Source organism: Phragmites australis, chromosome 9 (genome assembly GCF_958298935.1).
Source record: "Phragmites australis chromosome 9, lpPhrAust1.1, whole genome shotgun sequence".
NCBI lineage: Eukaryota > Viridiplantae > Streptophyta > Magnoliopsida > Poales > Poaceae > Phragmites > Phragmites australis.
This window is the reverse complement of record NC_084929.1, coordinates 2,012,992-2,072,038: the sequence shown is the minus strand read 5'-3', so window position 1 is coordinate 2,072,038 and position 59,047 is coordinate 2,012,992. Positions and strand designations below refer to the sequence as shown.

General features: G+C 40.9%; 2 protein-coding genes and 1 pseudogene across 2 annotated transcripts; 1 reads left to right on the top strand and 2 right to left on the bottom strand.

Moving 5' to 3' along the window:
- Window positions 1-9,586: 9,586 nt before the first annotated feature.
- On the top strand, window positions 9,587-11,834 carry LOC133928354 (pentatricopeptide repeat-containing protein At3g48810-like). The gene has a single exon (XM_062374649.1). It carries the CDS (start codon window positions 9,604-9,606, stop codon window positions 11,536-11,538), a length of 1,935 nt encoding a protein of 644 aa, XP_062230633.1. The 5' UTR covers window positions 9,587-9,603; the 3' UTR covers window positions 11,539-11,834.
- Window positions 11,835-12,218: 384 nt separating this feature from the next.
- LOC133928353 (long chain acyl-CoA synthetase 1-like) lies at window positions 12,219-18,427 on the bottom strand. The gene is made up of 20 exons (XM_062374648.1): window positions 18,284-18,427; window positions 17,576-17,759; window positions 16,631-16,694; window positions 16,437-16,526; window positions 16,235-16,291; window positions 16,101-16,149; window positions 15,870-15,946; window positions 15,753-15,792; window positions 15,568-15,662; window positions 15,225-15,392; window positions 15,009-15,119; window positions 14,831-14,918; window positions 14,687-14,753; window positions 14,534-14,609; window positions 14,281-14,398; window positions 13,446-13,691; window positions 13,225-13,364; window positions 12,896-13,078; window positions 12,557-12,676; window positions 12,219-12,449 (listed from the first exon to the last, which is right to left on the bottom strand). Exons 2-20 carry the CDS (start codon window positions 17,734-17,736, stop codon window positions 12,387-12,389), a joined length of 2,013 nt encoding a protein of 670 aa, XP_062230632.1. The 5' UTR covers window positions 17,737-17,759; window positions 18,284-18,427; the 3' UTR covers window positions 12,219-12,386.
- Window positions 18,428-47,510: 29,083 nt separating this feature from the next.
- The window catches only part of LOC133929610 (protein AGENET DOMAIN (AGD)-CONTAINING P1-like), a 14,540-nt pseudogene continuing 3,003 nt past the window's right edge, over window positions 47,511-59,047 (bottom strand).

Below are 59,047 nucleotides of genomic sequence, written 5' to 3'. Positions count from 1 at the left end.
CCAGAGTATGGGCCAGAGCATATTCTTACACGTCCCGTTGTTTAGGTAGTGTTTGGTTATATGTATGTTATGATTTACATATATTTTTATCCTCATATTTGATTGGATAGGTGATCCTAACTCGTTCAGATATAATGATACAGATTTTAAGAATATTTTCGTAACATTATGTACCACCTTATTCATAAAAATTGGATGAATGAAATTGGCCGAATGACCGGTATAGAATCTAACTATTCGTGGTTATTAAAGATTTTTAGTTAAACATTAGTTACAATTAGATAATCATAATGTAACACCCTAATGTACGACTAAGGCTTAAAACAACCAATTATACCACTTTAACACCTTTCTCCTACGACTTGAGCATATTAGTTAAAAGTTCAAAATTTTGGCAACACTTGACAATATGACATGGATATGATATGAATCACAACTAAAATCCTTTACGACACCATCTTGCCAAACAACTACGGCTCACCACACCCAAACACAAGTCTTCTTTAAAACATGCTTGTAATAAGCATGAACGTGGTGCTACCAGTTTAAATTTGTGAACATATACTGGATTACTAACATCGTGGTGCGTGCATGCTTCTAATCCTTAGCCCATTATGCTCGTCAACAGACTAGACGTACCTATAAAATAAAACAACAGGGTGAGATAAACTCAGCATGTAACGGCCATGAGTATAACATATCTCACCTAGATAAAAGTAATTTAAATACAACCACTTTGCTTATGAAAAGAAAATCAAACCGTATAAGATAAAGAGGAAGGCATAACATCCGTCAACACACCAGCAACAACAACCTTTGATACAACCTTCCATAAATCATGGCATTAAATTCTCCAATACCTTGTATTCTTCGAATATTATATAAACATATGAATGCCATGATGCAACTCCATTTGAGAGTTTTATGCTGGATGATGCCAGCCTCTCATGCAACTCCATGTACTGGTACGAGTCACGCACGATAGCAGTGATCGACCTTTATCACCATATGAAATGCATAAATGCATATGTATGCATATGAATTGGCATCAATTCTTATATTCTTATTATGATGACTTAAGATAAGTAACATCACAACTGATTTATGACGTTAACAACATAATCAAAATCAACAGAAATAACATGGATTAATTCGTCAAAATGTAATATTATCCATGATTTGGATAATTAGAAAACTCCAAATACTTCAATTTATTTGCAAAGAGAGTAAGATATGAATATAAAAATATAGCATTGAAATACACCCCTACGTTACTTGCCTTTTACCAAGGGCGACGAAAGAACTTCGCTTAAGTACGCTCGGAAGTAATATCACCTGCACAAGTACATTTTAGTGCTAAAACACATCGAAAATACATATGTCATGAAAACATTCATCTTGCCTGAAAACGTCGCGAACACGACAATACTTCGGATCATATCGAAAAGAAACTCATAAAATATGAACTGAAGTGACATCTCCATTTCAAAGTCGAATTAGAGTTCTCTTACTAATTAAACTTTGTTTAATTAAAAGGAATGGATATATCAATTCGGATGTCATATCTTCGCCTCAATCAACAGTTATCGTAAGCAAATTGGATATAACATCTCTACTTCAAGATCAAATTAGATTCTCCCATATTAACTAGATCTTGTTCATTTAAAAGAAAAGATATTTCACTCTGGAGGTCACATCTTCATCTCAAATAACGGCTATTGCAAACAAATCAGATTATTGATCACATATTCAACGATAATTGATTGATTTAATTCAACAACAAACACCTAGGGATTACTTAGGAATCACCTTTAAAGGATTGATGACAAATCTAGCGAAATCAGAAAATTTCCCAATCCTTCTCTTTTTTCCTTTTTCTCTTTTTCCTTCCTTTTCTTTTCTTTTCTTTTCCTTTCTTTTCTTTCTTTCTCTTTGCTTCTTCTTCTTCCAGCCTCGGTCGGCTCGGCTCTGTCTCTCGGCTCAGTCGGGTGGCGGTAGCCAACGGCATGGCGAAGCTCGGCGTGGCGCGGTGGCAGTGGCAAGCAACGGCGAGGCAGTAGCTGGTGGGCGACGGCGGCGCTCAGCGCGCGACGGAGGTCAGCGCGCGGTCGGCGGCGCACAACGCAGCGCGACGGCCAGCACGGGCGGTGAGGCAGTGGTGAGAGTAGACGGCCGGCGGACGAGGTGCGCAGGAGACACGCGGCGCAGGGAGAGGGAGAGAGAGAGAGAGAGAGAGAGAGAGAGAGAGAGAACAGCGGCGGCGGGAGTGAGAAGCAACTGGATGGATCGGGTTGAGGACCGATCCATCCGAGGCTTTATCTTTAAAAAAAAAAAAACAAAACAACGGTTCAAATTTATTGGGCTTGACATGGGTCTCAGGGTGACCGAAACTGACGTTTGAATAGCAAAATGGGTTCGTCTCGACAAGATCTACGCGACTGCGGTCTCCGATCATTCATACGAGCAACGGATCAAAAAGTCAATTATCGGTCAAATCTCGTTTTTCCTTTTTCTTTTAATTCATTCGGTATTACATTCTTCCCTCCTTAAAAGAATTCGTCCCCGAATTCTGCCGCTTTTACAACTATTATAAGACAAAGGCAAAACACCTCAAAACTTATGACTTACCAGTCTCAAAGAGCTCGCGATACCTTTTATGCATTTGTTCATCATGCTCCCAATTCGCTTCTCACTCTAATTGATTCACCCAAAGGACTCTCACAACTTAATAGTTCACCTTCTCATGACTCACCTTGAAGTGTCCAAGATGCATATTAGGTGACACTTTACAGTCAAGACTTGCTCCACTGTGATTAGTTCAATGCCAATTTTATACTCAGGGTCTCTCCGATATTCCCTTAGCATATAAACATGGGAGACATTATGTACTCCACTCATCGAGCCCAGTCATTCAAGAGAGTAAACCAAACTGCTTACTTGGCTACAACCATAAATAGCCAATGTACCTCGGTCTAAGCTTTCAGAGGTACCAAACTATACAACACCTTTGATTGGTGACATTCTGAGAAGAACATGGTAGTCAACTGTCAACTCAAGGTTTCACCTCTGGATATCGGTATAGCTCTTTTGTTGACTCTGAGCAGTCAACCTGTTCTAACGTATTCGGTGTACCTTCTCTGATGGTTGCTGAATTAAACCTAGACTCCAGCAACAAACTCTCCCCAACATAAACCAAACACAAAGGGGAAGCACACCTTTGTCTATACAAGGCCTCAAAAGGAGCTATCTAAATACTAGCTTGATGGTTATCATTATAATCAAACTCCACTAGGACTAGATAATTTTCCCAAGCATCTCCAAAAAAAGGGACACAAGCATGAAGCATGTCCTCCAAAATCTGAATAATCTATTCTGACTAATCATCCGATTGAGGGTAGAAAATTATGCTAAGAGAGAGTTTTTTGCACCCAAGGCATTCCACAAGCTTTGCCAAAACTAGGATACAAATTTGGGATAACGATATGAAATGACTGATTTTGAAACACCATACAACCTCACTATTTCCTTGATATACAAGGGAGTCAAATCATGTGCCAAACTAGTAATCTTCATTAGGACGCAATGCACAGATTTGATAAGTCTATCTACGACAACTCAAATAACAACCCTGCCCCGAGGTGAGCGAGGCAACCTGACTATTAATCCTACATGTCATTTATGCTCGACCTTTGCTTGTAAGCAAACACCACAAGCTGCAACGTACTTAGCCATGTCCACCTTCATCCCTTTCCACCAAAAATTCTGTTTTAAGTCCCGATACATCTTGATTTCACCCGGATGAACTGTGTAAGGAGCCCGATGAGCCTCTCTCAAATTATCCATTTTCACATTGCCTTCTGCGATACACAAAAACGCAGCGTATTGCACTGCACTCATCAATGCTAAACTGTTGCTTTTTTTTTAAAACCAAAATTCTCTTTTGAACTTCCAAAAGAAGACAACCTTGATGTTGGACTTCACGCACACACTTAGTATAACAAACCGAGTGAGCAGCCGAGTTTCCTTCTATACAGTGTCAACAAAGCGGAAGGAGATCCACCTCTTATCCAACTCAGAAAGCAAAGATAATACTATCTTAAGAACACTTGTTTTGCTAAGAGTATCTGCCACTGGATTCACCCTTATGATCCATAACAAGAACATATAGCTCGCAACAAAGGTAATGTCTCCAACCCTTTAAGCCAAAAACTACCACAGCCAACCCTTAAGTCATGAATGGGATAATTCTGTCCATGAATCTTTAATTATTTGGAAGCATAGGCAATTACCTAGTTTTCTTGCATAAGCACACATCCAAGTCCAATTCAGGAGGCATCGGTATAGATTGTGCAACGCTTGCCACTTCCAGGTAAAACCAAAATAAGGGGGTTCATCAACTTATCCCTCAGGATTTAGAAACTATCCTCATAATTATCAGTCCCATATAAATGGAATGCACTTCTAAGTAAGTTTAGTCATAGGCTTTGCAATGATGGAGGAATCATGTACAACGCTTAGGTAATAGCCAACGAATCCAAGGAAACTCCAAAAACTAAAGCATTACTTGCTTAGGAACACTCCCCTTTTGTTGGATGCAAAAGCACCCCAAAAAGAACTTTGCTCAACCGACACCACAACTCCGGATCAAACACTCCGATATGAATGAACGACCTTCTTTGCTTCAAACTCAACTCCTTCACAGGGAGGATAAATTTTAAACATTTGTGGTTCAGGATCAAAGAAGCATTAAGACTTCACTTCTTCTACTAAAACCACTAACTCCTAAATACGAATGCGGGTAGATCTACACAAGAGACGGTCACAATATTAAGATATAAACCTCCAGTTGGTCATTCTCATCCCGATGTATCACCAAGTCTAGAAGGGGTGATCAGGAGATTACAACCACTTGCCTAATTCAATCCTTCCAAACATCTAATGACTTGTGCTTCATGGTACAAGTTTAGACTTGCACTTTCCAACTTGAACGCCAGAACACTTCCATCCAGAGGTAGTTGGACCAATAGATAAACTGTGTTAACTGGTACATTCAGAAATATGCCAAACTGGCATACTAAAGAACTTCACATCTTGCTCACATTCTCAGGCCAGTCATACTATTGGTAACCACACCACAACCTCTTCAAAGTAAAATTGCATGCAGAAACACAATCTTCGGGAAAAATAGGAGAGACGTTGGCTTAATCCAAGGCAGAACGACCATTATAAAAAGCCCATATAGAGGACTGAAAGAAAGTAACTTCTAGACGTTCAATTCTATCATCCCAACTCAAGGATAGTTGTTTTACAAAGCCAGTTTAAGAAGTATCCTTTGCAACACCGACTTATAACCAACAGGATAAGCACTAGCAGACAATGCTTCTCTCCAGATCCTTAGAGGGCATACCCTTTCCTGACAACAACAAAATCACAAAGATACACCCCAACACGTGCCATCCTCTTTCACAACACTTCTTTAAACCGGGGAACAACCCCTAGCTCTCAAACTTAACTCTGATCTCAACGCTTAAACTCCGGGATAAACTCCACTTTTTTACAATGCTCTTCCCTCAAACCAGGGTTTAGATAAAACCGATTTTAAGCTACTCTCAAAACACGTATTGACATCTTAGCGACCAAGTATGTAGAGTATCGCTTTATGTAACAGCAGATATTTGCTCCCAATAGGGACAAACTTCTGGTATGCAAACCTACCCAGACACTTCCTGGTTAAAACTTCAGCTTAGAGAATAAACTGGAGCAATAAACACAGACCTGCTCCATTGCGGGAAAATCTTAAGCCAGAAACTAGCCACTTCTTCAGTTCCACTCAATTCACGAAATCTAAAGAAAGAAAGTCTCAAAGCAAACCACATACCAAGAACCACTCGAAGAATTGCTACAACAGGCTCTAGTGATACCTCCGGTTACTTAGCTAGGAAAGATTCAAATAACCCTTATCTTCGAAATCTACTCGGTGAGTAGAATTTATCAGACTCAACTACCAACGCCCATAACGACACGCCAACATAGCACCTCATAATGATGTTATAGGCCACAGTTTTTTCGACAACCTCTAAACAACACCAACGCCCTTACCAGCCAAGTACAATCTTAACTTCATGCTTCAAAGTAAACGAATCCCCCTATCAAAAATGACAGGTTTTAATAAGTGACACATGAAAACACAACACGATTCAACCAATAACTCTATCTTGGCCCTGCAGGGGCCAACCTTCAGTATTCACCCCTGAAATTTCACAAGTAGGTCTAAAACGACTGACGCCACCTTAAAGAAGGCGTCACTCCATTAGTGTCACTATGATGCGAATCAGTCGCTGCAATGCAACCGATAACTCCAATTCCATAGCCAAAGAACTATTCCACTTAGGCTAATTCAACAAAATAACTACCTCAAATAACCATTCAAGACCTGCATAGACATTCCAACTACAAGAGATTACTCTCAAGCATTAAAGAAGCCAGCACATAAGACAAGTAAGCAATCCAGCTTAAACATGGGATGTTAACTAAGTCTCAAACATAAACAATTAGGATAAAAGCCTAGCAAAGGATTAGAAACACCTCCCAAAACCCCACTCGGGTTTCGCTTTCAACACATCTTCACGGTGGGCAAAAGAAATTGCCTTGACTCCGAAGGGAATTTCCTCACACCATTCTAAGGTTTAGGCTGAAAACGTCGTCACTCTGCCTTCTAATGTAAGGCACACATGGACCCACTTCTCCAACATCACAAGAATGAATAGTTAGAGTAAACAACATGGGAGCCAATCCATCTTGTACCCAAACATACGCTCTGTATGTGGATAGTTGGATCACACTTAACACTCGGTCAACCTCACTTGACAATGCAGAGGAGGTATCATGGGGGCCCTCCACTTAAACTCATCTGCAATGTCACAAAACAATTATGCTACTGATCCAATAAAACTTCTCAGGTTCTACAGATCATGCCCTTTCTTACTATTGAAACGACGAGCAGCAACATCGATTAATCAATTTATTTGATCAATAAATATAGAGAGAGCGCAATCATTAGATAATCCTAACATATAGTAGTATAAATGATAGACATTGCATAGACACATGGAAGCGAATGCAATGAAATGCAAATCCCTCTCCCATCCTATTTGTGCAAAGTGTATCAATTTTATTAACTTTTTACCTTAGGATCTAAAGCATAGGCTCTGATACCAAACTGTAACACCCTATTGTACGACTAAGGCTTAACACAACCAATTATACCACTTTAACACCTTTCTCCTGCGACTTGAGCATATTAGTTAAAAGTTCAAAATTTTGGCAACACTTCATTTGCATTTTGAGGTTAAACTGACAAATTAAAACAATCATGACAATATGATATATGGATATGATATGAATCACAACTAAAATCCTTTACGACACCATCTTGCCAAACAACTCCGGCTCACCACATCCAAACACAAGTCTTCTTTAAAACATGCTTGTAATAAGCATGAACGTGGCGCTACCAGTTTAAATTTGTGAACATATACTGGATTACTAACATCGTGGTGCGTGCATGCTTCTAATCCTTAGCCCATTATGCTCGTCAACAGACTAGACGTACCTATAAAATAAAACAACGGGGTGAGATAAACTTAGCAAGTAACGGCCATGAGTATAACATATCTCACCTAGATAAAAGTAATTTAAATACAACCACTTTGCTTATGAAAAGAAAATCAAACTGTATAAGATAAAGAGGAAATTCCTCCTCACGGCATAACATCCGTCAACACACCAGCAACAACAACTTTCCATAAATCATGGCATTAAATTCTCCAATACCCTGTATTCTTCGAATATTATATAAACATATGAATGTCATGATGCAACTCCATTTGAGAGTTTTATGCTGGATGATGCCAGCCTCTCATGCAACTCCATGTACCGGTACGAGTCACACATGATGGCAGTGGTCGGCCTTTATCACCATATGAAATGCATAAATGCATATGTATGCATATGAATTGACATCAATTCTTATATTCTTATTTTGATGACTTAAGATAAGTAACATCACAACTGATTTATGACGTTAACAACATAATCAAAATCAACAGAAATAACATAGATTAATTCGTCAAAATGTAATGTTATCCATGATTTGGATAATTAGAAAACGTCAAATACTTCAATTCATTTGCAAAGAGAGTAAGATATGAATATAAAAATATAGCATTGAAATACACCCCTACGTTACTTGTCTTTTACCAAAGGCGACGAAAGAACTTCGCTTAAGTACGCTCGGAAGTAATATCACCTGCACAAGTACATTTTAGTGCTAAAACACATCGAAAATACATATGTCATGAAACCATTCATCTTGCCTGAAAATGTCGCAAACACAACAATACTTCGGATCATGCCGAAAAGAAACTCATAAAATATGAACTGAAGTGACATCTCCACTTCAGAGTCGAATTAGAGTTCTCTTACTAATTAAACCTTGTTTAATTAAAAGGAATGGATATATCAATTCGGATGTCATATCTTCGCCTCAATCGACAGTTATCGTAAGCAAATCGGATATAACATCTCTACTTCAAGATCAAATTAGATTCTCCCATATTAACTAGATCTTGTTCATTTAAAAGAAAAGATATTTCACTCTGGAGGTCACATCTTCATCTCAAATAACGACTATTGCAAACGAATCAGATTATTGATCACATATTTGACGATAATTGATTGATTTAATTCAACAACAAACACCTAGGGATTACTTAGAAATCACCTTTGAAGGAATGACGACAAATCCAGCGAAATTAGAAAATTTCCCAATCCTTATCTTTTTCTCTCTCTTTTTTCTTCCTTTTTCTCTTTTTTCCTTCTTTTTCTTTTCTTTTCTTTTCCTTTCTTTCTCCTGGCTTCTTCTTGTTCTAGCCTTGGTCGGCTCAGCTCTGTCTCTCAGCTCGGTCAGGCGACGGCAGGCAGTGGTGAGGCAGCACGTCGCCCGGCGGCAGCTGGCGGGCGACGGCGGCGCTCAACGTGCGATGGAGGTCGGCGCGTGGTCGGCAGCGCACAGCGCAGTGTGATGGCTGGCGCGAAGCGGTGAGGAAGTGGCGAGAGTAGACGGCCGGCGGACGGGGTGCGTAGGAGACGCGCGGCGCAGGGAGAGAAAGAGAGAGAGAAAACAACGGCGACGGGAGTGAGAAGCAACTGGATGGATCGGGTTGAGGACCGATCCATCCGGAGCTTTATTTTTTTTAAAAAAAATGAAATAACGGTCTAGATTTATTGAACTTACCATGTGTCTCAGGGTGACCGAAACTGATGTTTGAATAGCAAAATGGGTTCGTCTCGACAAGATCTACTCAACTGCGGTATCCGATCATTTATACAAGCAACAGATCAAAAAGTCAATTATCGGTCAAATCTCGTTTTTCCTTTTTCTTTAATTCATTCGGTATTACACATAACTAATTATTATTATGAGCCACCGTGCGATCCAGTTTGGGCGGTAGATATCGAAGCAGGGCAAATTTGCGAGAAAAGACCACACTAATTTTTTTTCAAAAGACCCCCGTCGATTCGAACGCGCTTCACCTGCGCGCCATGTGTTCGAACAAATGCCGCTTCCACCTCCTCCTCACGCTGCTCTGCCGGCGCCGCGGCCGCCACTTCTCCACGGCGCCGTCCTCTAGCTTCCCGCGGAAGCAACCGGCAGAGACACAGCGTTGGGGGCGGCGGCACCCTCCCGCGCAGGACGTCGGGGACGCGGCGAGAGCCCATGAGGCGACCGTCAAGCGGCTCGCGGCTGCGGGCGACGTGGACGGCGTGCAGTACGCGCTGCAGGAGATGCAGCTGCGCGGGGTGGCGTGCCCCGAGGGCGCCATCGTCGCAGCCATCGGCGCCTTCGCCCGCGCTGGCGCGCCCGACCGCGCGCTCAAGACGTTCTACCGCGCCCGCGACCTCGGCTGCTCCGCGCCCACAGCGCGGCTGTACAACCACCTGATCGACGCGCTTCTCCGGGAGAACATGGTCGGGGCCGTCGTGCCGGTCTACGAGAACATGAGGAAGGACGGAGTCGAGCCCAACGTGTTCACCTATAACCTGCTGGTCAGGGCGCTGTGCCAGAACGACCGGGTCGCTGCCGCGCGCAAGATGCTCGACGAAATGACCAGGAAGGGGTGCCCTCCGGACGAGGTGACCCACGGAACCATCATTTCCGCGCTGTGCAAGCTTGGCAGGGTGGACGAGGCTAGAGAGGTTCTGGCTGCAGCGCCGCCCGTGTGCGCCTCTTACAATGCTGTCGTTCTAGCTCTCTGCAGAGAATTCAGGATGCAGAACGTGTTCTTAGTTGTCAATGAAATGGTGCAGAGGGGATTATGGCCTAATGTGATCACATACACAACTATAGTCGACACATTCTGCAAGGCCCGGGAGCTGAGGATGGCATGCGCCATTCTGGCTAGGATGGTGATCACCGGATGCACTCCAAATGTTACAACATTCACTGCGTTGGTGAAAGGGATGTTTGAGGATGGAAGGGTACATGACGCGCTTAGCATGTGGAAATGGATGGTGGCTGAAGGATGGGCACCATCAATAGTCTCTTACAATGTTCTCATCCGTGGCCTTTGCAGCATTGGTGATCTGAATGGAGCATTGTCTGTTGTCAACGGCATGGAGCAACATGGCTCCGTTCCTAATGTGAGGACCTACTCCACTCTTATTGACGGATTCTCCAAAGCTGGGGACCTAGACGGTGCCATGTCAATATGGAGTGACATGATAAGAGCTGGTTGCAGGCCAAATGTTGTTGTTTACACGAACATGGTGGATGTGTTTTGCAAGAAGCTTATGTTTGATCAAACGGAGAATCTCATTGATAACATGCTGTTGGAAAATTGTCCTCCTAACACAGTGACATTTAACACGTTGATAAGAAGTCTATGCGACTGCGGAAGAGTTGGGAGAGCCCTGGGTGTGTTCCATGAGATGAGGAGACATGGATGCACGCCAAATGGCAGGACCTACAATGTGTTGCTCCATGGTCTTTTTAGGGATGGAAACCGTGAAGACGCTCTTCAAATGGTAATCGAGATGCAAAACCATGGCATTGAGTTGAGTTTAGTAACATACAGCACTATAGTAAGTGGTCTATGTCAGATGAAAATGAGCAGAGAAGCTATGCTGTTTCTCGGGAGGATGGTGATTCAAGGAATTCAACCAGATGCATTCGCTCTCAATGCGATAATTCATGCTTATTGTAAGGAAGGGAAAGTCAGGATGGCTGCTTGGATGTTAGGTGGAATGAACGCAGTGAACTGCCCACGCAACATAGTTGCATACACTATTCTAATGACAGAGCTTTGCAATCAGCACAGGCTGGAAGATGCCATGGTGTACCTATTAAAGATGTTATATGAAGGTATATGTCCAAATACAGCAACATGGAACGTGTTAGTCCGTGGAGCTTTTAGAAACCTGGGCTACATTGGACCAATTGATTTGATCGATCATATTACCGCAAACTTACCAGCATGAGCCTGAGGTTCGCTGTTGCCATTTCTTTGGATTGTCAATGAAGGCAAAGCTGACAATCAGCAATCTTTCTCTGATTGTCACCAGTGAGTAAAATACATCTCATGATATAAATATTCTGACGAGTAACGACCATGATCAGATGAATTAATTTTTTTGAGTGCTCATTATTGTATAATTCCGGTCATGGATAGTTAATATTTTGCATTTCAAATCTTTTCTGCTCAAGTCATTAGGATTTCATCTTACTAGTTAACTTTGCATGTAAAACTTGTATAACATATTTTTCCTCCTAGTTTCTGCACCTCAATACGCAACACCCCCCCCCCCCCCCCAAACCAATGTTTCTTGATTGGTTGGTAAGGATAATTTTTCATAAATTTGACCATAATCCATATACATAAGTTCATACAAGGTTTTAGAAACTGGTTTTGGGTTGGAAACCAGAACCTGGTAAAGCGTTAGGTGCTACACGGGGCAGCACATATCACCTAACTGCACGGGCCAGGTGAGACGGGAGGGTGGCGGATAGTGCCTAGGAACTGCTGGCTAGGTGGCTGCCTTTTAGAACAGTGGGGTGAACCAGGCCAGTGTTTTGAAAACCGGAACTCAGCCCGTTCCTGTTTACCAGCTCGTTAGTGGCGGTTTTCAGAACCCTAGTTGAGACTCATGATCACAGGAGCTACACAAAGGCACAATATACATTTTATTGCTCTCATGATCACAGTAGCTACACAAAGGCACAATATACATTTTATTGCTCTCAATAAAATTGAGTATCAAAGTTCCATGCGAGATTTACAATGATTTTTTCCTGCTTTTCAGCTTATGACCGAACAGGACACATCTCTTTACTTAGCTTTGGCAGCATTCTTCTGTTCCTCCAGCTTTTTGTATAGTTTGTCAACCTCAGACTGCACATAAGGAATGTCGGATTAGAACTAAGCAAAAGCAGCAAGAAAGAAAATATTACATGAACAAAGACTGCATCACATCAAGAATCTTTAAATGCCTTCCTCACCTGGTAATATTTCAGCATGTTGTTTCTTTTCTTCTTCATTGTTGCAGTCACCAAATCCCTTTCAATGTCAAAAGGTGTAGGATCCAACACTATGCCTTTTATGTACTCGAAACCTCGTAGCTGATTTGTGGCAAGCAATGAGGGTTACCATACAGAACACTTAGAAATGCAGTGAATGAATGAAACACAAGGAGTCTACAAACCTAAGAAACTTCCTAGTTCCTTTTCTTAATACAAATGCAGGGAAAAAACATTCATTATTAGGATAATTTAAGGTGTGAGATGTTTAAGCATTTCACACGTTCAGTTTTATCTATCAGAGTGAATAGATGATCTTACCTTGTTCTTCTGTGCAACAACTGTCAACTCTTTCAGGATGTACTCTTTAAGGCCTTCAAGTTTGCAGATTTCGTCAAAAGAACCGCTGTAGCCGTTTGACTCTGCCCATTTCATGGTGTTTTCTTCATGTGGATTGACTACTGCGACTAAATTTGATCTGAAGCTGTCCCCATATACCCAGATCTACAAAAAGGATGGAAACGACAGTATTAAATGTAAACCAATACTCTCTGTTAATTTAATCCTGGGCTATATGCACAGTATTAAATGTAAACCAATACTCTCTGTTAATTTAATCCTGGGCTATATGCACTGGGTTTTTTGCTTACATCTTCAACAAGTGGAGGGAAGCCATATACTTTCTCCAGGTACTCAACTGCAACATACTCCCCTTGTGACAACTTAAATATGTTCTTTTTTCGGTCAATGACCTTCAGGATTCCATCTGGGGTCATCTCTCCAATGTCACCTGAGAACAAGAGTGGTTCGGAGCATGTCATTATGAAACCTTATATTAATATTCTATTTTGACAAAAGTTTGGTTCTTCACCTGTATGAAACCATCCATCAACGATGGCTTCATTTGTGAGCTCAGGATTTTTGTAGTACCCACTGAAGACACTCTTCCCTCGGATGCAGATTTCACCACGTGAAGGGATGCCAAGTGGATCGTAGCCCATCTCAGGTACTTCTTCCAATCGTATGTCAGTGTAGGTGGCAGCAACGCCAACAGTTCCAACCAGGGCCATGTCATCAGGGTAGCAGACTGTGCTAGGTCCCAGTGTTTCTGTTAAACCTGAGCAAAGGCCGCAAAATCTAACCTCATTGGTTTCTTTTGAATTGTCTAACTGGGACTTACGACTCAGCCATTTATTTTTGGAATTTTATGAGACATATGATTTAGATGCTTTTATCCATAAGTTCTATATGAAACAGGAAAAATATATTTCCCAAAAGCTTTTGCTTCTTGTTATATACAGTAAGGTCCAAGCAAGTGCAATAAAGCGAAATTCTTCAACACAATAACACAGTATAAGTTCTCTTAAAACTAGCGTTTCCAATGAAAAGAAGATGAAATTGTGATTCATATCATAGGACTAGGATAGTAAAAGGAAAACCTGAACTCAACCTAGACTAACTGGCCTTGTAAGTATTCGATTCTCTTTGTTACACATTACTTTTTACTCATTTCTCTATGTTAAACATTGTCAAAACAAGCTAACTTATTCCAGTTCAAGATAGAAATAGCATTCATGCTTTGACTAAAATATGTGTACATGGCAATTTAGGCGATACAATTTATATATGGCTTGTCTACCTTAGCAACGACTTCCTTTTATACTACAGGAGAAATTGAAACTGTAGAAAGCATCTGTATGCATTACCATAGCCTTGGATGAAGTATGCACAGCTCGTCACTCTCAAAAACTCTTCAATCTCGTTGCTTAATGGAGCCCCTCCTGAGATTAATAAACGAAGACGACCACCAAGCCTCGCCTTGACCTAAATTAAGCAAATGGCAAGAAAGTGCCGGCATAGAAATTGTGAGTACTGCTTTTACTGACTTTTTTTCCTGTATAAGTAATTTGGCATAGAGGTTTTTCTCAGTTAGATACTCAGGTCTAAGGAACATGAAACCTTGCGAAAAGCCAGCATGTCCGCAAAAGGTGAAGCGGTTTTGTGCGAATAGCCTGCTTTCATGCTCGCCAGTTTGCTGGATTTCAAAAACTACAGTAAGCATACATAATTTTATTTGCTGCTATAAGGAACTCATGTTGCCAATCAACTTACCGATTGTACAAAGCATTAAAAATTACCCTTCTTAGAGGTCTAAGTTCTGCTATGGCCTTTAAGATACCTAGAGCAAGTCACAATGGGCTGTCTGAGTTAACAAATATATGAGCTTAATTGATACAGGTATTCTCATTTCACCACCTTCATGAATTCTTTCATACACTCGGGGCACCCCAACTAGTAGTGTTGGCTTAAGCTCCATGAGATCATCCCTTAAAGCATTCAAATCCTGACGAAAAAGAGAACATTCGATTGTGCTATCATGAATAAATAATCACTACTTGTATGAATGGAAAGGCTGTGTGGTGGATTTGCTCACTCCATGGTAATAGCCAACTGAGGCCCCCTTGTGAAAGAAATACTCTTCGATCATGCGGTCAAGGATGTGAGCAAGTGGGAGAAAGGAGAGGAACACATCATCTGTTGTCATCTGATTACACGAAAGCACCCAGTTTTGCTTAAATTATGCATAAAACATAACCATCAATTGAATGATATTCACTTCACTATATCTAAGAGAAGGGAAGGGAACGACCTTATCGTCAAACTGGTCCATGAAGAGGTCCACCCCTTTGACATACATGGCATGGCTTTCATGGCTCAGCATCACACCTTTGGGTTGTCCGCTTGTTCCACTCGTGTACATGATAGTGCATGTATCATTTGCTTGTGGAGGGCAAGGTTGAGCTGGATTATCCTTTCCCTAAAATCCAATGACAGTACTGATGCTCAGTCAACACATATATGCCACTACAAACATCATTAGTTCAATACAAATATAGTCATCACAAAAATATCACTGCAAAACTGAAAGTCTGAATGGATTTGTCTAGATATTTCGGTTGGGTGAACTGTGAACATTCTACATATGTACCTACCAATTTTAGGAAATCGTTCCAGGAGTACATTTTCATCCCAATCTGATACACTCCCTTTAGTTGTTCACTTGTTGCCGAAGTGAATGACACCAATGCTGTAACCATGTTTTGGACAATGATTTTTGAATATATACAGTATTCCCTAAACTACAAAAGAGACCCGAATCATTTTACCTATTGCTTACCTTTCAACCTCTTAGCAGACTTGCAATTTGGAGATAGTATCTGCAAATAAAAGTTCTCACGAATTCAGATGAAAGATCCTAAAAGTATGCAATATAGTTAGTTCATCTGAATTTTACCTCTTTTATTTTCTTGTCCTGTATGAAGACAACATCAATCTCGGCATGATCAATAATGTAGTCAACAGCTCCTGCACCTGTACGCCATGAAACAGTTATTAATACTAATGCATTATATATTTATTCTGATTAAAAACATACACATATTTTGTTTCAAATGCTTGCATGAATTCATCTGAAACATTTTATGTTGAGGGTCTATTATTTGATAGTTTCCTCTTTCTTGCTTACCTAAAGTATCGTAGAGTGGGACACAGATTAGACTGTAGCCATTGCAAGCCTGCAAAGTTAATTGTTGACTAGCATAGTTTATTATAGTCAGAGGAGAGTGGGAAATAAGCATTCATATAAGTCACTGATGTTACCTGCATTGCTACTATCCACTGAGGGCAGTTTGTTCCATAGATACCAACCCTGGAACCCTGGTATTAATGAAATCAAACATAGAAGCATCAATTTGTCTGATTCGCGTAAATGTTTCAGGATCTTTGCAAGATACGCAGATGCGAATAATGTCTATTTTACATTAGCTGGAGGGGAAAAGTTAGCTTAAGTTTCTGTTCTTACTGGTTGCACTCCCAGCTGCTGCAAAGCAGAGCCAACTTGCAGCACTTCCTCATAGACCTCCTTGTATGATTTCCATAAGTATGGCCCTGGCTAGAAAATGAAAACAGATAAGTTTTCAACAATGATACAAAAAATGAAAATTCAAAATTAAGAAAGATCAAATACAGAATATTGATGATCCCATATGTGCATACCATTCCATTTTTAAATGGACGCCATCCAAGCATCCGGTTGTCGGGATACTTCCGTGCTGCTATTCTGCATAAACATAAGCAAAAGAGTCAAAACTAATATTTTCTCTAGCATGTTCTTTTTTGCATGCAATTAGTTTTAAGACATATGAGTAAAAATTTATCATTTATTGTATGATAAATGACATACTAGATGAAGTTTAAAATATCTTGATTTATTATCTTTGACGCTACTATCTACAGGTTCTTTATAAAGGAGCCAGGTAAAGTGCAATTAGGTACCATTACTTCCAAGTTTGAAGATTTTATGGTGGAACATGTGTGTTGATACTGTGGTATAAAAACTCGACCGACCTAGGAAGAACTAGATGACATTATAAATAAAAAGAAATAGACACTTAAATTCACGTCGAAGAGGCTCGAATTTGGATGGTCTAGATGTACATCAACACCCTCAACCAATTAAGTTAGGATATGGTGGTATGGTATGTATTCGAATCCAATTCATTGTAACTGTTACTTGAATCCAACTACACTACTAAACTTTCATTCAAATTTAAACCGTTTTTATGCAGGAAGACTGAAAATGGGTGGGAGCACAAAATGATTCTTACAGTACACAGGGCACTAACTTTTAGACTCTTAGTATAGAAATTTTTTTCTTAAAAAAAATACCACGAACTCTTTTGAGTCATATCTGTACGAACATAAAGCTCCGAAATATGGTTTTAGTTCCTGAAGCAGAGATGATGTTCTTTGCAACATCACAGTGAACAAACGCATGTACAGTGCGGAACAAAAATATGAACTCTTCTATCATAGAGCTGAATTTAGAGTAGTCTGTTTAGTGTTTACGATTTGTCTTTGTCATTGATAATATGATAAGAAAGTATGAAGGAAAACTAAAAGAACGCAGAAGTGAACTTAATTTTTGTTCCAGTTGTGTACCTGAACACATCCCATGATGTTTTCATGTCAGGCTCAAGCGGTGGGAACCCATCCTTGGCCAGCGCACTCCGGAACACCGGCCCTACCGCCGGCCGGCCATCCTTCCCGGGTTTCCCATCCTCCACTTGAATCGTGAAGACGTTCTTCGGATTCGCCTCCATCTGTCAGAGTGGCGCCGAAGTCCCTGACACCGGAACTCAAGGTTAGCTCCTCTCAGAAGCTTAGACTTTAGGACTCCCTTAATTACTCCATTGGATTAATCAAAGTGGTTATAGCCCCAAGCAAGAGAATTAAACGATCTATTTGAGCTACAGTCACACAAAACATGAAAAAGAGGGACCTGATAGTTTCTTATGTGCCAAGAAAAAGAGAAATATCCACTAAGCAAGGAGTAGAATAGTGATGAGAGGAAGCTTCAACAGGAGACTGTTTCAGAACTCAGATTTTCTTGAAAATTCTTTTTGACATTTTGTGGTTAGAAATGATATTCTTTTGTGTGCGTTCTCCCTTCAAAATAAACAAGTAGACCAAGAAAATATTGCTGTCGTCCAGGTTTTGTTGATCAAATCCCTTTGTTTCTTAGGTGCAATCCGGAAGTAAGATACGTTCTGATAAATATACTAAAAAAACAACATTGCATAACACTATTCAGATTAGAGACAGAGAAAACTGTTATTTGTGTGAGAGAGAGAGAGCGAGCGAGCTTACAGAAAAGGGAACTTGGAGAAGGCAGAGCTCTCTGACAGGGTTGAGAAGAGGCTAGCTCTGACGCCCTGCCGAGTGCCGATGGGAGGAAGAAGAGAGCTCTCGTCCTATATATGCTGATCAGGGCGCGATGGCGAAGTGAAGTTTTGTGGGGATGGAGAAGTGGCGTCGGTGGGGCCCCATGCTGAGAGCCTGAGTGCTGAAACCGGCTAACCCCAGGTTTAGAGAGAGAAACTTCCAAAAATTAAGCTTCGTGTGTGCCTAGCGCGTGAACAATCGATCATTCTCACACGCACATAGAGAGAGATGGAGCGCCATCACGCGCGCGCAGAGAGAGATAGAGATAGAGAGGTAGTTGTCCCATGTGTACCTTCCTTTCCCTGTCTGTTGGCCCGTATGGTCAGTCATAACAAAACAAACAATTATCCAGCATAATAATATCATTATGATGCGTTCTTGTTCCTGCACTCCTCACGGTAAGTATATTTTGTCATACTCACACACATGATTTACACTCTAGGTTTAGCCGTCATTTGTTGATTGTTGGGATCAGGCCGTGGTATTGTTTACAGCGATGATAGTTATTACCATCCAAGAACAGCCTGATAAACTTTCTGGTAGTTTAAAAAGGCATGAGGTGCCCCGGTTTGCGGAGGAACTGGAGGCGCTGAGATCATAGCACAGAAACCTCCAAGACTCACTTAAAGGAGTAGCACGAACAGCATGACATGAATTTGCAGAAAGGGATCAAAGTAATGTAGCGTTCATGCGGCACAAGTTCACAATCTTTTTCTGAGCAAATATATAGTTCCATCAGATATATAACAGAATATTATCGTCTTTTTCAGCTGTCCGCAAGGGCGATCTGTCGATATGCCTGTATGATGGTGGTGGTGACCTCTCAGGATGGAGGTGCTTTTGTGGTTGGAAGGAGGTATCATTACAGGTGCCGTTTGATGGTTATCAGTTATCCTGCCTTTCTGATTAGTTTACTGGTACCTTTCATTTTAGAGAAGTTTGGTGCCATTTGTTAATCTTTATCCTTCATCTCCCTCTGATTTATAGTTTGACATCAATATGTTTTAGACTGACACGATTAGGTTACTCTAGGATGCAACCATCTTTTAAATCTAGATTTTGGCTTCCTAAAAAAAAAATCTAAATTTTGTCCCATGCGATGTTGATGGCTCATAAAGACGGTGAAAAGGGGTCGTCAATGAAGGCTCAACTCACTTTCCCATGACTTTTTAAATATACTCTCTTCAATCTAAAATAAGTGTTATTTTAGGTTCGACATAGTCCTTAAAATATAATTTTAATTATTTTTTGTTTTAATATATTAATAAAATATATCAAAAGTATATTATTATGAAAATATTTTTTTTTGGCAAATCTACTCGTGTCATTTTCAAGTATTTAAACTCAATATATAAAAAAATAATTTATAGCTAAAGTTTGAAATAATTGACTATATGTAATCCAAAACGATACTTATTTTGTACCGGAGGGAGTAGGCGGCAATCCATGTGTCAATCAACCATTATCAAGTCACTTAATAATGCTTTTCTTTCAGTTCTGGTTTTCTTTCAGTTCAGCTCTAGTCAACAAGGACATCTACAAGAATAATTCAACAAATCACGTGCCTAGAAAAAGACAGAGAAATTGGAGAAAAATGAAAAAAAAGAATCACCCTTAATCTTGATTATGACAAATCGAATACGGTCTGGCCCAGCTTGTAATGCTTTAAAGCTTTTCTTTCCCATGCGCTTCTCGCCATATCCTGCAGTCAGAAAATAAGCAAATTGTAGTAGTGTGAGGAAAAACCATCAGTTTACTGAGTAAATTTTGTCTTCAAAGACTTTCAGAAATATGTTGAGGTTGCAGCTTTTGTATATATGTACTGCTGTAGCTGCTAGCTCCCAACAAATAGCTAGTACTACATATTGTTCATTTCAATCTCTTTTACTTGCTATTTTAGTCTTCACCATACAGAATAAGGTGACAATTAATTCTTCTATTTTTGTCATGTCTATCTCTCTCTATTCCTCTCACTTTCAACACTTTCAATTAATAACACATAATCCACCACACTCGTTCACTCCAACTTCCAATAAATAACATCTATTTAAAAATAAAACCAACATTCTAAAATGACATCTATTTCATAACAGAATGAGTATTGTACTATCCTACTAGTTACTTTGCTTTTCCAGCAGAAACGATTTGCCCGATCATGTACATAATGATGTTTCTGAAGTTGCAATGAATGATCAATATTAAATCAGCCTTACTGTAGGCTAATCAACCTATCATGTCGGTCTTTCCAGGCCGTGCAATAGCTGCCCAGCTTGTTCATGGTGAGCATCAAAGAATCTTACTGCTACTAGTACTGTGGGTGTGGGTGATGTTTCATCTCGGGGATCGATCGATTGGTGTAGCGTGCAATAGCCTTTCCAGGCAGGCGGTAGGTAGTCATTAATCACACTTATTGATTAATTCATCTAACTTTTTATTACCGATCTAGTTTTACTGTACCACGAGTGATGCTCATACCAAATCGGAGGACACCCGACATAAGGCTACACAAAGGATTCCCTTCGCGGGAGAAATTCCGTCGTGAAGAGATTTTCGTTCCTTTCAGCGTTTCAATGATTTTCCTTTACGACGGGATTTTTATGTTATTCTCTTCAGAATAGGATTATCTGTTTTCCCTTTATGATTCCCTTCGAAGTAAAGCCGTTGAAGATGAAAGAAAATAAAAGAAATAGAAACGAAGAAGGAAATCAGAAAGGAAACAAAATGAAAGGAATATAGTTAGAAATAGTTTAACCCTAACAAAAAACCATACACATCTATCAAAAATAGGAGGGGGAGGGTTCATCTTAACAAGGCTGTGCAGATCATCTCTTAGCTTATTCTCCGGGTATAACAGTGCCCGTAACCATGCATCATATGAGCAAGCATTCACAACAGTGCAATCCATGGCAAGTTGTAGTTGAAACACCATTGATAGATGCATGGTACAGGGTTAGCCCTCCTTAGCTGGGGTTTCTGTGTTGGCCAAGGAAACCAGAAGGACAAACTGATGGGACAACATTTATTTGCTTGGCATGTCGATCTATTGGTGTTAAAATCAAACTGTTGTTTACTAGTATGTCACTGCACGGCGCAAGTACTACTAGTATATATTCATACGTATTAATTACTAATTTGTATCATGGTTTGGCACTGATCGATTAAAAGGATCTGTACAGGCAATGCTCGAACGTAAAATCCAGTGCAATTTTAAGAAGGAAAAGATGCACACTATGCCTGCCACATGTATCTGCAGGCTGTTCTGCGTTATATAGTGCTACTTGAGACCTATTTAAAACTTGTTCAGAAAATAGTACTGCTTGAGTTATTGCTAGGTCACTTTGATCGCCATGCCTCGACATGACGACATTTGGTTATCTTTGAGGCAGCACAGCATCCTGTCGAATTCTCTCAACTAAAGCAGTTTGGTTGTATCTATACGATGTTCTGCGAAGTAGTGTTTGATTGCAATGACTTGACATTTCTCTCTCTCTTTCCGGCAGATGACCATGGTCTCCTGTCCAATTCTCTCGACTAAATAGTAAATGCTGGGGGTCCATATGGTGTTGTATTGCGCTATCATGTGGTAGCAATCAGCTGACTATGGTCTATGGAGCGTATTTGCCACTTGAGTAAGATTTTTTTTACCACAATTTTTAAGCTTTTATCAAGTAGAACATCCAAAAGGTGAAAAAGGGTGACACGTTGAAGGCAAAGCACAATATTTTCCCTGAAGACTACTTGTACTAGTTACTACTATATTGATCATCCATGCGAGAAACTGGGGATTTTTTTTTTGAAGGAATGTGAGGAAGGAATTAGTATTACACATGTAAGCAATTGATATCAGTAATTGTAGTGTTATTCTTTATCTCCCTGAAACTGTTTCTGCACGATATGTAATTGAAAGGATCATTTACCATTGCTCACCTACCAGCTCCTGACTCAATTGTGTAGGCCCATTGCATTGGCAAAAGCTGGTGTACACGGTACATAGACGTACAGAAAGCGAAAAAAAGTCAAGCAAACAAAGACAGAAGAAGTTGTTGCCCATGGCAATGTCACGCGGATGCAGAGTGTACGCCGTCACCGTGTGGTTGGGGCGGTTGAACTTAATTCCATTCGGTTGCATCCACCAGGACAAGCAAGAGGAACAGTTGGCCCTGCCTGAATTTTATAGTGATGCAAGCTGCTAGCAGCAAGCATGTCATTCTCACACTTCAGCTGCGTGCTTAAAAGTGACGTTCTTGTCTAATCAACTAGAAAATTCTTGAGAAAGCTTCTCATTGGTATCTTGTAGCTTTTTTTCGAGTATTTCATTAAGAGGAAATGGTATCTTGTACTTCCTCCATTCAAGAAATTCGCCAGTGTCCTTATCTTGTTTTCGTTGTTCTAGGCCCACATGTTAGTGAGAGAACTTGGTGACAAAACTGAGGTTCAGCCAAGACTAGTGGCTGAATCAAATATTTCCGTCTATTGATTAATTTATTTGTGGATGCACATTAGGGGTATCATTTGACACTAATTCATAAACAACTGGTTAGGGAGCGTGAGGAGGTAATCTATGTTCTCTTTTGCTTTTTGTGGATGTTTGGTGATCCGTACAAGCAAAATAGATGGAGAAATCCACCGACTAGATTCCATGAGCAGATGATATATTCACAACATATCCTTTTGTCTTCTAGAAATTTTTTTTAGAAAAATAAGCTTTATTATTTCTCATTGTTATATTAAGCTGATACAACTGCATAAAAATTTACCTTTGATCTCTATGTAACAAAGATGTACACAGCTGCTGTCCAACAAATAGCAACACGCTACAAGAATCACAAAAAGGCAAATATAACAAGATGGAAACACATCCCTTTCGATGAGGTTATTCTGCTTAGGTTTTGATGCGGAGTTTAGACTGTTATTCAAACTAGGTAAAAAGTTGTCTAGCTGTCCGCTCCAGTGGCGTACATGCAATAGTAACTTGCTTCTGATGCTCTTGTCAATATAGCACATATCACAAACATAGCTAATATGTACTAAATATTACACTATTGCGTAAATACCAAAGGAAGATTTTAATTTTTAATAGAATTTTTAATTTCCACATTTGGCTTTTCTGTATTGATTCATCTCCTTGCACAAGGGCTCTGTAAAGAGAACTAACCAGTTTGATTTATGTTCTATTTAAACTCATCTCAGTCCTCCACCAATGTTATGTTGGCAAGGGATGCTGTCAATTCATTCCACGAGGCTAATTTCGAGCCAGTCAGGTTCTGTCTAAACGAAAAATTTGTGGGAAATGCCTCCATCGACTTAGCCACCAAGGCATGTTTGTTTCGCACGATGTTATATAAAGGGAGAAAATTGGATTCTTTGGGTGAGTTGCCTAACCAAATGACCTCCCAAAATCTGATTTCAGAGTCGTCTTTTATGTTAAAAGTACCATTCAGAATAGAAGATTTTTTACTTTCATAAGTTCGGGAGTAGATTTTAAAAACATACAACTATTTTGACACGTGTTGTAAAAACTAGAACTTCTATTGCTTATTTTTAAAAAAAATCTACAACTATTTTGACACATATTAAAAAAAACTACAACTTTCTTATCATGGGTCCACCTGTCATCCTCTTGCAATAGGTACGCCCACAGTTAATCCTCCTATTATATGCCATAAAGGATGACAGATGGACCTATGGTTATAAAGTTGTAATTGTTTTAACGTGTTAAAATAGTTGTAGGTTTTTTAAATGAGCACTAGAAGTTATAGTTTTCTACAATATATGTCAAAATAGTTATAGGTTTTTGAAATTTACTCTAAGTCTAGCCTAGAAGTGACAGTCACCTGGTTTTTCTTCAACTTGTGAAAGAGGTTTACCCATGCAATTGTTTCTTAGGAGTTCTTGCCAAGTTCCATCCTCATTCAGTAACCTAAATAGCCACTTACCTATGAGAGTGGTATTTTGGATGTCAAGGTCCTTAATTCCTAATCCTGAGGGTCTTTAGGTTTATATAGGACTTTCCATCTCACCAAACGATACTTCTTTTTGTGGCTATTGTTTTGCCAATAAAATCTTGATCGATAATAATCAAGAATTTTTAGAATTCCGCGTGGGATTTGAAAGAATGACATCATATATGCAGGTAGGTAGGCTACTAAGTACTAAGTTTAGAAGTATCAGTTTGCCACCGTGGTTAAGTATTTAGCCTTCTAGCTACTCAATCTTTTTTCAATTCGTTTATCTACTCCTTCCCAAATCGAATTTCTGAGTTTACAATAGTGAACTAGGACTTCTAGGTACCTAAGGGTAACTCACTTATTGCACATCTAAATATTTTCGTATATTCTTTGGCCTTGTCCTGAGCCACCCTAAAGCAAAATAATTCACATTTATGAAAATTTATTTTTAGCCCTAAAAGCTGCTTGAATGCACTATACCTACCAAAGAAGATTGTCTACTAGATATATTAAATTTTAAGCCATTTTATCTGCTAGATATAACTATCAAAGAATATTGCATGCACCTAATCTAACAACATTTGCTAACTCAAATTTAATATATTACATGACATGTCTGTCACCACTGGACCACATATGCAAAGTGCTTCCTTTTTCCTGACAATGGTTGGGAGAAATTCCAATATTTTTTTACCAAGAATAGCCCTCCTCTTGATTTTGCCATTTTGGGTCCGCATCGTGTTATAATTTTTTTTTTTGCCAAATTAGACACCCCGAATTCGAGTCAGATTTCGACATCCGTGTTGGATTCCAAGTTGTATTTTGCGTGTCTAAATTTTCTTTATCGAATTGGACACCTGAATCTGAGTCGGATTCCGACACCTGTATCCATGTTCAGATAACACTGGTCCGCATGTAGTGAGAGAACTTGGTTAACAAACATATTCGGTCTGGATTTGGAGGCAAAAACAGAAACAAGTCATGTATGTGTTGTAATATTTACGTTACCGCACACTATCAAACAAAAATTTAAAAGAACAATAAAAAAAGATGCAAAATGTAGTCTAGTACCACTCTATTTTAATGACTTTGTTCCCAACTTGGCAACCCCTCCACTACCAAATGAAGACCTTCTTTGATCTTAAAGCCATAAAATCCTAAGATGGAGATTCTGACAACCTTGATGTAGACTTCTTTTCTTCTCAATCATGGTTGATTAGAGGGAGAAATTCGTCAGTGTCCTTATCTTTTTTTTCGTCATTCTGTGCGCACATGTCAGCGAGAGAGAACTTAGCTGACAAAGATAAAATTCAGCCATCTTGCTGAAACAGAAATTGCCGCATATTTGATCGATAAATTGGAGGATGCACATTAGAGGTATCATGTGGCACTAGTTCGTAAGCAATTGGTTAGGGTGCCGGAGGAAGTAATCTATGTTATTTTTTTTCTTTCTTTTTGGTGGATGTTTAGTGATCCGTACATACAAAGTGGATGGAGAAGTTCACCTACTAGATTCCATGAGCAATTCTTGTGCACGCAAGTGACTAATCGTAATATTTTACACATCATAGAATATAACCTGGCACGGTATGTTGCACAGTGATGAATGACGGGAGCATATGCTGATCAGCTGAACACTAATACATGGACAGGAGAATGTTGACGAAGCAGAGCTCGTCCGTCCAAGTTTGCCACACGTGAGAAGAAAAAATACAACTCCATATATTAACATGCATTCAAATGTTAGGTGATCTATCTGTAATTCGATCCAACTCAGGGAGAGAGAGAGAGAGGGGCAAGTGCATAGCTAAAAATGTACCAACAGGGTGGAGCATCGACCCAAGATCGAGTTCGATTCTCAAATAATATAATACGCGATTGTAACCGGAAAATCCATGAACTGAGCTCTACCAAACAGGTTTAATGCTTGAAGAATATAGTTTCTATATAGAAAAAAAGACTCAGGACGTGAGCTCCACCAAATGCGCCCTATTCTTGGAGCCCCTGTCCCTCCCCGATCGACCATTCATCAATAAAGATCCCAATCCTGAACGATGCGGTGGATTGGATTGGATCCATTAATTCCATACCTCCCTCTCTCTCTGTATTGTCACTATCGTCACATGACTGCGTGTTAAGTGTTGTGATTGCATGTAAAAGCATGATGAGGCCGCACCCTTCTTCCTAGGACGAGTACATGTCGCTCCATCAGCACAGACCATGGAGTAATACTGCTACAGCATACAACAGTGAACCCATGCATACATGCAGCGTGTCTCAACGTATACGTTTTTTCTCTCGAGAAAACAGGAGAGAGAGAAGACGAGGCGAGACCGCGAGAGATGAGATCTATGAAACGCTTAAGGATGGGCGATGGGTGGAAGGAGTAAATCCGGCCCAACTACCTCACCACACCGCGCCCATATCTCGACGACGATGAACACAACACAGTTGCAAGCAGTGCAGAAAACGCAGTAATTGCCGACTGGCACTCGGTTTCCTCCTCCTGCGGCTGCTGCTCCATCAGATCGACGCATGCACCCACAGGACACCGCTGCTATTGGGCAAAAATTAAAGAATAGACAACATATACTTTCTTATTTATTAAAATAGATAATATCGGCGTATTTGTAAATTTAGTATCTGTATTTGGTACTTTTAAATACCAAAAAATTGAATCCAGTACCTAAGGAACAAAACAATGGGCCCACCTGTATTAGGCAGGTGCAGAATATGGTGCATGATTCCGGTACCCGAGGCACCGAAAACGATGGGCTCGTCTTTATTCGGCATCTGAGATGTCGAATACGGTACTCAGGTGCTGAAAACGTATAGTGAAAATGATCATATTAGATTATGATTGTGATTTTAATGATTAATAACAACATAGTCATTGTGACTAATATGTTTGTTAAGAACATATGTTAGTAAGTCTTATGGATGCAATACATCAATAATTCACCGTAGCTGGAACAAAATTTGATTGAATTGGAGAAATCCTAGAAGATTGATCTCACCAGAAGGTCCGGTGCAGAGGAGTTTGCACTTACCGGAGCATTGTGCACAGAGGCAGATAGCCTCACCGGATAGTTCGGCGAATAGGACATGAACTCATTGGAGTACTTTTGACAAAGGAGGAGACTATTGAGGACATCACTGGATAGTCTGATGATCTGCATAGGATAACACTGGAGCATCTTGCGGAGAAAAATGCAAGTGCAGGAGACTGAAGATCAACCCACCGAAAGATCCGGTGATTGGTTTATGTACAATAGAGTATAGCGGCGGAGCATTTCTTGCAGAGGCGACTGCAAGTGCTAAAGAATGAAGATCAACTCATTGCATAGTCCGGTGATCATAGAGATAGTTGCACTGGAGCATTTATAGGGAAAGAAGAGAAAATTTAACTCACTGGATGATACGGTGTGAATAAGAATGAACACTAGATGAATGCACCAGAGCATTTTACATAGAGAGGCTGCAAAAGCTCGGATGACTAAAGATAACTTACCAGAATGTCCGGTGATTGATTTGAAGGCACATCGGAGTGTTCGGTGTTTATAGAGACTTTGAGTGGAAGTCCAACGACTAGTTTCTGATGTTGTACTCACCGGATGATGCAGTGTTAGTACTTCTATTCTCATCAGATCATCTGGTGTTAATAGCTTTTCTGAGCCGTTGGAAAAACGGCTAGTTGGCGAGTTTGAGGCTATAAATACCCCTCCACTCAGGCATTTGAAGGGGCATGTTGCTGGAGTCTAGAGAAAGCTAATACACACTTGAGAATACATCTAAGCCACCAAAGTTCTTAAAGTGATTATCTAAGGTAATTAAGCAGAAGATTAGAGAGTGTTTAGTGCTTATATGTCTAGAGTGAGTTGTAGCTAGGTGCTGTAGCTTGAAGAAGGGATCAAGAAGTGATCCTAGCTTGTACCAAGTGATACGTCGACGCCTTGGAGTCTTGGTGGCTCGCCAACATCTTGGGCCTTGGTGGCTCAAGCTTGTTAACTCTCTGACTTGGTGTGGAGCGGATGCAAAACATGTGTATGGGGATGCGAATACCTTTGCCTTGGTGGCTTAAGCTCCAAAGTGATCATAGTGGCAAGTGACGGGAAGAGAGGCTAGTTGTGATACCTTGCCTTGATGGCTTAGTGGCGCATCGTGCTTGAGATCTTATCTTGGTGACTTGGTAGCTCAAAAGTCGTGACCAGAAGAGTCGTGCCGACCGGAACCATATCCTTTGTAGAGCTCCAACGTGGACTAGGGGTGACGTTCATGCCATCGATATCACGGGATAAAAATCCCTTGTGCCCAGTTTATTTCTTTACCTTAATTGCATTTTCGTATTTACATACTTGCAATTTTCCTTGTTAGAGTTGGTTGCAGTCCTTTTGAGCGGTAGAGTAGACACACTAGATAAACCTATAACACATTTAGATAAAAATTGAGATAGGTTTATTTTATGAAGTTTTTGGAGCTATTTTGGTTTAGGTTTCTAAGTGTCATAATTCACCTCTTTTTAAGACGTCATCGTTCCTCGCAATTGGTATCAGAGTCTCATGCTCTTGATAGGCAAGTATCATCGTTCCTCACATTTATTTCATGTTATAAAATTTTAATGTCTTGTTATTTACAAACCAAGTGTCTAGATGTTTGGAGAGTCATCAAGGAAGGGATAAGACCTCGCTTCACTAATAAGGAGAGATAATTAGATACATTGGTGAAGAGTATCCTTTTATCATCTTTAAATGTTGATGCATTTAATCATGTTTATTCTCTCACCAATACACATGATATTTGGATTAGTCTTATTAAAATACATGAAGTCACAAAGAATGTGCGCAATGAGAAATATCATATGCTTGTTACTAAGCTCAATAGCATCAAATAATTTGCCCATGAAAATACTAATGATATGTACTCACGTTTGAATATTCTTGTCAATAAGATAAATGGGCTAGGTTTGACGCCAATTGACGATGATCAAATGGTGAGAAGAATACTTCAAACTCTTCTTCCGAAATACAAGTTGATAGTCTTAATCATCTACGACAACAACAACAAGAAGATGACTCTAAGTCAAGTGCTCGGCAAGATCACCACCCATGAGATGACCATGAACATAGGGGTTAAAGTTTCTTCCTCATCCGATGCCAAGAACCTTGCTCTCACAAGCAAACAAGCACCATGCCCACACATGAAGACAAAGATGAGGAGGCAAGAACAAGAGTCAAGCTCAAGTGAAGATGATAAAAATAAAGATGAAGAGAACAATAAAGATGATGAGAAAAACACAATAAGTGATGAAGAAATGAACCCCAAAGTCACCAAGCTCAGGTCTCAAGTGGAGAAGAACATCAAGAAGATCAATGCTAAGATTGATCATCGAATCTCCATGAAAGACTTGGTCAAAATTAATGATCACATGAAGAAGGAGAAAAAGACTAAGAGCAAGAGGGAGACAAGAGGAACAACCAAAGCATTTGCAAGCATGAGAAGATAGGTGAGAGAAGATGAAGATCCAAGCTCAAGTGATGAGAGTTTCATCACCCACTCATTCAAGAGAAGCTCTTCCTCGAGATCATCATCACGCAAGTCGTCACATAAGTGCCTTGTGGCTAAATGTATGGATAGCGATGTAGGCGATGATGGATCTGATGAAGATTCTCTCTCCTATGATGAATTTATTCATTTGATCAATGAGCAACAAAGAGTCCTTAAGAAACAATCTAAAGAACTTAAGAAATTCAATACCCTCGATGACATTCGTGCTTTCTTTTTTTTTTCTTCTAATTATAAGAAATTATTGAACAAATTCAATTTGCTAAACAAGAGCATGAAAAGCTTAAGGCAAAATTTGAGTGCATTGAATCTCATTATAAGGTCCATTTGGAGCAATCTACCTCTTTGTTTAATTTTAATCCTAAGGTAGATGCTTTCACTTCTTGTGATGATTTAATTAATTTATGTAGCTCACTCATTTGCATTGAGATATGCATTGAGAATGCTTTTTTTTAGAACTATCTAATGACCTCATTGCACAAGATAATGATGAGCTCAAGCAAGAAATAGAAAAGCTCAAGAAGGACTTGGTAAGATTAAAGGGCAAGAATCATGTCCAACCACCTCAAGATAACCATGCTACCATGATAAAAAAGCTTGCGGAGGGGTCCATTGTGACATACTTTAAATGTCATCAAGAAGGCCACAAATCCTTCGAATGAAAGCAAGTCTAGAAGAAGACTAAGGAGAAGAAGAAAGCAACGAATCTTTCCAACAAGACCTCCAACACTACACCAAGCCCAACTACAAAACTAAGACCAAGAGCAACCACTACAAGCTCAAGAAGAAGAACTATGGCAAGGTGATTATACATATGGTTGAGATAAATAATTAGAGGTGGAACCAACCTATTTGGGTGCCAAGAAAGTCATCACCAATATGAAGGGGTCTAATCAGTTTAAGTTCCAAAGAAGACTTGAAGTCTTATGCGTCTATGGAGATTTGAAGACTTGGCTTATAAAATAAAGTGAAGGTTCAAGCAAAGAAACCAAGTATATAAGATTGTGTGCTTTGATGAAGATCATGATCATCATATACTCAAATCTCTATCTAAAAGTAAAAAAGGTAATGGAGCTAGATGCAAAATCTTTGAATTTTTGTAGCTCGTTTGCCCTGTCTAGGATTGTATGTGCTTATTTCATTTTATTTCAATGCCTAGTGTATGTTTTCATACACTAGGTTGCTTGTGTTTATCTCTTTCTTATGAGCAACCTACATAGTTTATTAGTTGTCGATTATTTTCATGACATTAGTTTCATAATCGGTATATTTTATGTGCCATGAACCAATCTATAGGGCACCATTCATATTATTATAAAAAAAGTACATATGTATCGTAAGTATCCAAAACTTGTATGCATATATTTAGGGGGAGTATATCCTATGAGTTGTGATTTTGAGACTAATATGTGTTGCTAGATGTATCTTTTGCAGTCTTATGAAGAAATCAACACGTCCCTGGAGGTATGCAATGCTTAAAAGCTTTAATTGGTAGCATTGCTAATTCATTTCTACATTTAAGCTACCTCCATGCATGATATGATTTAAACTTTCTACCTTTACTTATTGTCTAGATCTGCATATATTGCTATATTCCTACAAGTGGTATTTACAAAAGGGTTTCATTATATGTATGCACACATAAAGAGGGAGTTTAGATTATATCATGTGAGTTTCATGAATTATGATTCTTGTTTGTCTTTTTCAATTAATATCAATACCTGTATTCTTACAATTGATATATCTTTTAAACTGATATCACGTCGTATGTCATAATTTATGAAACTCTCTCGCATGTGCTCTAACGTTTTTCCTCGAGTTCAACATATGTTTGTAGTTATTTTTGAGATTGTTGATAAAGGGGGAGAAGTTTGATGATCAAAGCAAGAAGCAAGATATAAGATATCTAGAAATGCTGAATTTGATAAAGGGGGAGAAGAAGAAGATACAAGAAGCAACATGATGTACCTAGGTTAACAAAGGAGAGAAGTTTTTGCATGGGTCGATCAAGGGAGATAGTGATAATTGAGAAATGGGGAGCCACAACATAGAGGGACTAAATGCTAAGAATATGCATCTGAGCAAAATGGTAAGACTTTGTGCGTTTTACAATTAGTATTATTTATTATTTGCTACTTGCTTTGGTTGCGTTATCATCAATCAACAATAAAGGAGAGATTATAGCAAAAGTGGTCCTATTAGGCTATGATTGTGCTTTTGGTGATTAATGATAACATAGTCATTGAGAATAACATGTTTGTTAAGAATATATGTTAATATGTCTCATTGATATAATACATCAAGAAGTTAGCGTAGCCGGGACAAAGTTTGATTAAATTGGAGAAGTCCCAAGAGAATTGACCTCACCGGAAAGTTTAGTGCAGAGGAGTTTGCACTCACCGAAATTGTGCACAGAGGCCGATAGCCCCACTGGGTAGTCTGGTGAATAGGATATGAACTCGTCGATGTACTTCTGACAAAGAGGGAGAATGCTGAGAATCTCACCGGATAGTCCGGTGATCTACACAGGGTAACACCGGAGCATTTCTTGCAGAGAAGAATGTAAGTGCAGAAGACTGAAGATCAACCCACCATAAGGTTTGATGCTTGGTTTATGCACACCAGAGTATAGCACCAGAGCATTTCTTGCAGAGGCGATTGCAAATGCTGAAGAATGAAGATCGACTCATCTCATAGTCCGGTGATCACAGAGATAGTTGCGCTGGAGTATTTCTAGGGAAAAGAAAAGAAGGTTTAACTCACCGGATGATACGGTGTGAATAAGAATGAACACTGGATGAATATACCAGAGCATTTTACACAAGAGAGGTTGCAAAGGCTCGGATGGCTAAAGGTAACTCACTGGAAGGTCCGGTGATTGATTTGAAGGTACACCAGAGTGTCTGGTGTTCACAAAGACTTTGAGTGGAAGTCCAACGGCTAGTTTATGAGGTTTTACTCACCGGATGATAATGTATTAGTACTATTGTCCTCATCAGATCATTCAGTGTTAATATCTTTTCTGAGCCGTTGAAAAAATGACTAATTGACTGGTTTGAGGCTATAAATATCCCTCCACTTAGTCATTTGAAGGGGGGCATACTATTGGAGTCTAGATGAAGCTCACACAAATACTTGAGAAGACATCTAAGCCACCAAAGTGTTTAAAGTGATTATCCAAGGCAATTAAGCACAAATTAGAGAGTGTTTAGTGCTTATAGGCCTAGAGTGAGTTGTAGCTAGGTGCTGTAACTTGAAGAAATGATCAAGGAGTGATGGTGACTCGTCGACATCTTAGCCTTTGTGGCTCAAGCTTATTGACGCTCCGACTTGGTGTGGAACAACTGCAAGACACGTGTACGGGGACACAAAGACCCTTGCCTTGGTGGCTCAAGCTCCAAAGTGATCATGACGCCAAGTGACAAGAAGAAAGACTAATGGTGAGATCTTACCTTGGTGGCTTGGTGGCTCACTATGCTTGAGACCTTATCTTGGTGACTTGGTAGCTCAAGAGCTATGACCGGAAGAGTCGTACCGACTGAGAGCATATCCTTTGTGGAGCTCTAACGTGGACTAGGGGTGTCATTCATACTATCGATACCACGAGATAAAAATTCATTGTGCCGAGTTTGTCTCTCTACCTTATTTACGTTTTCGCATTTACATACTTGCAATTTACCTCGCTAGAGTGGGTTGCAATCCTCTTGAGCAGTAGAGTAGACATACTAGATAAATCTATGGCATATTTAAATAGAAATTGATATAGATTTATCTTGTGAAGTTTTTGGAGCCATTTTGGTTTAGATTTCTAAGTGTCCTAATTCACCCCCCTCTTAGGATGTCACCGTTCCTCACAAAACGTCTTGTATTTAGCACATGAGATGTCGAATATGGTGAATAATGCCGTATTCAACACCTCAGGCACCTTAAGTACCGAATACAGGCTGGGTGTGGTGCTCACGTCCCTTAACGTCACATCTTATCGGTGCATCTCCCCACTGCTTTCGCTTTTGTTGATTTTTTCAACCCACGTGCTACTATCCCCGTGGCTTTTATCCCCCACGATGTCGTGTTTTGCTATAAGATGAGAGCGGGGTGGTAAGGAGCCACAGCGAGAAGAGAGGAGATGAGCAACAGCGCGAGCATTTGAGAAGTAGCGTGAGACAAGGAGGAGCAGCAGTGTGAGGAGAGAAGAAGTAACACAAGGTGAGTCGTAGTAGTAGTGAGAGGAGAGGAGAATCAGCCCAAGACGAGGAGGAGCAGCAGCGCGAGTTACAGTAAATACTTAAATTATGTATTTAATTAATACTTGTAGCAATAATAGTAATTAGAGTAAGTAGATTGTTTAATTCGTTCAATTACATTTGTTTAATTATTTGCTTAGTTTGATTATATTAATTTGATTATTTGCTTAGTTAGAGTAAGGAAATTGTATCATAGTAATTAGCGTGAATTTGATTAGTTAGTGTAATTAGATTAATTAATTAGTTTATTAACATGATGGTCTAGTGGTTCCACTTTGTGCTAGTGGTGGTGTAGGATGATGGCTTAGTGCATGCATGCTCTCCATAGGTGTAAGTAGGGTGTTGGTGCAATGAGAGAAAAGAGAGAAAAAGAAAGGAAAAAGAAATTTTTTTTTTAGAAAGATTAAAAAACTTGGGTTAGACAAAAAGATTCGATTAAAATTACAATGCACCGAAAAATTATCAAATTGAATTTTTTAATTAATAGTGATGTGCGTCTATTTAATTAGTATTTTAATTCAATTTATTAAAATAGTGGCGCGTACCAAATAGCTGCATGGCCAGAGAGGTGGTCAGGGATGAGATGTGATGTGAATGATGGATGGATAGTGGTGTAAGGATGTTTAATTAATATTTTAATTTGATCTTAAATATTAATTATTTCATTTGAATTCAGTATTGATGATTTAATTAGCATTGTTAATTACTTAAATATTTAGCATAGTTAAGTATTGTACTATTTAATTTACATTGTTAATTAAGTTATTATTTATCGAGGGAAGTAATTAGTTGTGTATCGTACATACATCTAAGTAGTTATTTTATTACATGTACCTTTATTTAGTAGATACGGTATAACTTTCTATATTTATTATGGAGAATGTCTCGTAGTTTTGCACTGGAGACTCGTAACAATTCAGAACAATCAGTACATAGGGAGTTCGGTTGAGGTACATAATGACCTAGATAGCCTGAAATCGTATTTTACGGGCCTTTTGCATGTGAACCAGCAAGCCCTATATTGTTGTCCTGGAGGGTGTGCGGTCACGACTTGTTCCAAATAGCTTGGTTGTTATTCATACGTTGTTCGAGATGAGAAGGAACAACACACGGGCTTTGTACTGACGCAAGGCATTGGAGGAGAACTTTGATGTGGGGGTGTACGTAAACATAATGCCACAACTAGTGCAAGGTGATGCAGTGACTACCGTGGAAGGATTAAACCAGCAGGTGATGCATGAAGAGGATGGAGGGTATGTTGGGGAGGGTAGTTCTGGTAGAGAGGGAGTTAGAGTGAACCCTTCTGAGGTAGATGCAGGATGCATAGATGATGAAGCCGGTGGTAGCGAGGACGAAAAAGTTGTTGACAATGATGACTTGGTGCCGACGATCTAATACTTTCATGGTGCTAGGTTGCTAGATTGTGTCATCGTTGAGTATAGCACCTTATCTAACTAGCGATACCAGAATAGCGACATCCAGGTCAGACAACAATTTTGTAACATGGGAGAGGTCATCTACTTTATTAGCAACTATGTTGTAATGACAAGAAGGGACCACAAGTGCACCTAGTCTAATCCTACAAACTATGAGGTCAGGTGTATCAAGCACCCACATTGTCCTTACTTCTTACGAGCACATAACCCGAAATATAAGATCTATTTTGTGATCAGTAGACACATCTCACATACATGCAGCGAAGAGGCTATTAGGAATGTGAGACGTGACATTGATGCGAGGTTCATAGCCCAACTCCTCATCACCCTTATGGCATGAACATTTGTTTGTCGCCAAAATCCATTATGAAGGAGGTGCAGACTAAGATGAGTATGCTGATCAATTACCACACTGCGTGGTGAGTGAAGTAGAAGGCATTGAAGATGTTATTTGAAAGCTTCGAGGAGTCTTACAACTATGCTCCGAGGCTATTGCAGAAGATTGCCATGATGAATCTAGGGACTCAGTAGGCTATGATGGATGAGTCAATCAAGCTAGAGGATGGGTCATAAAACACTATCGACTGATACCTCATTAGGTTATTATGGTCCTTTGGACAATATATCGAAGCTTTTAGACATTGCAGGCCGGTTATATGCATGGATGTCACATTTCTGAGTGGCAAGTACCATGATATCCTTATGACAACGATAGCGGCAGATGCAAATAATCAGATAATTTCTCTCGCCTTTGCAATGCTTGAGAGTGATAACAATGATAGCTGGTTGTGGTTCCTCACCTTGGTGAGGTCACGTGTCGTGGGCAACAGAGAACGGGTTTGCATCATCTCAGACTGTAACAAGGACCTTCTGTATGCATTGGACATGCTGCATGATAGCACAAACTACTCCATTGCATGACCTGATGTGAAGAGAAGATGGTGCATGTGAAACTTGTGAGCGAACATGTACACAAGGTACTGCAATAAGTCTCTTGTAAAGAGATTCAAAGGGTTGTGTCTGCAGAACTAGTAGATGAAGTTCAATGAGATATGCAGAGAGTTAAATGAGACCACTCGCAAGATGATAACAGAGCAACAAACATAGGAGGACCATCTACGAATGAAAATGGTTGGGAGATAAACTATCGTTAGCCATTCGTGTGCTACGTTTAGCCAGTGGATAGCGGGGAAGCCAGCGGAGTGTTGGGCCCTAATCCATGACACTCATGATGTCAGTTTAGCACATAGAATTTTAATGATTATATTGTACCCTTTCTTATGCAAATAGACATTCTAAAATTATTATATCCCATATTAGGTACACCATCATGACAACAAACATAGCAGAGACGTTCAACAATATCCTAAAGGGAGTACGGGGCCTCTCGTTGTGTGTCATCATTGAGCTCACATTCTATAGAATGGCGGACTACTTTTGAGACCGTGGTAATATTATTATGAATTGCAGTACACGATTCGCACCTAAGGTGGAGGAAATCATATCCAGAAGGAGGAACAAGACATATTTTCATTGGATAAGGATCTACGACCTAGCCAATAATGAATTTGAGGTCATGTGCCATCGTAGGTATGCTTCAGGGTATAGCATAGGAGAACCATGTAACAATGTCAACTTGGACCTCACAAGGTAAAGTGCACATGCAATAAGCGAAAACTGCACTATATCCCGTGCTCGCATGTCTTAGTCACTTGCAGGGACATGTGCAGTAATGACGGATCACCGTACTTTATGATTGATGCATTAAGGAGCACGTGACTTTCAAAGATGTGATCCTTCAATATCAGAAGCAGCTACAAAATGATCGAGGGGGCCTAAGTGGGTACCTTATCCCCGAGTACGACGCACGGATCCTGAAAGGCCTAGAGCCACAAGGCTGTAAGGTGATATGGATAAAGTAGATGCCATTGATGGCCTACACAAGTGCAAACTTTGCAAATAACTTGACCATGACAGGAGGACATGCCTGACCTGGCAGTAAACTATCAGATCACTATCGAACTGTAGTGTATTAGAGTTGTTGCATTTAAGTTTGTTGTTTGAAGTTATTCGTAGTCATAGTTTGTATTCTAAATTGTTATTCACTTATTAGTTGTACTACTTATTTTGTAATATATCGTATGATACTGGCATCACATACGATGTTTTTTTATTGAACCATGAAGCTTGTTATTCATCTATTTATTGAACCATGAAGCTTATAATATATTCTAATTTGTTATTCACATACTTATTAAACCATGAAGCTTGTAATATATTCTAATTTTTTATTCACCTACTTATTGAACCATCTAGCTTAAAATTCTTTGTCATGGCTCATGGTGGTCTTCCTAAACTTCTACAGCAGCGGTATGGCGAGAACCATAGGGGATGGATTATTTTCACAGGGCAGCAGGTACCACGATTATATATTTTTTTAAAGTGCCACAATAATTTGCTACTAACTCAGTACCTGTATTAGATACCCTTTGCAATCGCTTCCGTTGCAAGTCTGGAGTGTCCACATGATTAAGGAGTTACACCATTGATTCCACGAGTCACTTGTACAGGCTGAACTACTACCTTTCGCTCTCATGATGATCGAAGCTCTCATGGCAGGTGGTGGCAGGACACCTCTCCCACTAATTGAGGAGCTCCTGCTCACAGGTCTCATTGACCGGTGGTGTCCTAATACGCACACGTTTCATTTTCTTTTGGCGAGATGGTCATAACATTGAGGGACATCACCATGCTAACCGGGCTGGCAATCAGGGGCGCCCTGTTAGTAGTTTTGCAACCACCAAAGGAGTAGTGTAATGGTTACGTTGAGGGTAGGTAATTACTTGTAATGTAATGCACTTCAAATATTGTAGTGCTATTCAAGCTTCATTAACCCTCTGTATCTTGTAGGTTTTGTGTGCAATATGACAAGAACGATGTTGGCCTCTCCATGTCCTGGATTCATGGCTGCTACAGTTCGGTCCATGCCCACCGAATGCGGATGAGGCTACAGTTATATAACACTATAAGGTGTACTTGTACGTCCTACTAGGAGGCATCATGTTCTGCAACATAGCCAACGATTATGTCGTGCCCCATATTATATGGTTAGCGAGTCAGCTCGCGTTACATCCTTATGAGTCGACATCTTACAGTTAGAGATTTGTTGTGCTGGCTACAACCTATAGAGGATTGTGCGATACAACCCAGCGATCAAAGAAGAAGGGATCCATTACAGGCTGTCTATACCTCTTAAGCTATGGAGCTAAGAGTACCTCCTCGTTTGTCGGTCTTAGGTGGCCAAGAGCTACTATCCAGTCCCTATCTTTGATGGCATTGCAGATGACATGAGACCTACAATGGGGTATCGGTGGATGCATGCCAGACTAAGATGGAGTCAGCAGCAAGACCATGGTAGCTAATCTTGGGTGATCAGTGATCTGAACATCCTTAGCGTAGATCTCGTGGAGTGGGATCCATGGCGTATGGCATGAGTGGCTGGAATTACAATTGGAGGGCTTATCGCATCATCTTGTTGGCGTGACTCAGACTTATGGATGACCAAATGCTTCCTGTTATACATGAACAACGTGAAAGTATATTCTCCTAACCGTGTGCAGAGGTAGTTCGGGTACCGACAAGTGTTGTCAGTACCTCCCCCATGAGATGCCGGTTGGGCACACGAGTAAGTGTGTTATTGTAGGTAGCATTAGTAACTTAGGTGATCTATATTAATAAAATATAATTATTTATGTCACGTACAGGAGGAGCACACAGGGGGGCAGAGGCATGTAGGACTAGACATCCGTGAATACCAAGCACCTACAGAGATGGACGGAGTTAACCGCGGTGGATGTTGTCGTTCCTACTAGACAATACGACAACGCCACGTACTGAAAGTACCTTTCGTGGTACCGTCCATGCACATGTGTCACCTAACTCAGCGGACTTGTAGAGCCAGCCTCCAGACCCTTCCCCGAGGATTGTGCCTGCCTCTTTTATGTTGTGGTAAGTGATACGATACTTATAACGATTTTTATTGGTTAAACCTATGTATTACTGATATGACCCTCATCTTATATAGACCGAAGAGGAGTACGAGATGCATACGCAGGCAGAGTAAACTTGTGGGGAAGCAAGTGGGTCATCGACGTGGAGGGATCAAAACCCTCTCCAGGACTACATGAGGATGAGAGGATCCCGGTTCCTGTCCGCTATACATGGTCTAGGTGGTTGTGCCCTGCGTTGGAGGGGGTATGACCTACCAGCCATGGACCTGTCCTGTGTCTCCAACAGTAGACGCTCGTCTAGTGCCCATGATGAACCAATTCGGGCACAATCACGAGAGGCACCTTTGGCTTCGGAGCATCATGTGTCATGTTCCAGTGCTGAGGACGAGGAGTGCATGTAGGCTTCTGCGCCCGAGCAGTGTACATTGGGTTCATAGGACCTGTAGTGGACACAACCTCCTCAAATTACGCTGACACCTCCGCCTGTAGCATCGATTTGTCACGAGGACGTCTTTGATTACATGAAGCAGATGCCTGAGTGGAGTGGCACGCATGATTTTAACTAGACTGCTGCAATACAGGCTGCCAGCTTCACTGAGCTCCTCAGCGTATAGTACCTCTAATATCCCGATGCACCTAAGGGTTCACAATGGTACCAATAGGTGAGCCTTCGGCACACTGGATTCCATCAGAGCACATTCTAGGAGTGTCCACATTGCCGCATGAGGATCCTTTGTCATGTTACATGCAGTGCAAAGTTAGCAGGACGGGATACACGTTCGGTGGGGGTCCCACAGGGTAGGACGATGATGATGACAAGTAAGGTAATATGTGGCAAGGGCCAGCATAGGCCGGTGGGATGAGGGCCACACACCCACCAGACGCATACACCCTTGGGGATTGAGTGTGATGTTGTCGTCGTTAAGTCACCAGTGTAGTTGTTTAGTGCAGTTGTACTTGTTAATGACACATGTATTATTGATTTTATTGTCATAGTCATTCCTATTATGCATTATTCACTGTATTGTTAATTTAATTATTTTTAATTTATGTAATATTTGTCAAATAATTCTGGCACATAACTTTATTTGTTAGTTATTTATTAAGCTTTGTTACATATTGATTATGATATTTAATATTTGTTTAATGTTTCTTAAATAATCAGAGATTCGTGCTTTGGTGCAGAGCCATAACGTTGCAGTGAATCATCAATAAATCTATGACGAGATCTTGGAGTACATGCTTTCTATGGACACCTATAACGATCCATATAGCACTTAATGCATCTTTGCAGGTTGTGCGTGAAGGGAAGAATGATCCCTTCAAGTAGAACAACCTAATCCAAACCATGGCCAAATTGCATGCAAAATCATTCTGCGTTAACCGCTTCGCTCCAACATGTAACCACCGAGGACCTTAAGGCCCTCTTACACGAGAAATGTCAAACGTATCTCAGGGTGTGCGAACTGGCCGATCATCCTTCTGTTCTAGGTTTCTTTAGGAGGCAAAGAACAATAGTGATATTGCCCGGTGTGCATCCCATATTAAGGTTCGTAATTTTCTATGTGGTCATCCTACTATTTTTTTCCATTGATTCGAATGCTCCTTTTTTGCGTTAGACGTTATGGGAAGACGCATAGTTGATCAACAAAGATATCAAAAATTTCTTGGTGATGTATATGCTCTTCGGCGGGGTTGTCATGCCTGGTTTGCGTAGAAGATGATGATGGTCAGCAAACCTAAGGGGTACAGGGGCGCCCTCTACTACTCATCTAGAAAATGATGATGATGATAAGGATGATGATTTTATGCCCTTAATGCCTCGACGTTCCAGCAACAAGCAAGAGGACGTTCACGCACCACATCAAGATGGCGTACAAGGAAATAGGATATGCTACTACCGTGATAGCTCAAGATGATAACAACGACAATAATTTCATACCACAACGACCCCTCCCTCCAAGGCCTCCATCTCCGGAGGACATTGATGACCCTGAAAATGATAGTGAATTTGCTGTTACCAATCCTTACAACTTTCCATTACCACCTTGGAGATACATCCATCTTACCCAGATAGCATTGACTGGCACAACTGGTATTCTTCCGCTAATTTGTGTTGTTATTTTCCTCCGCTATCTTGAGATGATCTAGGTATCATCTATGCACTATGAACTATACAAATGCCAAGCAAGACTATTTATTTTGTTTACCTTTCCATTTCATTAGTTCAGTTCGATGGGTATATGGTTAGTGTCTTATATTAACGTACTATGTTACGAACTATTTGTAAACTTTATGTCTAATCAATATGATGGTAAGTTTAGTATATTAACATACTATCGAAGCATAATTCTTTCCAACATATAAAAAGTATTACTTACAAAGCTACTTAAGTATCGTTTCACCGGACTTGCTCACGTGCTCACGAATACACTTCAGTGCATACATATGACTACTTCATATCCACCACAATCTCGCTGTAGGTCAATTATCAAACAACAAGGACTTATCACCTCATCACATTGCAGCATTGATTCATGCACATATTTTTTCACTGCCACTGTAATTATGCCCATTAATAAGCTTACCAGAGTATTCGATGCCCTTCATCAATATAAGGCACTGCAGCATTAGCTCATGCACAGGTTTTTTCCCTACCACAACATCTATGTCCTGACTCAGGCTTTAGACATGCCAATGCTTATGCTAGTATCCTCTTATGACTAATGTTGTAGCACGAGCACTTTGGGAATTGGCATAGACTGGGGTTGTATCACCAACACCTCGGGGACTAACATTAATTACAGCTCTAGCATCAACCATGTGATTGTATGAACCGTTCAACACACAAGGATTGCTTTCTTTAGGATGAATACTTAAATAGTCTTTGACTTTGGATTAAGATCAAAGGGATAGATGTTACTTCTACACCCACTCAAAATTAACAGTTTTCACATGGAATGCTTTCATAGGATTATATGCCTCTATGCAGAGACAACAATAACCCATTGCTAAACTTTCGTAGAATGAAATAACCACACCAAGTAATAACTTTCACAGGGAATCTCTACCAAGCATCAATACCATAACTTTTTCAGCGTTCACAGGGAATCCTATGCTTTAGCTCTCAGCTAAGCCCATTCACGTAGTCCATGCACTAGCCCCCAACCATCATAAATAACCCTATCCTCATCCATAGATAGACCACTCCTCCCTCAGCTCTCTTAATTGCAATGTCTTCATCAGCTCCACCAAACCCACTCAAAAAATATTGGAGGATTTTCATTCCTTAAGGGGTCAAACCGTAGATGTGCTTCTGTGATGACCCTTGTAGACTTTGCGAGTCCTAGGACATCTCCTGCACATGTGGCGTACGCTTTTTCATATGTGCCAAATACCAGTACGACAAACCTCAACATGGACCGTACAAGTACCCACCAGTATAGCGACGTACATCACTCATGTGGCACTTTCTGTACGATTCCATGCATTGTCTTACTAATCTCCCCTATTATTTTATTTGTCCAATCTCCTCTACCTATCTGTGACTTCATGGAATGGCTAGACATGGAGCAAAATGAGCACCAGAAGCAATGGGTCGACATGAGCATACGGTGGATGAGGAAAGCGTACGAACATCGGGAGTATAAGCAACAACAGGAGGAACTACAGCTCAAGCGTTAGGAGAAGGAGCTTATGAGGTAGGCAGCGAAGGAGAGCGCCGCGACTGAGGCACGCGAAGCAGAGAGGGAAAGGAAGTGGGAGAGGGCTCGTCACACTAAAGCGGAGGGCCCCGATGCCTTGCGAAAGGGAAAATATCCTAGGTGCACTCAGTAGGGAGCATCTATTGTAACTTGATCTATTTTTATTTTATAAGGCATGTTAAGTTTAGCAGCGGCACACTATTAAGTTAGTCTTTAGGCGTATCATACATGCCAACGTTTGTTGTCATCTCTTTATGGTTAGGATCCATTTGTGAAACGATGAAATACCTCATATTCCATATAATGTTTATCAGCGTATGTAACATCTATATCAGGTTATATGATAATCGTACTTCAGAACCATTATTGTTCGACAAATTAGAATTTGTATCCTCCCAACGTTACTTCACTAAAAAGTTACCCACACAAATGCATTAAATGAATAATAAAATGTTGAAAAAATTACGTTGAAACAAATTTACACACTCTCACTCGTCTTAGTTTATTTTTTTATTTATTCGCTCGTGCCCTGATAAAATAAAGTTATGCTACTGCACTCTATTTAGCCACACTATCATCAGTAGGTACTGCACTATACAGAAAGATGACAGGAAATGACACACACTCACTCATCAAATTCCTGTCTTTATTCATTTGCTCGGGCCCGAACGAAATAAAGTTGTGCTACTGTACTTTATTCAACCCTACTATCACTAATACGTATTGCACTCTATGCAGAGAGATGACACGAAATGACACACGATAAGACACAACATGAGCGACGAAAGCAACACGCGGTAGGGTCGGCCTGTATTCGGAATCTGAGGTGCCGTCAGATGTCGAATACAGGCCGGTCCACCTATTTTCGGTGTCTCACATTCCAAAATTAGGTTTTAGATGTTTGAGGTGCTGAATGCCGGTGCTAGATTTATAAATACGCAGCTATGTTATCTATTTTAGCAAATACAGTGATATATATTGTCTATTTTTTAATTTTTGCCCTACTACTTGACATACATCACTGCAAGTACTCTACTGTACTGTATTGTACACCCTCCCTTTGTTCTCTTTCCCATGGAATCGGAATTGAGATTTGAGAGATAATTTCTTGGTGTCTTTTAGGAGACCAAAGTTGAGGTCTCCGTGAATCTAACAGGATGTTCACAACAAGCCGTTCATTCTCTGTAGGATGATGAGAGGGCATCTTGGCTCTGCAAGACTGGAACCACCCTTCTTTGGAGAGTTCAGGTACTTCACGCACAACTCTCGAAGTACAGCTACCATAGGATCAGGTGTTTAATCACCTCCGTCTACATGCGATTTACCGTTCAAACACCTCCGTCCACATGCAATCGTTGTAGAACCAGAAAGGTGCAGCAAAAGTTTTGTCCCGTGCTTTACAAAAGCTCAGGTGCACGGTTAGAAACACAGATCGATCAGGGCGATACGACGAATCTAAAGTTTGTTACCTTTCACATCTTTCAAATCAAAACAAAGAAACAAATAAACAAAGAGCCAGGGAATAAGCTGATCGTGATGCAGTTGCATCGCACTCGCAATAAGCGCATCCCAACACGCACGGACACGGATCCTCTGTATTAATGACGATTAATACAGATGATTACTGTTTATACAGTAATATGAGTCTGATAGCGTTACTGTAGCAGGTGATCCAATTCATCCACCTCTCAATCAACTGTAGCTCTCTGCAGTTGCCTGGCAACTGCAGAGGACCCGTGTCCAACACGCACACGAAAGCATTAAGCTGCCACCTGAGCAATACAAACTGGATGAGCCATCATCCAGTTGAGGCGTTAGCCCACACCAGCGTGCACAGACACAAATAAACACAAAGGGAAAAATACAAAAACCTCCAAAAATCACTTGGATTTTAACTTCTCTAAAAATTGTTTTGTTAAAAAAAACCTCCAAAGATTTGGTTTTGTTGCAAAAACACCCCTAAAAATTAAAAAAATCTAAAAAAAATAGAGACAATTCTAAGACCTTTTGTGAATTTTTTTTTCAAAAATAATATTGTTTGCATCATATTTTATGGAGAGTAAGTTTGAAAAAAAAGAAAAAATGTGCAGCTCATTTATTAATTCGAGTTAAATGCATAGTTAATTATTTACTAATCTAAAAATCATGAAACAAATTTTTTTAGTCTTCTTACATGATCCTCTATCTTGTAAAAGTACATGAAATCTTGAAATAGTTATTGTAACGTGCATGATTGATTAAATATGTTGCAGATAGATTAATTCATAATTAATCCATAACACCTCAAAATTAGTGAAACCACTTTTATTAGTTTACTTAAAAAATTATTTGTGTAGAAAAAATAATGGTAGACATGTCGAAGTTAAAATAACATGAGTTAATAAATAAGCTGCATATTTTTCTTTTTTTTCAAACTTCCTCTCCATGAAATATGATGCAAAGGATATTATTTTAAAAACAAAATTCACAGAAGGTCTTAGAATTGTCTATGGTTTTTTTTAGAATATTTTTGTGATTGTTTTTATTTTTTTGAATTTTTGGAGGATTTTTTACAACAAAGTCAAACTTTTGAGAGTTTTTTTGCAACAAAACAACTTTTAGAGGGAAAATCAAAATCTAAGTGACTTTTGGGGGTGGGGGGTTTGCATTTTTCCCAAACACAAATGCAACTCAATTCAGAAAACACTATTTGCAAGAGTTTCAAATATCACACCTGTTTCATGTGACAATTTCATCTCAGCCGGTCATGAGCTTACCATGTGCCCGTCCACCTGTTATCCTTATTGCCGCCAATGTTAAAGCAACAGAATTGTTAGCTTGATGCCTACTATTACTTGAGCTTGCAACTCTTTTTTCGGTGTGCCAATATGATTATATTTTGCAATTTCTTTTTTGACGTGGATCTCGCATGCTCACTAACTAGTATATCGGAGCTGGAAAATATGCGTGTTGTGTACAAAAGACGCTGAGTTGGATTAGCACACTTCATGTGATGATGCCTAAGATGTTTCCAGTTTCATGCTACTGCAGTACTGTCAGTACATAAAGGTTGCACAAGGAAAGGACGTGCCTCATCTGATGAGCGAAGAGAATCTGGCACGGCATTACTCGGCCATGTTCTCCCATCAGCCCACATTAAATTCACTGTTCTAAGGACCTAGTGAAGATTAGGTAGGTGGTCCAAGATCAATCAGGGCCCGTTCTCAAATTGCAGCATAAGGCTCGGCAGAGGATGAATTAAACACCAACAGTTGGCGATACACCGAACGTAATTCATGTAGTCATTTTCAGTTCAAACTTAAAATCCCATGGATCCTCAAACAATCTACTGCAAACACCTCATAATAAGATACTCGCTGGATCATTACCCTGACAATTAGCATTCTAGTTCCCAAAAGCCAGGTCTTTATGTTTAGAGAAATTTTACGGTGGTCTAAAATTAATATGAGCCATCTATTTTTAAAGTCTAACGGTCCAGATTAACCAGGATACTACTCATTTCTCACCGGTAGTATAGGTAGTATATGTGAGTAGTATGGTAGTATTAGGGTTATTTTTGGGAGAAAAATATATGGTATGAAAGTAATATTTCATTACCGTTTTAATATTTTAATCTGTATTTGGCATGAGAGTTCATTTGCTACCCATCAGCTAGGGTTAGCGATCCAATGTTGGCGACGTCGATCTTTCTATTAGTAAAAGTATGGTGGGTAATTTTAACAAAATTATCATAATTACCAAAATATCCAATTACGTGGATCGTCAGATTAGATTTATACTACCTCCTACCTCTAGGTAGTATGGACCACCGTAAAAGAGCTCTATGTTTAACATTTGCAGAATGTACCTGGGACAACGAGGATCTACCATTGGCAAGCATTCAGATGCGCAGCTGACGGAGTCGCAAGCGCACAATGATCATCAACGAACTTGCTGACCTTGCTATGCGCATCACATGGCATGAGACAACTTCGGTGCAGAAGCCATTCTTCTGGGCATTAACCCAAACTCCTATACAAAACTGTGTGCACAGTTCTTCAGCCTTCACATCTTCAATGCTTGCATAGGGTTATAGATTGCCCACAAACATTTGCATCAGAAAGAAATCTATCATAGTGATCTATGACAACTGAGCTCAAAAACAAAAAGGAAAATAGGGGTGAGACATCCCTGATATAGTAGCAGACACAATCAAATTACTTACAATCACATCATTAGGAACTGTAATCAAAGATGCAGGGTAAATGGCTAAGCAAAGCGTACCGGTGAAGCCCGCATCCACCTTGCACCCATCCAGTCACAATGAAACCTCAGCTGTTCATGCTCGAATTCCATCTCTTCCTTCCAAGGCCTGAAGTAGACCATGAATCTCTGAGCGCCAGTAACCTTGGATACCACACCAACCCACCATCCTTCGTTGCAAAAGGCATCAACCTCATCGAGCAACTTGAACCCGTTGGTGGCAGGGATGTGTGGAGGAGAAGGTCTGAAGTGCCGCGCTTCTACAGCTTCTGTCAAAGGTGTGGTCTCATCCTCGGCCTTCAGTGTAGCATACTCCACAAGAAACTTGCTGCCAACAGATCTGAGAACAGTCCCTTCAAACCAAGCTCCACGAAAACCTTCATCACTGCTGATTTCAACCTATAAGCCTTGTGTAAATTTTGCTTTCAATACTTTCTGGAAGAAAAAAAAAGAAGGGCATAGAAGAGCAAATTGGTTAGGTACATCAGCAATTTAAAGGCATGACACTCAGCAGTGCATCATCAGCATTCTAAGCTTGTAACTCATCTTGCAGTTTCAGAACATACAGAAAAACAGAGTAAAAGAACAGAGGAATATCCTAAAATAACTTTCAATTAATGCTTAGAACAGAGTAAAAGAACAACTATTGAGTTCCACTGCTGTTTGAATTTTCAACAAGTTATAACTCACAAATTTGAACTAACAGAATTATTTCCACAAGCAATTCATGTAGCTGCCATGGATATGGCTCACAAGTCACAACATCTTTTCTCCTTTTATTTTTTGTTCCAGCAATCAGCTATATCAACTACTGGCAGATGCCTCAGTTGATAAAACACTTGGCCACATTGAGATCTGATAATCATACGTTTGTATAAGGTTGATGATGATTTTTAAATTCTTCTCCAGCCACAACCTGAGCATCACCAATGGGGTGATTGGTAGTGCTGCAGGTCTTTTCAGCAGTTAACTTAACAAGAGCTACCTTTTCCGAGAAAAAACTAAAATAATAATTGAGAGCAGCTGGCATTGCCATAGAGTGGAAACACTTGTGGAGTCTGTTCTCTAGTTAACAGTTCAGTTAACAATGGGCATCACAAATGTAGAAGTTGTCAAGTCTGAACCAAAGTACTTTGAGTAATGAAAGACTACTGGAGTCTTATTTTGGCAATGATAGGCGAAAGAGTAGTATTTTAGAAAGCTGCAACTCTCATAGTGGTATGAAAGCAATTTTCCCAAGAAAAAAAAAATATTGCAGATGATTTGCTTGGATTGTAGCTCAATGAAAGTGCTAGGTTGTCTTGATAAAAGCGGCCAAATGATATACACATCCCAGGAAAACCTTCAGGGTGGTTGATTGATCATGAGGAGGAAATAATAGCAGAGCATTAAAGGGTCTAGACGCTCTTAATATGACTTTTTTTTCCTGGAAATGTGAAAGGACAAGGACCAGATAATGTTTTAGAATGACACAAAACCACTGTGATCAACTTGGTGACCAAATGGCGCATGAGTGGCATGACATTACATTCCAAGAATTACATATTAGAGATTGCATTATAGAACATATTCACCATGTCATGATCACAAATCCAATCATGGTGCCCATCTATATTGAAGCTGTAATGAAGTTCAGCTTATCTGTGTACGACGGTATTTTTACCGTGTTTGTGCGAATCCCCATATACGTATTTATACACAAAAGAAAAAAAAAAGAAGAAAGAAAGAAAAAAAAGAGAAAAAAAAGGGCGGCCCGATCTTTCTTCCCCCCTCTTTCTCCCCCAGCCTCCTTCCCGCACCAAGCCAGCCTGGCCTGCTCGCCCCTCCTTATCCCATCGCCTGCATGCCCAAGAGGCGTCGGCTGGCTCCTGTGCTTTTTCCTCGCGTGCGCCGCCCGCCCCTCTTCCTCGCACGCGCCGCCGCTTCTCTTCCCGCGCTTCCGAGCCATGCCACCGGCTAAGTCAGCCCACTCCTCCCCCCGCTCTCTCCTTTCCTCTTTCTCTCTGCTCCTTGCCTCCCTATTCCCTAGGCCTTGCGCCCGAGTGCGCACCTCGACCGCGCTCGCACCGCGCCTGAGCCGCGCCGCCCTCTCCCGAGCCGTTCGCTCGTGCCTATCCCCTCCCCGTGCTTATCCTGATCCCCTCCAAAACTGTGCCGATCCGTTTTTGCCGTGTGGAGGGCCCTAGCCGCCGCTATATAGCTCGGACGGGGTACCCATGGTGGGAAGGGGGGTTGGATCTACGAGAGAGAGAGAGAGAGAGAGAGAGAGAGAGAGAGAGAGAGAGAGAGAGAGAGAGAGAGAGAGGAGAGCTTTTCCTCTTCGATCCACTACTTGCCGTCGTTTTTTTTCTACCGTCGCTGGAGCACCATGGCCGCTATCGCCCTTGCCGGTAGGTCTCAGCAGTGATCTATTCTTCTTCCCCCTCCATGTGTGCTGCAGGTCACCAGCCGGTGCCTCGTGCTCGTGTCCGCGCAAGCAGGTGGTCTCCAGCCGTTGTTTCGTGCCGTGGCTGTATATGGCTTTGATTGGCTGCGTGGGTGCTAATCCCCGGCCGGGTTTGTGCTACGATTTTTGGTGATCCAACTGTTCTTGTGTGGTAGCCGGCCAACGTTCTTGCGCCGTGTCCGTGCGTACAGGTGGTTTGTTCTGTGATCCGGCTAGCCCTTGTTGCCGTGTCCGTGGCGTGGTGCTGTGATTTGGCCGGCGGTGCTTGTTGCTTTGTAGTGGTGGTCCGGCCGGCCTCCATGCCATGACCGTGATGATGGAGATGTTTTGGCCTGGTTGTTTTTCTATTTTTTTTTTTGTGCTGGCCTTGTTGCCGTGGCCATGGAGATGTGATCACTGGCCGCCGGTTAGGAGCCAGAGGGCTGCAGGTGAACGGGCTGGGGGTCTGGAGTTGCCAGGCATCTTATGCTAAATGCCGTGATATGGAGATGGTTTTGCGCCGTGGTGTTAATAATGGAACCTGGTAGCCATTGTCTTTCTTTTCTTTGTTCTGATGCTAGTGGCCTATGACTAATTTGAGGCCAAACCTTGCTGCTGTTGTTATCTTGTGCTGAGACTATGGCCAGCTGGTGTCACTCCCATGGCGGTGCCGCTAGCTCGTTGGTCGGTGATGAAGCCATCGAAGATGAGCCCCCTCCCATCTTTTCACCCTTCTCCGCATTTTTGTCCTAGCGTTCAAGTGGAGATGGTTGGGGCTGAGGTGCTTTGGCCAGGTGCTACTATGTTGGTGCGCGCGATGTGTTGTTGCTTAGTCAGTGTGGCACTATAGTTGACATCATTGCTTGACTAGTGTACATATTGTCACTGTCATCGCCATTCCATAACCTGGCTTGCGAGAATGGTGTAGCCATTATGTTATGCCATGGTTGTTGTTAGCTGTTATCCGTCACCAATGATAATTGGGATGTTGGGGGGACCTCGCTGGTGTGTGTGCCCTTGCCAATTAGGTGATGAGGTACGAAGCCTTGTCTTCCTTTGTCGCCTGATATGGTTCTTGGTTAAAGGAAGGGCATGTTGTTGCCTTTGGCTGGTTAGTTCATGATTCTTAGAGTCGTTGGCCTGTTGGCTGGCTGTTGATGGTCAGCTTATGTGATCGGCATGATGTTTAGTTTGGCCTTGATGCCTATGGCACATCTCTTTTGTTAGTTGGCCGGCTTGTGTCGGATCGGCCTTGCTGATGTATGCGCCCTTGTTAAAGATCAGGGTAGTGATCTGTTCCTTCCTTGGTGGATATGATAGTATTACTATCTGATGGATGGTGCTCCCATCACTTGTATGCTTCATTGTGATGGGTGTGGTTGTTTGGCTGATTGGTTATGATGGCACGATGATGGCCCTTTAGTTGCTGGTGCTTGGATGCTGCCTCCATTCTTTTGTTTAGTCTGGTTCATGTGGGCTTCCTCCTCTGATGTTGCCCTATCCACTGATCTTAGGGTTATTCGCTTGATGTCAGATGAGCTCCATGTCGTGAGGTTTACTAATATCTTTGTGGCATGTTGTCGCCTGCCCTCTTGTGATGTATTTGTGATCCTTCTCTCTCCCTTTGTGGTCTTATCGGTGCACTGTGATCATCCTGATGCTTGTGTGCCCCTTCTGTTGGCTGTTGCCTTTGTGGCTCACCATGGTTGCCCTGATACTTGTGCAACATTCGCCTTCGTGGCTTCGGTTGTTATTGTTATCACCCCAACGCCTGTGTGGTATTTGCCTTTGTGGCTATGTTGCCTGTGGGATAGCAATAGAGGTCGTAGATAGGAGTTTAGAAACGTTGCATTTCACCAGGCTCCCGCAAGGTTGTAGCTAGTGAACTGCAATGTAGCTAGATTCCCTCTCACTCTGTCCTCGTGTAGCACCTAAGGCTATGGCCGATGATGAGGGGCTGCAGTTTTTGAGGCCCGTGTGGCCGATGATGGTCCGGGATATATAGACAGTCCATAAAGCTCACGCTAGACTGTTTGTCCCATCTTTTCTACTATTTTGTTTTCTGACACTTACTTGGCTTGGTCTGTGATGTATGTGACTACAACCTTACAAACTCGGAGACGACCTGCTGACGACTAGTGCAAAGCAGCTTAATCGGAGGTTGTTCGGGAGAGCCAGACGTAATTAACCGGCGACCTCACGAGGCCTCGGGAACCAGAAGACACAGTCGCCAGAAGTAGTCAAATAGCGTGTGCATTGTACCCGTGTGTGTGACATTGTATTCATATGAAACTGTACTTTATGAATTCGAGATTGAATGAATAAAGTTACGTGTTTTGATTACAATTGTCCCATGTTCTTCGGTTACAATGGTATACTGGCACGCCCTGCAATTGTTATATTCAAGTTATATAATTCGAAAGTCGAGTTTCGAATCCGCGAAACAATATGAACTTTGAACTTTTAGGCTTGGCGGGCATTCTTCTCCCTTCTAATATGTATTTACTATGAAGTGAAAGAAACAAAGATACAATCTAATAGCAGTTTAGGCTGACTTAAGCAGTGGTGAATTTCTAGAATGCTAATGCAGACTTGCCAGCCGTCCAAACAACTGAGTTCAAATAGAGGTAAGTCATACAAAGAAGAGAGAATGCAATCAACATTTTCTCACAACATTAATACCTAATCTAGAAATCCAAACAACGGATACATGCTAAGATGCATCTTTGGTTATTCTAGTTGCAGGCATCATGGTACTTCACTAGCATTGTCAAGTAATGAGCTGAATTTTCCAAGGAACAAGGAAAGGAGGAAACAAAGTGAACTGCATCTATGTGTCACTGAAGCAGATATGTGGCTGTGGGGTAAGCAAAACCTAAAAAACTTAACCAGACAAACAATAGCTGATTGTATAGAACTCGATGGAGAACATCTTAAGTTCTTAACAAAGTCGCACTGGAAGGAAATTGTGCAGCTGGCTACAGATTAGAACAGAAGTTTCAAGGTTGTAATATACATCCATTTTAAAATGTCAAAAGCAGCATCTGCATCTGCTTCACCAATTGCACAAAGTTTGAATGTACCATTACAGCAAATCATTACTTCAAAACATCTAGCTACATTGTAGTCAGTAGTCAAAATTCCGATGTCAATAAAAAATGTGAATGTGGAATTGATAAGTCGCATTTGTAATTTGTTACAATAAGAGCAGAGCAATCCAGGAAATGTGCACACAAAGCGCATGAAATTCAAGTTAAATAAATATTTGAAAGAAATATAGATTCTTGGGAGATTTGTGCAGACCTGTGGTTCTTGTTTCCATTGACCATCAACCCAGTCATATCGAAGCCTCAGTACCTTCGGGTCCAACTGAACCTCCTTTCCCAAATGCGCTGACTTAAATGTATATCTTAATTCCGGATGAACATCAGTGATCACCCCTAGCCACCACCCATCACCTTGGAATGCTTTAACCTCATCATTGATGCAGAAACTAATAGCTGATGCATAGGGGAAGGATGATCACGGTGGTCTTCCTGAGCTTCTTTAGCTATGGTACGGTGAGAACCATAGGAGAAGGATGATTTTCACAGGACAGCAGATACAACGATTATATGTGCTTTTGAATTGTCACGATAATTTATTACTTACTCAGTACATGTATTGGATACATTTGCAGTTGGTTCCGTCGCGTGCCTTTAGTGTCCACACGATTAAGGAGTTAGACCCTCGATTTCACGAGCCACTCGTATGGACAGGACTACTACCGTTCGCTCTTATGATGGCTGGAGCTTCCATAGTGGGTGGTGGCAGGACACCTCTCTTGCCGATTGATGCGTCACTTCTCACAGGTCTCGTCGTCCGATGGCGTCCTGAGATGCACATGTTCCACTTTTCTTTTGACGAAATGGCCATAACATTGATGGACGTGGCTATACTAACCGGGCTGTCAATCAGGGGTGTCCCGTTAGTAGTTTCGCGACCAGCAAAGGAAAAGTGGAAGAGTTATGTTCAGGGCAGGTAAATATTTGTTATATAATGCACTTCATATGTTCTAGTGCTATTCATGCTTCAGTGACACTGCATCTTGTAGGTTTGATGTGCAATATGACATAAAGGATGTTGGCTTCTCCATATCTTGGATTCATGGGCTGCTACAGTTCGGTTCATGACCACCGGATGCGGACGAGGCTACAGTTATGCAGCATTTTGAGGTGTACTTGTACATCCTACTGGGAGGCATCATATTCTGCAGCACGGTAAATGATTATATCCTCCATCATATTGTATGGTTAGTAGGTTAGCAGGGTTTAATTTATCGATGGTAACCGGTCGAAATTCGTGGTCCGTGTAGTTCCGCTCCCATGTCGCATCAATAGAACGTTTTGGAGGAGCGTACATTGGGTCAAATCTTTGTCGTGAAGCACTAAAGAAAGAAGAGTTGCAGAGAAGCGAGAATGTAAGGGTGAGCCTACAGAAGAAGCTAACGAAAACGACTCCGAACAACTCAACGACGCCCACAACACACGGCGCAACCAAACAAGCAGTCGTGTCCAACCTAACTCAACTCGCGCACCCAACCAACATCCTGAGCAACAAGCTGGTGGAGCCCTGCTTCCACGCCAGTAATAGTTTGGTTGGCGGAGCCTTGCACCCACACCGGACCAAAACCCCCAAATAGACAACGGGCGGGTCGCTTCGAAGGAGTGCACATCAGGCAACAACAGTTATTTGGAATCCCACAATAAATGAAAAACGCCAACGCGCTGAGCGAAGGCATAGGGGGCAACCTACAAAAGAAGTTGGAGGCACTGACAGCGCGGTATACCCCGGACAGAAGAATCGGTGATGCCAACGAGTGCAAGAGGGCCTCTAGAAATGACGCCTTCGGCAAGGTAGTGACTCATCTCCACAATCATCCACTATTTTTTTTCTTATTTTCTCACCATTTTCACTAGTGCGTCGCCTCAGACTCAACTCACAACCTCATGCTTGTGACCAAATCCTCCTACCACATGAGCCAAATTGTATTTCATGCCAAGTTTTTAGAATATATTCCTTTTAACCTCTATGCAAGACATTCACTTGGCACAAAACTTTTGAACACAACAAGGAAGTTAAACACAATTAAGTTTCAACACATGTTGAATTTGAATCATGCATTCACTTACAAATTTAAACACAATAATGAATTTAACACACATGATACATAATATAGAAACAATAATAATGAATTTAAACACACAAGAGATAAGCACTGATTAATTACTACATTACTAAGTTAGAGATATATGACATATATATGGTTTAGATTACAACTAAAAGACAATAATAAGTGGCATCTGATTGGCGTCGCAACACTGCCTATTCCTACTGTTATTACGTCTATTGCATCTTCATCCACTTCGAGGCTCGGGCGTCGTCGTCATCCTCATTGCTCAACATGGTAAGCTAAGAGCCTGGGACCAATACATGATATCGTGTCATACTCGGTTTTAAGACCAAACAGAATGTAGCTATATATATGTTAGGATCAAGTTACATGTATATAGTGACATCATAAGTACAATAACAGAACAATATCTCTTATTACAACGCTAACTTTATTACATCAATGACCTCAAGGCTCTAAAAGAAAACACCACTACTACAAAACCATAGATCACTACCGGTTCTAAAGGGCCTTTCACTGTCGGTTTTGCATCTGACAATGATTGGTCGGCAGTGAAAATCCGAGCCAATCACTGCCGGTTGCACAACCGACAGTGTTGCCCCTTCTAGAAAGAAATAAGCCGTCTCGACTCCGAGTTGGCTCGGCTGCCGCTCCCGTCGCTGTGCTCCTACCGCTGCTGCCGTTGGGCACCGCCGCCACCCAAGAGGAAGCTGGTGTCATGCCCATGTTCTAGCCCCCGCCGTTGGGTTCCAGAGCCACCCAAAGCATGTGATCGATGATGAGCTCTACGTAGGAAGGGAACCCGCCGGCGAGCAGCACATCGGTGGAGCTCGGCCTTGCTGCCGCTATTGTCGCTGCACAAGAAAACGCGATAGCACGAAGACCACTGCCACATCGCACACGGCACAAGACGCAAGCGTTCATGGTCACCTGCTGATGGGAGCACCGCACTTGTACTGGCGCATGCCTCCGGGAGGGAGGATCCACCGGCCACTCCGGGAGGGGGCACGGGGGACGAGCCAAGTGCCAAGTGGATGCCCCTTCGGACGCCGACCAACTCCAGATCTAGCCACCCCCAATGGGCTCAACCCGCTCCCCCCCCCCCCGCCGCCCGTGCCATAGCTAGAGTTAGAGAGCACCAAGCGAGGTGGAGGTCTCACTGGGAGGGGAGGCGGCAGGGAGGGCTAGGCGAGGCAAGGGAGCGGGAGCAGTGGAGGGGCGGTGGCAGGGGAGCGGGAGCAGGGAGTGGCGACGGTGGGGGAGAGGGAGCAGGAGTGGGAGGAAGGGAGAAGCTGGAGAGGCAAAGTGAAACGGGGAGATAAGAAACGAGCGGCTGAGAGAGAGAGAGAGACAGGGAGCCGGACGTGAGCCCTCACCCAAAACTTGAATCTATTAAAATTTTGGGTCCGATCCAAGTTTCACTACCGATTCGTATCACTGCCGGTTCTTAATACCAACCGGCAATTATGATAATAGCTTATCACTGCCAGTTGTTCTATAAAACCGGTAGTGATACTGATTTTCTTACGAACCAGCAGTGATACTCGTATCACTGCCAGTTGACAATCATATCAGTACCAGTTTTTGGTGATCTGGCAGTAATGAGGTGGCACATAAGACCATTTCTATAGTAGTGCACAAAGTAGCGATAGAATCATGAGGCAGAAAATCCTTCATAGGCAATCGACCAAAAAGCTCACATGCCTAGAACATAGTAACATGATGAGAGAGAGAGAGCAAGTATGAGTCCATAGAATACTCAGCAAGTGTGGAAAAGTATAACATGGGAGCCAATATCCACTGTCGATCTACTGGTCAGCCTGGTAAGAGGCAGGGTTTATTTTATCGACAGTAATCGGTCGAAATCACAGTTACCGAGCTTACCGCTCCAGTTTAGTTTCAGAAACCAAACAGTACCCAAATTTGAATTCAAAAAATTAAAAAAATTAAAAAAATCCTAAAAAACTAGAGATAATTCTAAGACCTTCTGTAAAAAAAATTTAAAAATAATATCGTTTGCATCATATTCTATAAGGAGGAAGTTTGAAAAAAATGAAAAAAGTTGAAGCGTGCAGCCTAGTTATTAACTCATGTTAAGGAAAACCTTAACATGCAAACACATATTTTTTTTTGTGTAGAATGTATCTTAAGAGGATCTTTAAAATTGATTTCACTTCATTTAGCATTTTATTAATTTCTCCATGTTTTTTACAAAGTTCACAAGCATAAAGTGAATATGTTACGAAACAGCAATGTAATTAACTTTTTCATATCTACCATTATTTTTCTTACATAAATCATAGTATAAATAAACTAATAAAAGTGGTTTCACTAATTTTGAAGGTGTGATGGGTTAGTTATGAATTAATCTAGTCGCAACACATTTACACAATCCTGCATGTTACAATAATTAATTAATGAGTTCATGTATTTTTAAAAGATATAGGATCACTTAATAAGACTAAAAAATTAGTTTAATAATTTTTGGATTAGCAAAGAGTAAACTATGCATTTAACTTAGTTTAACAAATATATTTTCCCACAGAAAATTTTCAACTTTTGTATGAGTATAAATACTTTTATCATGTAGATCATGTTATAAGGAAATCAACAAAATTTGTTTCACTTGATTTGAAGCTCATATGAATTAGTTATTGATTTTACAAGATTGAGCCAAATTTTAGGTTTTTTTGTTGAACTTCACTGAAAATCGAGAAAACTGTTTGATAAATCGAGAAAACCGAGCAATTACCAACAAAACCGAACGGTTACTGATAATGCAGAAAATTCGAGAAAATCGCTCGGTAACCGGTCTGATTCGACCGGTTACCGAACTGAAAATTTGACTTTTTTGTCCAAATTTTAAATTTTAGTAACTAAATTTTGTGTGATTTTTAACCAAATTTTGAACGGTTATCGCGATAACCACTTATTTTCGGTTACCGGGCAGGCTTGGTAACCGAAGCTAATTCGGTAAGTGAAACCTTGGTAAGAGGCCCACTGAGAGCCATGGGGATGGCTGGACGTGAGGTAATTTTGCGAAGCTGGTGAAGCTGGTGTTTTGTGAGGTCTGGAGACCATTAAGCCTTGGATTTAGTGAATATAAAATTTAGATTATACCTTTTTAGGGCAAACATGCGTGACCACAATATGAGTTTTTTATTGTTAAAAAATGTTACTGTTTTAGAAACAGACCTGTCCGGTGGCCCTTCGATTGGTCACGGTTATCTATTTTTCTTGGGTTAGGTAGACGAACTCGCTATCCAAATTGGCCAGTTACTAGAGTCAAATAAGGAGACTTGCTAGTCGTTCGATTCCGATCATTTATCAGAACTAATCCTGTGGCTTCTTATTTTTGGCGAATAATTATCGTATGACTTTGTGAACCGGTACATTGACTTGATCGGTACTCAGAACAAAAAATACCAGATGCAAGAAGCAAGGGCCGTATGAAACGATGACTTGACTCTGCCTGCAGTTCGTGATACATGTGTAGCATGAAGACAAAGACCTTGGTACTTGTTCAGTCGCTCCCTTAATTACTGTACTCGCGCGTGATAATATTATTTCTTGGAAGCCCTGCATGCGCTATCGAAGTCTTTCTTTTCGTTTCGCTGCCAATAATTTTTCTCCGTTGTTGCCCTGCTCGACTGCAGCTACTACTACTAATCCATCGCACCCGGAGAATTCCACAAGCAGCAGCTCGGCCTTCTTCCTATAAACCATTACTCAGTCCGGTAGTTGTTCTCCAATCTCCACAGGCCCGCGCTCCTCTGAAGAGACGAGGATCGATGGAAGGCCTCAGCCGGCCGCCAACGGATCACCGTCCCCCACTTTTCTCTTCGTCCCTTCTCAACTTTCTCCCATCAGTGATATCTCTGACAACTTTCATCAGGTAATAAGTTGTCCTTCACAAGAAAATATGCATTACTCACTACAGCTACA

Coding starts and splice junctions, on each gene's coding strand:
- LOC133928354 (XM_062374649.1), top strand. CDS start 9,604: ATGTGTTCGAACAAATGCCGCTTCCACCTCCTCCTCACGCTGCTCTGC.
- LOC133928353 (XM_062374648.1), bottom strand. CDS start 17,736: ATGGAGGCGAATCCGAAGAACGTCTTCACGATTCAAGTGGAGGATGGG. Junction 15,663..15,752: donor GTCTGCTAAGAGGTTGAAAG/GTAAGCAATAGG, acceptor ACATGGTTACAG/CATTGGTGTCATTCACTTCG. Junction 14,754..14,830: donor GTATGAAAGAATTCATGAAG/GTGGTGAAATGA, acceptor GACTTGCTCTAG/GTATCTTAAAGGCCATAGCA.